The sequence below is a fragment of the Pocillopora verrucosa genome, chromosome 7 (genome assembly GCF_036669915.1).
Source record: "Pocillopora verrucosa isolate sample1 chromosome 7, ASM3666991v2, whole genome shotgun sequence".
Classification (NCBI taxonomy): Eukaryota; Metazoa; Cnidaria; class Anthozoa; order Scleractinia; family Pocilloporidae; genus Pocillopora; species Pocillopora verrucosa.
The window spans coordinates 22,537,904-22,608,224 of record NC_089318.1 but is presented as its reverse complement, the minus strand read 5'-3'; the positions used below and the strand labels follow the sequence as shown (position 1 = coordinate 22,608,224).

General features: G+C 38.4%; 4 protein-coding genes and 4 pseudogenes across 5 annotated transcripts in view; 1 reads left to right on the top strand and 7 right to left on the bottom strand.

Annotated features, from left to right (window-relative positions):
• The window catches only part of LOC131780075 (mitogen-activated protein kinase-binding protein 1-like), a 32,462-nt gene extending 27,294 nt beyond the window's left edge, over positions 1-5,168 (bottom strand). The window contains exons 1-3 of the mRNA XM_066169325.1: positions 4,827-5,168; positions 4,561-4,652; positions 1,975-2,037 (exon numbers count right to left, since the gene is read on the bottom strand). Coding sequence (XP_066025422.1) covers positions 1,975-2,037; positions 4,561-4,652; positions 4,827-4,925 — 254 coding nt within the window. The 5' untranslated portion in view covers positions 4,926-5,168. The remainder of the gene's footprint in view (positions 1-1,974; positions 2,038-4,560; positions 4,653-4,826) is intronic.
• A 3,766-nt stretch (positions 5,169-8,934) lies between these two features.
• Positions 8,935-14,587, bottom strand: LOC136276935 (bile acid-CoA:amino acid N-acyltransferase-like). 2 transcript variants are annotated; one of them, XR_010718229.1, is made up of 4 exons: positions 14,053-14,587; positions 10,577-11,116; positions 9,702-9,860; positions 8,935-9,128 (listed from the first exon to the last, which is right to left on the bottom strand). XR_010718229.1 is itself a non-coding variant. In XM_066169895.1 (3 exons), the coding sequence occupies exons 1-3, from the start codon at positions 14,534-14,536 to the stop codon at positions 9,838-9,840; spliced, it is 1,047 nt and encodes a 348-aa protein (XP_066025992.1). In that variant the 5' UTR covers positions 14,537-14,587; the 3' UTR covers positions 9,438-9,837. The 2 variants fall into 2 exon arrangements, 1 of the variants encoding a protein (XP_066025992.1); XM_066169895.1 differs by lacking the exon at positions 8,935-9,128 and having other exon boundaries at positions 9,438-9,860.
• A 9,108-nt stretch (positions 14,588-23,695) lies between these two features.
• On the bottom strand, positions 23,696-27,665 carry LOC131780086 (bile acid-CoA:amino acid N-acyltransferase). The gene is made up of 2 exons (XM_066170301.1): positions 27,111-27,665; positions 23,696-24,513 (listed from the first exon to the last, which is right to left on the bottom strand). The coding sequence occupies exons 1-2, from the start codon at positions 27,592-27,594 to the stop codon at positions 23,696-23,698; spliced, it is 1,302 nt and encodes a 433-aa protein (XP_066026398.1). The 5' UTR covers positions 27,595-27,665.
• A 6,404-nt stretch (positions 27,666-34,069) lies between these two features.
• LOC136282618 (bile acid-CoA:amino acid N-acyltransferase pseudogene) lies at positions 34,070-37,737 on the bottom strand (annotated as a pseudogene).
• Positions 37,738-46,335: 8,598 nt separating this feature from the next.
• Positions 46,336-53,558, bottom strand: LOC131775219 (bile acid-CoA:amino acid N-acyltransferase pseudogene; annotated as a pseudogene).
• On the top strand, positions 53,466-54,186 carry LOC136282617 (uncharacterized). The gene is made up of 2 exons (XM_066170300.1): positions 53,466-53,638; positions 53,799-54,186. Exons 1-2 carry the CDS (start codon positions 53,466-53,468, stop codon positions 54,184-54,186), a joined length of 561 nt encoding a protein of 186 aa, XP_066026397.1.
• Positions 54,187-55,664: 1,478 nt separating this feature from the next.
• On the bottom strand, positions 55,665-60,955 carry LOC136282616 (bile acid-CoA:amino acid N-acyltransferase pseudogene; annotated as a pseudogene).
• A 1,372-nt stretch (positions 60,956-62,327) lies between these two features.
• On the bottom strand, positions 62,328-63,189 carry LOC131769982 (bile acid-CoA:amino acid N-acyltransferase-like; annotated as a pseudogene).
• Positions 63,190-70,321: the final 7,132 nt, after the last annotated feature.

Below are 70,321 nucleotides of genomic sequence, written 5' to 3'. Positions count from 1 at the left end.
AAAACTCGCCCATGTCATTTGCAAGCAGAGAAACGTCAGTATGAGGAGGAAGAGCTCTATCCGGCTGCATATTCAGTAGACTCTTACTTGCCATAAACAGCCTCCGCTGGTCAGAACTGTTATCTTCAATGAATTGATTGTAGTAGACACGACGTGCCTCATTCATCAAGTTCACCACACGATTTCTTTCCTTTTTAAAAGCAGCACGATCTGCAGATAGGCCAGTAATTCTCCACTTCTTTTCAGCCTTTCGTCTCGACCGTTTAGCTTTTCTGATATCTTCATTAAACCACGGTGCTCGAGGCCGAACAACAATATCACGGGACAAGACAGGTGCATAGATATCTAGTATAGATCTTAGTGTCTCATTGTAACAATTGACTAGGGTATCCAAGTCGTCCGGTGGGTCAAGACAGAGCTGAGAAGAGCAAATCGTCTCGGAAAATTGATCACGGTCAATTGATTTAATTTTTCTGAACTGCAGATGTTTGATGGCCACCGGAGGTCTTTCAGGTTTTAGTTGACAGAAGACTGGGAAATGGTCAGAAAACAACTCACCAGTGTAGGGGCACCCAGCAATGATGTTATCAGATATACGAGTGATGATCAAATCCAGTGTGTGACCAAGTTCATGGGTAGGGTGTAGAACATGTTGTTTAAGACCCATCGACACCAGAAGGTCAGACATGTTTCTACAGTCAGTGTCATCAGGTAGATCCATATGAATGTTAAAATCGCCCAGTATTAACAAAGGCTCACTTGACATGACCAAAGACTCGAGATAATCTGAGAATTCAGTGATAAATGTTGAAGTAGACACAGGATGTTTAACAGAATATGGAGGCCTATAGACTAAAACAACCCGCAAACGAGTAGTAGCCACAGGATTGACCAACCATTCTGACACCTCGAATGACTCTTTTCCTGCAGCTGAAACCTTTTCAACGTTGATAGATTCTTTGAAAATCAATGCAGTCCCACCTCCTCTGCGATCACTGCGGGGATGATGAAGGAGTTTGTATCCCTGTGGTGTTATTTCACTAAGAATAGCAGTGTCATTGTCTGTAAGCCAGGTTTCAGAAACAGCAAATAGATCTGCCTTGCTATCGCATACCAAATCCACAAACGACGCTGACTTATTTCTCAAAGATCGAGCATTGAGAAGGCAAAGCAACAATCGTTGCGTATCGTTCTTGATATTTTCCAACACTTGTTGAGGCTTGGGCACAATAATGTGGACCAAATTACGCAGACACGGCGGTGCACGATTGCTAACAGCGCTAGCATAAGCAAGGTCGCCGTTTGTCGAGTGTCGATTTCCGATTACAGCTTGAATAGCAGAGGGGCCAGGATTTAAACTTACATCACCAGATTTGATCAGTCGAATCAGTTGAAAACTGGAAGTTGAATTGTGATGATAGTTCACTCTAGCGCCGAGGTAACTCATTCCACGAAGTCGACAACCAAGATGGCGGCCTAATCTCCGAGTGGAGTTTACTTGTTTGTTGCCCGTTATCACTTCCAACGAAGACATTGAGCTGCCAGAGCGAAGCGGTGCACAAGAGAAATAATATAGGCTATGTCCAGATAAATATTTCTCAGGGTGAAGACCAAATAAAAGCAATAAAAATGATAAAACTACGGAGCCAAGAAGGACACGTCTGAGTGCCATGCTGACCGCTGACCTCTGTCACCTTATAACTTTAACCATGCACCATGTTATATTACAAAACTTTCCAAGTTAATTGTCAAAGGTTTTAATCCATCAGTGACAGATGGGGAACAAAGTTGAGGATATGCCACCTTCTGTTTGCAATCAGCTTTTACTGAAACTTCTGCAACACATCTGTAAAATGGGGGCTACAGAATCAACCAATAAAATTTGTAAACTTACAGGAAACTATGAATTATATTCATGGTCAGCTGCTTTCTGATTTCCTCTATATACATCTAGAGTGAACAACTTTTGTTTACCTGGACGTATTTAGGACAAAACTCTGTTGGTTCTTCCTAGGGTTAAACAAGACCACCACACATCTAGTAAAGAAAATAACAGGAATTGTCAACTTTCAACTCTGTGAAAATGTACAGGAGGAAATAGCAGATACATTTGCATAACACAAAAGCTAAAAGAAATTTTCAAACTGGTACAGCAATCATACTATCTGATGAATTTTGAAGAATTCCATGTGATTTTACATGTTACCGTAGGTACTACAGGCAATTTTATGTATTACTGCCTGAGAAGGAGAAATTTGTATTATTTCTTGGGCAACAGTATCATAATATAATATCATGATGTACCCTGATGATGAACTAATGAAAAAATGTTTGGCTTTTATTGTTTAAATATATTGTTGCCTTGTAAATACCTCATTCTAAACCTAAGCGAACTTAATGGACATCAAATTTTCAATTGTTTTTGTCTGTTCACCACTCGGACAGCAAAATTATGCATCTGATGCTTTCCGTTTCTGTGTGTTGAATTGCAAGTAGCCACACCACTCAAACACGCATGGAGATTTAAATACATATGACTGTGTGCTAAATATTTGGTACATGTACAGTACACTCAAGAAAGAAGCAGAGAGAATGAAGAAGAGTTAATAAGACTGGTTTATAATGTAATGTCCACATTAAAGAAAGATGGGTATATCAACCAAGTGGCCAAGCTTTTTTCTCTCCTTTTAGAAGGACGACACTGTAAACAGATATTGTAACTAGTGCAATATGGTGCTGGGAAGCTTTTTCTCTCTTTGACTGTGAATTCATAATTTTAATGGCATCAGCAAAGATTGACTGTGTGCCAACTACACTGCATAAACTTTGTGCATGCTTCAGTTTCGAAACAACCTACGCCTATTAAGTATATTAAATGTGTCGGTCAAGCATATCAAATATACGGTGACCTGTGATATTTGATACAAATCAATTAGTTTTGCATAGTCCATGTTCAAACCACATATCTAACCTGGGCCTTCAAACTTCTTCTCTAGTTTCAAGAAAACTCTAAAGTTACCATGTTGATTTTTGGAAGCTTATCTTTTAATTTTCAAAAACAAGGTCATGCTGTCAAATACAAAACAAAACATGCTGCCATGAAGCAAATATTGAATAAACGAATTGTCAAATTTACAGGTAATTTCATACCAAACTCCATGGGACATTTCTCACTTTTAAGAATGGTCATTCCCTAAGGGAAATAAATAGATGTACCTAGATCATTCAATCATTTGATCGACTTAATTTTACTTTGTTCCTCTCATAATATATACCTCATTCTTCGTAAGCGAGTAATTATTCTAATTACCCCTTCCTTGAGCAAAACAAAATGCAAATATAGTATGACTTGACAACGAACTGAGTATCGTGATGTCTCAACAGCTGTGAAGTATGCAATAACAACTGCCCCTCTAGACGCAGCGATCGAAAAGATTAGAATTGACCTTGCGGTTCACGAGTGAAAAAAACTAGCCGAATCGAGACTGTTTCTGAAATCGCTCGAAAATATTACTTAGCTGTCCTCAAGTGCGAGCAAATACAATATCGAAATATAACAAATGAATAAAAGACAAAGAGCGAATAGCTAGGAAACCATAATAACTCTCTCCAGGAAACTAGCCGCGGCGATTAAATTTGATTCTTTCCTAAAGTGCTTAACAGGGAGTTTTAAAGCTTGAGTTCTCCGTTCCTCTTGCAATATTCGAAGACACAATTTAGAAGAACATACAATTTACACGCAAGAAATAACTTTTTTTGTACTCTTTCAATTCTAGTCAACCTGTATGCAATTTTTAACTGCCGTTATATTATCAACAGAACTACCAGCAATTTCAGTCAACACGTCCGATTAGGGCTAAAGTATAGCTTAAATATTTCATTTTGGATGCAATTATTTAGCTCAACGTCAACGCCAGTTTTCTAAAAAAAGACGTGTGAGATCAGAGAAAAAATTATAAATTATATATGCTTCCAGCGGAGCAAAGTTATTTCAGCATTTTTTTTTCGCATGAAAACAATACGGCGAACATCGGTGTCGCCTTTTCTTCACGTTTTTTATTTATCCGGAGGAAATTATTCAACAAGATCACTGAACTAGCAACAGCCCAGAACAAAATCCAAATAATTACTCGGAAGAAACAGCCAAGTCGTGATTAAAATTTAACAATAGGTTTTCGCAAGAATATTTTTGCTTGTGATAACCTCCTTATTATTATGAGTTGTAATATTTTGATAAGCGTCGTCCATTTGTCTTCGTGAAAACAAATTATGTAGCTGCAAATTAAAAAGGATTCTTAAGTAAGTTAGTTACATATCATGTATCTCAAGCAACAAGTCGTCACGTACAATCTTCCTTTCCTTCAGTGCAACCTCCTGTTATTTACACATTTTATCGGCGAAATATTTCTTTATCCGATACCTCAAAGAGGCGAAAATATTATCCAGAAAATAAACTTAACCACATTATATAACCCACGCCATTCCTTGAGGCAAAATTAATTTGTATGCTGGCAAAATTCACGACAAGAAATGTCTGGATTTATAAAAAGTTTGGCTCACCCGGCCGGATAAGCGACTACTCCAGACAACGGGTCACAGGCTAAAGCTGCGTTCCTGGAGACTGTCAAACCCAGAACCTTATCGAGAGTCGCCTAGAAGGAAAAAAATCAAATAAAATAAGCTTAGGATAATCCTGGAGAACTCGGACAGTATGCTTTAATTAATCCGTAAACTCGCCAAGAAGCATTCAAATTATATTTGGAAGTAAACTATAAGTGCCTACATTTCGTCGAAGGAACGGAACAAAAACACCGTAAAATACTCACCCGTTCGGTGATAGGACGTAAATCCCTCTGGCTGTTCGCTTTTCGCACTACAAGTCGCCTTGTTGGCGGTGGAATTCGACCAAGTCTATCTGGATTCATTTCATATCCTCAAATCGTCAATAGCGTGTGTACACTTGACGAGCGAGGCTTTGTTGTACGTATGACGGCTTGAGAACGTGATCAAGGCTTGTATCATGTCGGAGCACCGACATACAAGCCAGAAATTGATTTAATGTCACGAGTATAAACCCATTAAAATGGTCGCATTCCGTAACTCATAGATAATCCCCTCACAGCTTTTACCTCTCGTTCTAAAACAACTCGTTACGTATTTCCGATGAATGTCCGAATGATCAATCAATTCAAAATTTTCTTGAGCCCGCCACCGCAAAGTCCGCGTGAGTGCGCTAGGCCCAGCTTACCACGGCAGTTTTGACGCGCAGCGTAGGCACGCAAGACGTACAAAAAAAACAATTTTTGTGTTGCAGTTGTGGGAACTCAAGTTTACTCAGGTCATTACAAATTGGGAAAAAATTAAATGAAGTAATAAAAGAAGTAGAAATAGCTAGAAAATGCAGAATTGGAGCTCTGATACTTATAAGACGGGGGCACGTAATTCCATGCGTCTGTAAACTCTCATGAAGACTTACAATAATACATCAAGAACTACTGCTCCCCCAACCTACCCCCTGCCCGTAGCAAGTCGTTTACTTTCCTAGTACCTAGATCTCAAACGGTCGAAATCATTCAAACGAAGCTTTCTTTACTAAAAACGTGTCACCCAGGCCAAACAAAACAGAAAAATATTTTATTCCATATGCAAATGCAAAACGAAAGCAAAAGGTGTTGCAGAGGCAGAATTTGAAATAACGAGCGATCATTATGCAAATATTTTGCGTCTTTGAATAAAAACTACTTGAATTCCACCAATCTTTTTTACTTTCTTGCGCAGCTCAGCCGATCAGATCATTTTTCCTGAGACACTGAAAAAGTTCGGATTCACCAGAAATCCTTCGTATTACTGTTAAATTTGGTGGCTGTCTGTATCATTGCCCGTGAGGGAAAAGCTAAAATCATCGTGCAGTTCTTAGCAGCCAAGAAAGGCTTTGAGATTTTTTTAACAAGACTCTTATGGTAAAACTCTTGCGAACTGATCACACATCAATCCCGCAGGGTTTAGATCTTCTTTTAGAATTGGTCACACGAGAAGAAAGAGATTATGGCGTACAACAGTTCCGCAAAATACATGGACTTCCGGGTTACAACATGCTAAAAGGAAATATTATTAAAAAGTTGCAGCGTGATAAAATTTCACAGCAAAGGAAGAGCAAACAAGTGGGAGACAGATGAGCAGAAAGCCGCCATCCTTACTTCACACGATTCAATTTTTATTTGTAATTCTTATTCATTTTCTCAAACAACGTTTCCTAGATTTCAATATCATTACAAAGAGTACGTAACCTAAATCTAGTTTTAAACAAAATTAGATCTAGAAACAGAGTAGATAAAATATCCTATATCTTTTCTATCTCCAATTTCATTTCAAGAAAATCCCTGACAACGCTCGGGATGAATGAAAAGGTATTTGTTATTACACAGTTGTTACTTTTTTCCATTTGTTCAAGGTTATCAGAAATGGGATACAGCCGGTTTTTATTGAAAGAGGGCCATCATAGTTGTGCGTTATTAAGAAAGCAGACACTCCTCATTTGAAAAGATAGCGACCACGGCTAACGTTCCCGACCATTCGAGCAAGATCTTCGAGAAGTGGGTTCATTCCAATCTTGCATAGATGTGTTATCTATTTTCATCGTAGACCATTGGAAGTTGTGAAAAGCTAGATAAAAACTGTAACGTGGAAGGTGAGGCCGTTTTAATTGAATCCATGATGATAATATTCTGCATACTGCTGGGATAGGGATGTCGATATTTGATGCTTTTGCGCAAAAATGATGGTAAATTTACGCTTGGTGATTCAAGTAAAAGATGATGCTGCCTAGTGAACAACATACTTAGGTATACGTACTCGGAGAAAAAGAACTCCGAGTCGAAACTACGACCTCCCGAGTAGTACTTCAGATGATTTACCACTGAGCTATAGGAGACTTGTGGCAAGCCAGGTCATTTAACTAGATCCGTGGTGACAACTCCTGCATTCTTCTTCTTCGAAAGTCAGTCAGGTGTGTTACTAATAAGTTGTTATTACGTAAAACAAAAATTCATCCGCAAAATAATATGCACTTTAAACTGAGTTGAAGAACTGAACGGGAAAATGGTCGGTTCGAGCTCATGACGTTTTCTTCTTTTAGCTCACTGGGGGCGTTACAGCTTTGAATGGCCGTGGTTGCGTCAACAGGTATGGCCCTCATACAGGGATTTTTGCCTGATATATTACAACATAAGATACGTGCAGGGCAGTGCAGGTCATGTATAAATATATGTTATTTGCCGGCTGGGAGGTCCGTGTGGTGAAAAATTGTGACCGAGGTCACAGTTTTTCACGACACGAACCGACCCTTAACCGGTAAATATTATGTTTATTTGTTTTTAACTCAGCGAAATTCTTTCCGAAAGAACCCGAGTGATTTAGGGCTGTAGATACGACAAGATCTTCCATAAACAGAACAGTTTTTGAGAGAGTAAATGGTAGTTAAAATAGAGGTGATTCAAATTAAAGAGAGATGCCTCAGCGAAACATTTTCATTTGCGTATTGATAAAGTTGATTTAAAAGGCCTCCAAACAAACTTTGAAACATTATTTTTACAAGCATCTGTCACCATCTGACACCTGTCAATTAGAGAGCGCGTAAGGAAAAAAATGCGTATGTACACTTTTGAAAAACAACGAAACTAGTTCGGCAAAGACTGTCACGACAATGTTTTCAACCAAAGTGATTTGAGAGAGAGAAAAGAGAGGATTAATAAGTTATTAGTTATCGGCTTGAGGTAGTGACCAACGTCTTTACTTAAAAATACTGCCCAGCTGGAAAAACGAGATATATTTATGGAAAATGGCAACGAAAGTTGGGATGTACACGGCGACTCACGAAAGCGTTACCGCGGCCCATGTGCAGAGATAAGAAAATACTGACCGGGTAAAGAACCAATCAGATTGCAGGATTCGTTACCGTGCCCTATGAAAAAAAATAGTACATTTTATTTGTCTGAAATTATCTCGATTAAAACTGAGGCTAAGTGAAAGCTAGGAAGGACTTGTTTCCATTCTTATCAGGCAGCCGATATATTGATAGAAAACAACAACAATAACGATAACAACCAACTGCATGTATTCCCATGCGATTTTGTTCCCTGTTATTCCTTTACCTGGTTCCCTAAATCTGATTGTTACTTCTCCCCTCAAGCTGATATACATTTTCTTGAATATCAGTTATGAGACTTTGGTGTTATATGACAATAACAAATTTTATTGTTTTTTTTTTTTACTATGAACAAATTGCTCGAGAAAATTCAGATATTAAATGAATGAAAGTTCCATCGTTCAGTTTAACTGTAACCAAATACCTCACGTTTCAACTTTCTGGGTACTTTTTGTGAACGATTAAAATTAATTGCAGACGGTTTTTAGGCCGCTTGCCAAACTAGTTCTGTTGGTTTTCAAATGTTCCTACGATTTTTTTTTTCTTGCGCGCTCTCTAATTGACAGGGGTCATATTGTGACAGATACTTGTAAAAATAATGTTTCAAAGTTTGTTTGGAAGCCTTTTAAATCACCTTTATCGTTACGGAAATGAAAATGTTTCGCTGAGGCATCTCTCTTAAATTTGCATCACCTCTATTTTAACTACCATTTACTCACTCAAAAATTGTTCAGTTTATAGAAGATCTTGCCGCATTTACGGCCATAAGTCATTCGGGTTCTTTCGGAAAGAATTTCGTCAAGTTTAAAAACAATAAATATGTTATTTACCGGCTAAGGGTCGGTCCGTATGGTGAAAAACTGTGACCTCGGTCTTGAAAATGCTGCCCTCGGCCTACGGCCTCGGGCAGTATTTTCAAGACCTCGGTCACAGTTTTTCACCATACGGACCTCCCAGCCGGCAAATAACATATATATATCTGATAGAGCAGAGTATTCTCATAACCTGTTTATTGCACAATGTGTGGATACCAAAGTGAGAAATAACATGTTAATCACTTGTGTGAGTTTAAGGGTGAAGCTCTTTAACTGAATTACATGTATTCATTTTAACACAGTTTTTTTACCGATCACACAAGATAAGTCATTCTTAATTAAAAAGCTTTCAGAGCAAATTCCTCCCTTGCAGTCATTTTTTTCCATACCTAAGGAGAGAAAATAATCAATTTTTGAATTAATATCTTAATAAATATTTTGACTGTTAATCTTTTGGGTTGAAGTAAGGAAAAATATTTGAGTACCCATATAAACAAGTATAGGGTAATTGATAAAAGGAAAACAAAACAAAACAAAACAAGAAATTATATCAAGAAAAAGTGTTAAAATGTATATATTAACAATCAATGATATGTAGACAGCATTTACGTAAAAGAGGACTTTTTCCCTGTTTAAATAGTCCCATCCAAGCAGGGCAAGGTTGGCAGGATTCTATGCAGTTACGAAAACCTTAGACGGAGTAGTAGGTGTGCACAACAGGGTATTTCGATCCCTCGGATTAGAAAAGATTAGGCTATGCAAACATTGCACAGTACCCAATTCACCACACATTCAGCACACCCACCCAATTCTTTAGCAATAAAATACTTCCCCAAAATTGCACGCGGATCCATAAACTTAAAACTGGTCAATATTTTTTATTTTAAACACCATTGCTCCTAGCGCTTGGACTCTGCTTGGTTAATTTCTCTACAGAGCTATGTGTTTTGTATAAGTCTCACCCCTCCCACCTTCCCGTGGAAATTGTAAAATCAGAGGGCTTTAAGACGTTTTGAACCACAATACTAGCTTGTAATTTTCTTTGGAAATGTTGGTCAGATACCCTACAGGCACTCCTAAAAATCACGACCGCCTATTTTAAAGGCATTCCTCTGTAGAAATATCGTGAATTAGTTCGTCACTCCAGGATTCATTTCTTGTTTTTATCAAAACGTTAAAGAAAATATTTTGACTTTACTCGGTTTTAATTTAATTAAAGATTACTGTGCAACTAAATTGAATGGATAATTTTCAATTCATTTTGTTTACAAGAAGAATTTATGAAACTTCAAAGAAAATAGCCGCATAAAGCTTTGAATGAAAGCAATTCAAAACGTGCAGGCATAGTGCTTAGGGACATTAAACCGAAATGATTTAATTAGCTACCGCGTGGGACTGGGCCACCCATATAATTAAATGGGCACATGCAAGAGATTATAGTCTCTTAGCACGTGCAACTTTTGTGTGTTGTGAAACCTAATGTTGGGTCGAACGAAAGCCTCGGTGACCTGTGGTTATCTGTGAAAGTTCTCAAACACATGGCAAGCATTAAAATATTCTTATACCTCACTCTCCGTGTCTTGTTGGACATGTTTTCGCAGAAAATGTAAAATCTTTGGCCAGCAGTCTTCTTGTGCTCTGGCATGTGCAACAGTCTCCCCTCCCCAAGCTACGTAAGGGTAACCACCCACTTCTTTAGCAACTTTGTTGAAAGAAAAATCACAAAGAGGAGAGTAGGGTGGTTCGATGAGATGTCCCGCCTGGGGATAACGCAAGTTTGTGCACAAATGTTCTTTTCCATTCTCCTTCAAGCGATCAATAATGAACTTTACTGTAAAATCGGTGGGGATGTACAAGTCAGCAGTTCCAGAAACCAGCATGACAGGGCAATTGATGTTCTCAACTGGTGTAATAGCTGAGTATTTGGAGACTGTTGTTGGATTTATGTAATCAATGCCAGTTGGTAGGGCGAAACGATAGATGCTGCCCTTTTCTGAAGACACCACTTTGCTCTCATCTAGGGGTATTATGTCTGAGACTCTCCCTCTTAATTGGAAAGGGAGAGGGCAGGCGATTACCAGAGGTGAAATAGCTACAACGGCCTTTATTGGTGCGATCTGATAGCTTGCCATCAACAGTGCAATCCATGAGCCATAGCATATAGCGTGCATGCCGATACCATGTGGAAGCACTTTAGGGTGACTTATAAGCCAGTTGGCAGCTTCTTCAAAATAATCCAAGTTTATTGAAGATGGAAGCAATGGTTGATCTTCATAGCCCAAGTAGGCCAAAGCAAGAGTAGCGAATCCATGAGATGCCAAAAGTGAAGCCTTAAATTCCACTAATCCACCTGCAGCACCAAGCAGATCTATGACTCCTGTAAAGGAATATTGACTGATTGAGTGCAAGATATGTCTAACTTGTGCAGTGGAGATCGTAAGATTAAGATATTACTTTGATTCAGTAACAATCGCTTATAAAATAACACGTCAAAGGCGGCTGAAACTATACAACGTGTGAATAACCTTCAACTTTTTGGACCACTCAAAATGGCGGACATATGATGACAAATTCCTTCACGAGTTTCCTCGTAACACATCTAAAAGGGCTGCTGTTGCTATCTAAAAGGGCTGCTGTTGCTGTCTAAAAGGGCTGCTGTTGGTCTTGTCATATCAAAGTTTTTATATTAAATGCCGGGAAACAGCCGTGAGCAAACGCTTGACGCGTGTCTTAGAAAGACATTGAGAGGCTCAGTACAGTCTTCAATCTTTTTGTGGATCGCTCAGTTTTGTTAAGGACTGCATTTTCAAAGGATTACCCGATCACTGCACGACTTTCTAGAATTTACAATCACGAGGAAGTTAGACATATATTGAAGCTGGAAAATATTGGAACCAGGTTTTTTGGCTAAAAATTAAACTGAAGGCTTTGTTCATTGGAAATTATTAATTTGGATTGATCCACCGTAAAATAGACGACTTTTAATTCTGTTTTGCAGGCAGTATTTCACATTATCGATCAGTTGAGATCAATTCATCAAAATGATAACGATGTAATCTATCTGCTTTATCTGTTCAATGATCGGAATGCACTCCACCTCGTTTTCTTTGTGGAGCAGTCGTTGCAAGAGGAAAGGAGCGTTCCGCCATTTTCTGAATGAATCTTGATAACCATTACAATTTCGTCAAATATGATTAGCTGCTTTACTCTTCACTAATCATTCTATTTAGTTGTAATCGGACAGTTTGCTGTGATCGGACACCTGTAATCACAGTATTGATCACAGTAAATGTGGCAACAACTACTTATCCTGAAAAAAAAAAAAAAAAAAAAGGAATTTCCAATTGAAGAAAATTTTTTTCTTTAGACATTGTCTCCACCGCAATCGTTTGTCCTAAATGCATTTGTTTTTTTTTTGGAAATTGCGAACGGTTATGATTAATTGGAAACGGTACTTGAGTTTGTGTCGTCCATTACTGTAAATCACGGTCGTCCGATTTTGTTAATCACTCGTATGATCACAGACTGAAATGGTCCTATTTCCATTATGTTTAACTGAAGTTCAGCCTTTCTTCTTCCATACAAAGCTTTGTGCATTTTTCCATGATTTGATAAAATCTCTTTCGCTTTACATCCATCGCGAACCACAAAGACCACAAATTCCATGAGCCCTACGGACTCGTGCAATTTTGGTTTTGTTTAATAATTGGTCCAAGTGCTTTATATCTAGATGAATGCACAGCTGACTTATGAACCAATTACTTTATAACATTTTCAACCCGATGGAAATTTTTTTTCTCGAGGGATTTGTTTGCTGACGTCATGAGCGAGCACAATAGGAATTTATATAATAAGCTCAGTTATGCACACGTTCTGATTGGTTCTCAATTATGATCTATTGGAGGACAGACGTATCATTAAAACTTTTTTAATCCTTTATTTTATAACATACGTCATCATTAAAACTTTTTTTAATCCTATATTACATAAAACAAATAGATTCCAAGTTGCCGTGCGTCTGTTCAGTAATAGATCACAGAGGACGTGAGACGGAAGAACATGAGTGACACACTCGGCTGCGCCTCGTGTGCCACATTTTTGTTCTTACCACATTTTGACGTCATCTGTGATCTATTTCTGAACAGACGCACGGCTACTTGAAATCTATTTGTTTAATGAAGCACGCTCGCGCAATTGAATTTGATCAGACAAATTTACTAGCTATGTTACAACAGTCTTAGAAAAAATTTACTCGTGCTTATTTATTTCAAATTACACTCGAAATCATGAGATTACCTATACAAACTAAATACCTCATAACAAAACAATTTTACCAGTGTTACTTCATGACTTAAAATTAACTTATTAAGCTTAAAATAAAATACTGCTGGAGGCTACGACGCATCTAAACAATAAACTCTAGTGATATTGGAGATTATTATTCTTTCATGTCTTTTACTTCAGCAGGTTTATTGTTTTTTTTAACAAAGTTGTAACTCTTGCATTAAGATAATAGGTTTTTGGATAAAAATAGTTTTAGATGCCAGATATTGACTCTCCTTTCCAGAAGAATGCTAAAGCATCAGACAGCGTATAAAATTAAATGGTGCGCAAACACCATTCGAAATTGCGGAATTAGCCATACCCAGTGCAAGGGACTCATTTTGATAATCAATTTATCCTTATGACCATTATTTTTACTTAACTTCATGTTAACTGTTATTAACGAGTATTTTAGTACTGGATTATTGAACAGAAACTGCGATGTTGGTCCAAAACCTACACAACCCTTTTTTAGCGAGAGAGATCATTAACTTCTTTTCCTGGAGTAATTAAAGCCTGAGATTACAAAGCGAATAAAAGGGACCCTTCATAGGGGTTTAAAACAATTAAGATGTTCTAGGAGTACTTGCATGATGAAAATGGTTTTAACCATTGATAAAACCACATCTCAGATTCCTTTATTCTTTCAAGATCACCTTGCGGCATGGAAAGATGGGGTTGGGGTTTGAAGACAAACGTTTGCGGCGCGCGGTAAATGAAATTAATCTTTGCTGATTTGTTGAAGTAGCACAACAGTAAGTAATATTTTCTGAATTACGATCCGTAGCATTACACAGAGGTGATCAACCCAAAAAGTGATTCTTGGTAAAAACCTGCACAGTATGTTTAACACTGCTGTCACTTTAAAGAGATCATGACACATCTGGGAAGTTCAATAGCGGATTCTGATCCTTTTCTAATCTCTAAAATCACTATTCTACTCTTGAATAGCAGTGTTTTTCAGATAAACGTCAAACTTTTGCTACTCACCAGGAAAAGGTCCATCACCCGGAGGAAGAAAAAGAGTTCCACGGATTCTTCCTTCTCTCACAGGAATTCTCTTCACTCCATCCGCCATGTACCCCTTCTCAAACGTATTGCTACACAAAGGCTGCAAAGAACTGGATTCCTGCGGATCCGTATGTCCATCGAAACAGTCCAGGACGACTTTGTAAGGTTTAGTGACATCAGATTTCGTCAGTCGAATTCCTTTTCTCTGCCCAGGTGATGGTTTCATGCTCCATAAGAGTCCCATTGCTGAAACTCCGCGGTAAGATCCACCAACAGATGGTTCACGACAAACATCAACCTGGCCATGTGTGGTAGCGATGAAGTGAGCGTGTGACTCGAACACTTGCCCGCCATCTCCAACAACTCGTGCCTCAAGTGTAATCTTCTGCAGTGGTTTCAGTTGAAATACATTAATCTTAGTTATTTCGTCGATGAGTGAGAATTTTGGCCACAAGGTAAGCATCTTCTTTGATATTAACGACAAACTTGCCCGAGATACACCTATTGAGTCAACGACCTACTGCGTAAATCATCTCTCCTTGCATTAGTCATTAACATTCAACAATCAACATGACAGTGACGCATTGTTTCCGGAAGGATGGACAATGATTGGTCGAAATTAAAAGAGATGACGCAAAAGGACCTCCCTAAATATTAAAAATATTAACGACAAACGACTTGGCAAATATTCAATATGGCGGCCGAAAATTACTGCAGTCGATTTCCTTGTTCATTTTTGTACTATAGAGTTGAGGGACCAACAGACTGTTAGGTAACCACGTCAACCACAAGGCAGTACAAACATTAATGATAATGATAAGGATGGTTAGAATGAAATGTTTTGAGATAGTCATAATTGGAGGAAATGAAATGAGGGGATGATTAATAGTACGGTTAGTAGGTTTTAAAAGTAGCAGGTGGGGGGTGGTGTATAGGGGGCTTACAAAATTTTTATGAAAACCATTCCTGGATTGACTATTTTGATTCATATAAGGGGGGATTCGTTTTGGATGGGCTGCTTTAAGGCGCTTTCGATAAACAAATGATTTGAGGTTAATGATTGATCAACGTTTTTTTATATTGTAAAATATAAACCAAAGACAAATTCTCTCTCTCTAATATCATCTTAATAAAAATAATAAAAGTTTACCTGATGATAAATTGACAATTATACGTTCTGAAAGGATAGGTATTTAATGTTCGATACAAAATAAGTGTAGTTAAAGGCTGCTTGTGTTCTTAACTTGTCCATTCAAGAAATGTCATTTTCCTTGGTGTAAATCAAAATAAAACCAAATGTGTGATTTAGAGTCAAAATTGTTCATGATAAAATCTTCATAAAAAATTTGTCTTACAAGTTTTTCTCCTTTCTTTGCAGTTGCCCAATGTTGTGAAGTAAGGATCCATTCTGTTATAGGATGTAGAGAATAACCATTGCCAAGGCAAAATAACATTAATTGGAAGGTGTCTTGATCGCTTATCGGTTTTTTCCAGAATTTGAGTCGTATGTCATTCAGCCAGGAGGAAAGTGGGTAAAAGGCATTACCATTGATAAGAGTAAGTAAGCTCCTTCCTTTTTCGGTCAGTCGTGGTCCTGACAGGTGTCGTATATTAGTGTTGAAGATTTTGATTGCTGAGAAGTTGTTCATGGTAGAGAAGCTGATGTGATCGCTAGTATATGTTTAAGAAGTGGAAGGTATAATATATTTACTTGGAAAAAAAAGTATATCAAGAAAAAGAGTAGCAAGTAGTTCAAAAGTGTAAAATAGGAAATAAACTAAACATCGGAGACATGAATCAGATTCTTAAAATATATCTTTTGTGGTTCAATTTTGCAAAAAAATTGTTTAATTTCGTCAGAAAAAGAAATAAAAAAATACACTTTTTCTTTAGTAACAAGAAAAATGAAATAAATCGAACCAACTTAAGCACAGTACATTATTACCATAAATGTTATTATGAATCACTTGACATTTTTGTAGTTCAAAATTTGTATTAGTCCAAATTAGCATTGTTCTGTAATAATATTCAGAATTTCCTTATTGAAGCCGAAAAAAAGACCTGATTTAAAAACAGTTTCACATTAAAAATGGAGATGGGAAATTGAAATAAATAAAAATTCCATTAACCATTTGACGTAAAGTAGTTATGAAAGAGAGCTTAAAAGAGAGAGAGAGAGAGAAACGGGTGCAAATAGCTACCCGGTCCTGGCAAAGGGCAGGGTTGGACACATCCCTGCACAGTCTAAAAGAGTGACTGTGTGCAACCCAAATAATATGGGTAATAAGTAAGAAGGATATAGTGATTTTGTCATCGTATTTGGTGGAGGTGACAGTGAGTGGAAGACAACATAGAAAGACAACCAGAGAGAGAAGAGAGAAAAGATTTTTTTACCCGGGTGAATAAGAGAGGAACATCGATACCAAGGCTCATGTAGTTGAGAATCTTCAGGGGCGAAGCTCAACTGAGCAGGGTTGTTTCTGGTCCGGTACCAGACCTTTGTCTGACACCCCTGTGCCGAGTCCAAAAGAATCAAAGTGCTCTTTGAGCAAACTCGTGAACTGACAGATGACTTACATGATTTGTTGGATTATGTTTAATGTTATCTGGTTTAGGGAACGTTGTGGTCGATTGTCATATTTAGAGTACGAGCATTAGTTCAGTGTTCGCTAATGTAGCAAAGAAACAAAGTAACGTTGGGATAAGAAGGCATTACAATTGCAATGTTCAAAAGAAAAGGTTGGAAGTAAATGTGGGTGAAAAGTGAAATTTACTGTCTATCACTGTAAATATTGGAAAATCAAATCAATACTGTCTTAATGAAAACGTTAATGATTCCCTCTTTATCAAATGAGACAAACGAGAACGAGTTTTGAGTGATACAACCGAGCCCAGACTGCCACCGTCATTTTGGATTTCCGCCTGGGATGATTTTGGTCACGTGCTAGGCAAGGTATAATCGAGAAGAAGATAGAATTTCATTTCAGGCCTATTTATCAATTTTGTGGTGTATAACTTTCGCATTTTAGTACGCAATATTTATTTTGAATCTTAAATTGTCTTTAAACCTATATTAAAAGAAAATTGTTCTTTAAAAATTCGCTGAAAATCGGTAGCCAAAATTATTTGTTTAGGTGTTATTTGATTTTCGTGTTAACCTGTAATTTCGTCAGTCGCCGAACCCTTTTGTTGCTTCACACAGAAAAAACACACGATACGAAATTGATCGATTTTGTCCCCAGTCTCACGCCATAACAAAAAAAGCTTTTGAACACCTGTAAACTCCGAGCGCTTCGGAGCAAGTGATATTTTTAATGAATCTTCGGATTGTTTTCAAGTTCAAGGATTGTAAATTACAATTTTATGAAAAGCGAAGGTTCTCTTATTTCAGTGTGAGTCCTCGCACGCCTGCCAGTCGCTGGCGCCGCTTGTTAAAACTAAAACGAAAAAAAACAAACTCTTTTAAGATTATCATTGGCTTGTTTTTCACCCCACCACTATTCTTAGCAACAAAGGTCGCCATTTCGTTCGGTTATTACTCGCCAAAAACTATCAAATGCACTCAAAAGCCTAAAATCGAAAAAAGTTTACAGGAATCGACCAATCGAGCGAGCGAGCGAGTGCCATTCTCTACATTTTATCTACAACTCGCCCTTGCGCATGCACGCAATTCACGCGTTTAAAAGGAAAAGGAAAGGAGTTTTAAGTGCTGGAAAAGCTAATAGGGCCATAAGAACTTTTTGAAGAAGCGGTGGCTGATTACGGAATAGAAAAGGCGTATTTCTCGATAACATTTGTAACGTGTACGATGCGTCGCGAAAGTAAAATTGCGAGGGTGGAAACAGTTTCTGTGGGGATCGGTTTCAATTAAAATAGTCTATTAGTTATAAATATTGTACGAGCTAAAATTGATAATAAAAATAAAAATACTCACGTTGAAAAGAAGAAAAGTGTCTAAAAGTCTCCTAGCCGGGCGTGACTTATCTAGGGTAAAAGTATTTTTGTTGCCAGCAAAACAAATTTTTGTAAAATCCTCGGGTGGTTAGTCATATAATCGATTCCATACAGTAACTATTCGTTCTTAAACGGTGGAAGATGATCGAAAATCCGTATGTAAAGTTTGTATTCATAGCTGGTGGATAGCAAATCGCGAAAAGAGGTCCAGGGGACAAAAAAGTAAATTTTTCTTCCGAAGGAAACTCTAATATGATTCTTCGTTCTATTGTACAGATAGGAGAAAACGTTTCTCATACTTCATGTCTATGAGAGATTTTATTCAACTGCTATTCTAAAAAGTTAAATATAATAAGGTTTGAAAATTTTCAAGGTAAACAAAAGAAGTGAAAAGATTATTTTAATTCATTTAGAAAAAGGCTGTTATTATAATAAATTGAAAATATTTACATTTTGTATGGTACAAGAAAAAAATGAGGCTAAGTGAAAGCTAGGAAGAGCTTGTTTCCATTCTTATCAGGATATACTGATAGAAAACAACAACGACGACAACAATAACGATAAAAACCAACTGCATGTATTCCCATGTACGTCATTGGGAATTTAAAAGCGAATTTGCTCCCTGCTAATCCTTTACCTCCCTAAATCTGATTGTTAATTCTCCCCCCAAGCTGATACATATTTCCTTGAATATCAGTTACGAGACTTTGGTTTTAAATCACGATAAAAAATTCTATCTGACAAGTCAGAGTATTCTCATTGCCTGTTTGCTGGATAATGTGTGGATACTAAAGGGAGATATTACATAAGTTAATCACTTGTGTGAGTTTAAGGATGAAGCTCTTTAACTGAATTACACGTATTCATTTTAGCACATTTTTTTTTACCGATCACGCAGAATTCCATTCTTTAAAAGCTTTCAGAGCAAATTCCTCCCTCGCAATCATTTTCGTTCCTTACCTAAAGAGAGATAGTAATTGATATCTTAATAAAATTTTTGACTGTTGATCTTTCGGGTTGAAAAAAGGAAAAAGAATTGAGCGCCTATATAAACAAGTGTAGGTAATTAATAAAAAGAAAAGAAAAGAAAACAAGAAATTATATCAAGAAAAAGTGTTAAAATGTCTATATTAACAATCAATGATATGTAGACAGCATTTACGAAATAGAGGACTTTTCCCCTGTTTAAATAGTCCCATCCAAGCAGGACAGGGTTGGCAGGATTCTATGCAGTTATGAAAACCCGAGACGGAGTAGTAGGTGTGCATAACAGGGTTTTTCGACCCCTCGGATTAGAAAAGATGAGGCTATGCAAACATTAAACATTACTTAGTTGAGTGAGTTAGTTCGTCACTCCAGGATTCATTTCTTTTTAATCAAAACGTTAAAAAAATATTTTGACTTTACTTGGTTCTAACTGAATTAAAGATTACTGTGCAACTGAATTGAATGGACAATTTGCAGTTCATTAAGGTTACAAGAAAAACTTAAGAAACCTCAAACAAAATAGCTTCATAAAGCTTTCCATAAGAGCAATTCAAAATGTGCAGGCATAGTGTTTAGGGACATTGAACCGAAATGATTTAATTAGCTTCCGGGTGAGAGTGGGCCACCCACGTGATTGAATGGGCACATGCATGAGATTATAACGTTCCCGACCATTCGAGCAAGATCTTCGAGAAGTGGGTTCATTCCAACCTTGCATAGATGTGTTATCTATTTTCATCGTAGACCATCGGAAGTTGTGAAAAGCTAGATAAAAACTGGGACTCAATGTCCTAACGTGGAAGGTGAGGCCGTTTTAATTGAATCCATGATGATAATATTCTGCATACTGCTGGGATAGGGATGTCGATATTTGATGCTTTTGCGCAAAAATGATGGTAAATTTACGCTTGGTGATTCAAGTAAAAGATGATGCTGCCTAGTGAACAACATACTTAGGTATACGTACTCGGCGAAAAAGAACTCCGAGTCGAAACTACGACTTCCCGAGTAGTACTTCGGATGATGTACCACTGAGCTATAGGAGACTTGTGGCAAGCCAGGTCATTTAACTAGATCCGTGGTGACAACTTCCTGCATTCTGCTTCTTCGAAAGTCAGTCAGGTGTGTTACTAATAAGTTGTTATTACGTAAAACAAAAATTCATCCGCAAAATAATATGCACTTTAAACTGAGTTGAAGAACTGAACGGGAAAATGGTCGGTTCGAGCTCATGACGTTTTCTTCTTTTAGCTCACTGGGAGCTTTACAGCTTTGAATGGCCCTGGTTGCGTCAACAGGTATGGCCCTCCTACAGGGATTTTTGCCTGATATATTACAACCTAAGATACGTACAGGGCAATACAGGTCATGTATAAATATATGTTATTTGCCGGCTGGGAGGTCCGTGTGGTGAAAAATTGTGACCGAGGTCACAGTTTTTCACCATACGAACCGATCCTTAGCCGGTAAATTATACATTTATTTGTTTTTAACTTAGCGAAATTCTTTCCGAGAGAACCCGAGTGATTTAGGGCTGTAGATACGAGAAGATCTTCCATAAACAGAACAGTTTTTGAGCGAGTAAATGGTAGTTAAAATAGAGGTGATGTAAATTAAAGAGAGATACTTCACCGAAACATTTTCATTTGCGTATCGATAAAGGTGATTTAAAAGGCCTCCAAACAAACTTTGAAACATTATTTTTGCAAGTATCTGTCACCATCTGACACCTGTCAATTAGAGAGCGCGTAAGGAAAAAAATGCGCATGTACACTTTTGAAAAACAACGAAACTAGTTCGGCAAGGACTGTCACGACGATGTTTTTTTCAAAAACAGCCTATGATCTAACGGAAAGTATTATTCACTCTCATCGACGATTAATTCATGTACGAAGATTTACCTCTGTTCATTATGTAAACGGCGAGGAAAGTAATCGTAAGTAAATTCAAATTTTTTATTTTTAAGTTGTGAGGGTTTGCTCTTTTGTTTGCTGCAAAGACGTGTGTAAATCTGGTCTTTCCTCCACAAAAACTAAATGATACACTCCAACGAGACACAATAAGATTTAATACGGCCTTTTTTCATTGAATTCCTCCAGTTTCTGTTGTGCAATTTACGGTACAAATGTCCAAATTGAACGGACTTGGAAAGACTCACGAAGAGCGTACATTTGTTGTAACACTGAAATCAAAACTTCGCTCTCGCTCTTTCACTATGAAAAAATTGTTTGAGAAAATTCAGATATTAAATGAATGAAAGTTTCATCGATCAGCTCAACTTTAACCGAATACCTCATGTTTTAACTTTTTAGGTACTTGTTGTGAACGATTAAAATTTATTACAGAAGGTTTTTGGGCCGCTTGTCACGTAATGACACAATTGCTAATACAAATTCATTCTGAGACCAATATTTTTCTGTCAACCAAAGTGATTTGAGAGAGAGAAAAGAGAGGATTAATAAGTTATTAGTTATCGGCTTGAGGTAGTGACCAACGTCCTTGCTTAAAAATACTGCCCAGCTGGAAAAACGAGATATATTTATTGAAAATGGCAACGAAAGTTGGGATGTACACGGCGACTCACGAAAGCGTTACCGCGGCCCGTGGGCAGAAATAAGAAAATACTGACCGGGTAAAGCAATCAGATTGCAGGATTCGTTACCGTGCCCTCTGAAAAAAATAGTACATTTTATTTGTCTGAAATTATCTCGATTAAAACTGAGGCTAAGTGAAAGCTAGGAAGGACTTGTTTCCATTCTTATCAGGCAGCCGATACATTGATAGAAAACAACAACAATAACGATAACAACCAACTGCATGTATTCCCATGCGATTTTGTTCCCTGTTATTCCTTTACCTGGTTCCCTAAATCTGATTGTTACTTCTCCCCTCAAGCTGATTTACATTTCCTTGAATATCAGTTACGAGACTTTGGTGTTATATGACAATAACAAATTATATCTGATAGAGCAGAGTATTCTCATAACCTGTTTATTGCACAATGTGTGGATACCAAAGTGAGAAATAACATGTTAATCACTTGTGTGAGTTTAAGGGTGAAGCTCTTTGACTGAATTACATGTATTCATTTTAGCACAGTTTTTTTTACCAATCACACAAGATAAGTCATTCTTAATTAAAAAGCTTTCAGAGCAAATTCCTCCCTTGCAGTCATTTTTTTCCATACCTAAGGAGAGAAAATAATCAATTTTTGAATTAATATCTTAATAAAAATTTTGACTGTTAATCTTTTGGGTTGAAGTAAGGAAAAATATTTGAGTACCCATATAAACAAGTGTAGGGTAATTGATGAAAAGGAAAACAAAACAAAACAAGAAATTATATCAAGAAAAAGTATTAAAATGTATATATTAACAATCAATGATATGTAGACAGCATTTACGTAAAAGAGGACGTTTTCCCTGTTTAAATAGTCCCATCCAAGCAGGGCAGGGTTGGCAGGATTCCATGCAGTTATGAAAACCCTAGACGGAGTAGAAGGTGTGCACAACAGGGTATTTCGACCCCTCGGATTAGAAAAGATGAGGCTATGCAAACATTGCACAGTACCCAATTCACCACACATTCAGCACACCCACCCAATTCTTTAGCAATAAAATACTTCCCCAAAATTGCACGCGGATCCATAAACTTAAAACTGGTCAATATTTTTTAATATAAACACCATTGCTCCTAGCGTTTGGACTCTGCTTGGTTAATTTCTCTACAGAGCTATGTGTTTTGTATAAGTCTCACCCCTCCCCCCTTCCCGTGGAAATTGTAAAATCAGAGGGCTTTAAGACGTTTTGAACCACAATACTAGCTTGTAATTTTCTTTGGAAATGTTGCTCAGATACCCTAAATGCACTCCTAAAAATCACGGCAATCCTCTGTAGAAATATCGTTAGTTAGTTCGTCACTCCAGGATTCATTTCTTGTTTTTATCAAAACGTTAAAAAAAATATTTTGACTTTACTCGGTTTTAATTGAATTAAAGATTACTGTGCAACTGAATTGAATGGATAATTTTCAATTCATTTTGTTTACAAGAAGGATTTATGAAACTTCAAAGAAAATAGCCGCATAAAACTTTGAATAAAAGCAATTAAAACGTGCAGGCATAGTGCATAGGGACATTGAACTGAAATGATTTAATTAGCTACCGCGTGGGACTGGGCCACCCATATAATTAAATGGGCACATGGAAGAGATTATAGTCTACTTTAGATATATGAAAATTCACATATTTGCACTGCGGTGGAGAGATGAAATTATAAGATCCTCGCAGCTAAGAACACTACTGAAACGAGTAGTTGTAAATAGGACCTGAAAAAAATTCAGGCCCGTACGGGATTTGAACCCGTTGTACCCGTTGAATTGTACCCAATTCATTAACCAGCTCCCAGTTGGCTTGTTAGCTCAATTGGTAGAGCGCTGCACCGGTATCGCAGAGGTCATGGGTTCAAATCCCGTACGGGCCTGAATTTTTTTCAGGTCCTATTTACAACTACTCGTTTCAGTAGTGTTCTTAGCTGCGAGGATCTTATAATTTCAGATTATAGTCTCTTGGCACGTGCAATTTTTGTGTGTTGTGAAACCTAATGTTGGGTCGAACGAAAGCCTCGGTGACCTGTGGTTATCTGTGAAAGTTCTCAAACACATGGCAAGCATTAAAATATTCTTATACCTCACTCTCCGTGTCTTGTTGGACATGTTTTCGCAGAAAATGTAAAATCTTTGGCCAGCAGTCTTCTTGTGCTCTGGCATGTGCAACAGTCTCCCCTCCCCAAGCTACGTAAGGGTAACCACCCACTTCTTTAGCAACTTTGTTGAAAGAAAAATCACAAAGAGGAGAGTAGGGTGGTTCGATGAGATGTCCCGCCTGGGGATAACGCAAGTTTGTGCACAAATGTTCTTTTCCATTCTCCTTCAAGCGATCAATAATGAACTTTACTGTAAAATCGGTGGGGATGTACAAGTCAGCAGTTCCAGAAACCAGCATGACAGGGCAATTGATGTTCTCAACTGGTGTAATAGCTGAGTATTTGGAGACTGTTGTTGGATTTATGTAATCAATGCCAGTTGGTAGGGCGAAACGATAGATGCTGCCCTTTTCTGAAGACACCACTTTGCTCTCATCTGGGGGTATTATGTCTGAGACTCTCCCTCTTAATTGGAAAGGGAGAGGGCAGGCGATTACCAGAGGTGAAATAGCTACAACGGCCTTTATTGGTGCGATCTGATAGCTTGCCATCAACAGTGCAATCCATGAGCCATAGCATATAGCGTGCATGCCGATACCATGTGGAAGCACTTTAGGATGACTTATAAGCCAGTTGGCAGCCTCTTCAAAATAATCCAAGTTTATTGAAGATGGAATCAATGGTTGATCTTCATAGCCCAAGTAGGCCAAAGCAAGAGTGGCAAATCCATGAGATGCCAAAAGTGAAGCCTTAAATTCCACTAATCCACCTGCAGCACCAAGCAGATCTATGACTCCTGTAAAGATAACATTGACTGATTGAGTGCAAGATATGTCTAATATGTGCAGTGGAGATCGTTCAGTTTTGTTAAGGACTGCATTTTCAAAGGATTGCCCGATCACTGCACGACTCTCTAGAATTTACAATCACGAGGAAGTTAGACATATATATTGATGCTGGAAAATATTGGAACCAAGTTTTTTGGCTAAAAATTAAACTGAAAGCTTTGTTCATTGGAAATTATTAATTTGGATTGATCCACCGTAAAATAGACGACTTTTAATTCTGTTTTGCAGGCAGTATTTCACATTATCGATCAGTTGAGATCAATTCATCAAAATGGTAACGATTTAATCCATCTGCTTTATCTGTTCAATGATCGGAATGCACTCCACCTCGTTTTCTTTGTGGAGCAGTCGTTGCAAGAGGAAAGGAGCGTTCCGCCATTTTCTAAATGAATCTTGATAACCATTACAATTTCGTCAAATATGAATAGTGCATTAGCTGCTTTACTCTTCACTAATCATTCTATTCAATTGTAATAGGACAGTTTGCTGTAATCGGACTCCTGTAATCACAGTATTGATCACAATAACCATGGCAACATTTACTTATCCTGAGAAAAAAAAAAAGAATTTCCAAATTGGAGAAAATGTTTTCCTTTACATATTGTCTCTACCGCAATTGTTTGTCCTAAATGTATTTTTTTTTTTTTCGGAAATTGCGGACGGTCATGATTAATTGGAAACGGTACTTTAATTTGTGTTGTTCCAATACTGTAAATCGCGGTCGTCCGATTTTGTTAATCACTCGTATGATCACAGACCGAAATGGAGTCCACTTGGTCCTATTTCCATTATGTTTAACTGAAGTTCATCCTAAATTCTTCCATACAAAGCTTTGTGTATTTTTCCATGATTTGATAAAATCTCTTTCGCTTTAAATCCATCGCGGACCACAAAGACCACAAATTGCACGAGCCCTACGGACTCGTGCAATTTTGGTTTTGTTTAACAATTGGTCCAAGTGCTTCATATCTAGATGAATGCACAGCTGACGTATGAACCAATTATTTTATAACATTTTCAATCCGATGGAAATTTTTTTTCTCGAGAGATTTGTTTGCTGACGTCATGAGCGTGCACAATAGGAATTTGTATAATAAGCTCAGTTGTGCACGCATTCTGATTGGTTCTCACTTATGATCTATTGGAGGACAGACGTATAGATGATGTCATCATTAAAACTTTTTTAAATTCTTTATTATATGAAACAAATAGATTCCAAGTTGGCGTGCGTCTGTTCAGTAATAGATCACAGAGGACGTGAGACGGAAGAACATGAGTGACACACTCGGCTGCGCCTCGTGTGCCACTTTTTTGTTCTCACCACATTTTGACGTCATTGACGTCATTGTGATCTATTACTGAACAGACGCACGGCAACTTGGAATCTATTTGTCAAATGAAGCACGCTCGCGCAATTGAATTTGATCAGACAAATTTACTAGCTATGTTATAATAGTCTTAGAAAAAATTTACTCGTGCTTATTTATTTCAAATTACACTCGAAATCATGTGATTACCTATACTAACTAAATACCTCAAAACAAAACAATTTTACTAGTGTTACTTCATGACTTAAAATTTACTTACTAAGCTTAAAATAAAATACTGCTGGAGGCTACGACACATCCAAACAATAAACTCTAGTGATATTGGAGATTATTATTCTTTCATGTCTTTTACATTGGCAGGTTTATTGTTTTTTTAAGAAAGTTGTAACTCTTGCATTAAAATAATAGGTTTTTGGATAAAAATAGTTTTAGATGCCAGATATTGACTCTCCTTTCTAGAAGAATGCTAAAGCATCAGACAGCGTATAAAATTAAATGGTGTGCAAACACCATCTCGAATTGCGGAATTAGCCATATCCAGTGCAAGGGACTCATTTTGATAATCAATTTATCCTTATGACCATTATTTTTACTTAACTTCATGTTAACTGTTATTAACGAGTATTTTAGTACTGGATTATTGAACAGAAACTGCGATGTTGGTCCAAAACCTACACAACCCTTTTTTAGCGAGAGAGATCATTAACTTCTTTTCCTGGAGTAATTAAAGCCTGAGATTACAAAGAGAATAAAAAGGACCCTTCATAGGGGTTTAAAACAATTAAGACGTTCTAGGAGTACTTGCATTAATGAAAATGGTTTTAACCATTGATAAAACCACATCTCAGATTCCTTTATTCTTTCAAGATCACCTTGCGGCATGGAAAGATGGGGTTAGGGTTTGAAGACAAACGTTTACGGCGCGCGGTAAATGAAATTAATGTTTGCTGATTTGTTGAAGTAGCACAACAGTAAACTGAAGAAAAGTAATATTTTCTGAATTACGATCCGTAGCATTACATAGAGGTGATCAACCCAAAAAGTGATTCTTGGTAAAAGCCTGAACTGTATGTTTAACACTGCTGCCACTTCAAAGAGATCATGACACATCTGGGAAGTTTAATAGCGGATTCTGATTCTTTTCTAATCTCTAAAATCACTATTCTTCTCTTGAATAGCAGTGTTTTTCAGATAAACGTCAAACCTTTGCTACTCACCAGGAAAAGGTCCATCACCTGGAGGAAGAAAAAGAGTTCCACGGATTCTTCCTTCTCTCACAGGAATTCTCTTCACTCCATCCGCCATGTACCCCTTCTCAAACGTATTGCTACACAAAGGCTGCAAAGAACTAGATTCCTGCGGATCCGTATGGCCATCGAAACAGTCCAGGACGACTTTGTAAGGTTTAGTGACATCAGATTTCGTCAGTCGAATTCCTTTTCTCTGCCTAGGTGATGGTTTCATGCTCCATAAGAGTCCCATTGCTGAAACTCCGCGGTAAGATCCACCAACAGATGGTTCACGACAAACATCAACCTGGCCATGTCTGGTAGCGATGAAGTGAGCGTGTGACTCGAACACTTTCCCGCCATCTCCAACAACTCGTGCCTCAAGTGTAATCTTCTGCAGTGGTTTCAGTCGAAATACATTAATCTTAGTTATTTTGTCGATGAGTGAGAATTTTGGCCACAAGGTAAGCATCTTCTTTGAAATTAACGACAAACTTGCCTGAGATACACCTATTGAGTCAACGACCTACTGCGTAAATCATCTCTCCTTGCATTAGTCATTAACATTCAACAATCAACAATCAACATGACAGTGACGCATTGTTTCCGGAAGGATGGACAATGATTGGTCGAAATGAAAAGAGATGACGCAAAAGGACCTCCCTAAATATTCAAAATATCAACGACAAACGACTTGGCAAATATTCAATATGGCGGCCGAAAATTACTGCAGTCGATTTCCTCGTTCATTTTAAATCTATGTTCAAAGAGTTACCATTCTGTAAGGAAGGTTTGAAGTTTCCATAAATGTTTGCTTTCATATGTTCGTAACGTGTGAAGGTTTTTTCGTGCATATAGTACAAAGGAACATCTTTTGCCGTCACTTATAGGGGTCACTATGAGTCATTCCTTGGTTCTTTTGAGACATCCCGGTATAAAATATGGATTAATTTCTAGAGAAGCATTTTAATATCACATCTTAAGTTTTTGTGACAAAAGTCCTTTTGAGATTAAGCTTTTTCCCTCGTATTTTTCCTAGAGTAAACTTCACATATTGTGAAGAGGTCATACATACACGGAGCTATAAAGCTGTTTCTTTTATTTTTTTATAAAGCAATGGAATTATCTTGCAACCTTTGTGGCATTGCAGGTGTAAAGTTATGGAATCCTTAATGAAATGGTTTCCGAATCTCCACAAAAATAGTGGGTTAGTTAGGGGAAAGGAAGTGTGTGTGTGTGTGTGGAAAGTGTAGTAAGTGTAAAATGATGAAAAATAATACGTACCATTAGGCAGTGTAAAAATAAAAGGCTTATTCGATAAAAAACACTAACCTTGAGGGACCAACAAACAGCAACGCAGTTACGTCAACCACAAGGGAGCGTTTTAAAAGTAGCAGGTGGGAGGTGGTGTATAGGGGGCTTACAAAATTTTTATGAAAACCATTCCTGGATTGACTATTTTGATTCATATAAGGGGGGATTCGTTTTGGATGGGTTGCTTTAAGGCGCTTTCGATAAACAAATGATTTGAGGTTAATGATTGATCAACGTTTTTTTATATTGTAAAATATAAACCAAAGAGAAATTCTCTCTCTCTAATATCATCTTAATAAAAATAATAAAAGTTTACCTGATGTTAAATTGACAATTATACGTTCTGAAAGGATAGGTATTTAATGTTCGATTCAAAATAAGTGTAGTTAAAGGCTGCTTGTGTTCTTAACTTGTCCGTTCAAGAAAGGTCATTTTCCTTGGTGTAAATCAAAATAAAACCAAATGTGTGGTTTAGAGTCAATATTGTTCATGATAAAATCTTCATAAAAAATTTGTCTTACTAGTTTTTCTCCTTTCTTTGCGGTTGCCCAATGTTGTGAAATAAGGATCCATTCTGTTATAGGATGTAGAGAATAACCATTGCCAAGGCAAAATAAAATTAATTGAAAGGTGTCTTGATCGCTTATCGGTTTTTTCCAGAATTTGAGTCGTATGTCATTCAGCCAGGAGGAAAGTGGGTAAAAGGCATTACCATTGATTACAGTAAGTAAGCTCCTTCCTTTTTCGATCAGTCGTGGTCCTGACAGGTGTCATATATTAGTGTTGAAGATTTTGATCGCTGAGAAGTTGTTCGTGGTAGAGAAGCTGATGTGATCGCTAGTATATGTTTAAGAAGTGGAAGGTATAATATATTTACTTGGAAAAAAAAGTATATCAAGAAAAAGAGTAGCAAGTAGTTCAAAAGTGTAAAATAGGAAATAAACTAAACATCGAAGACATGAATCAGATGCTTAAAATATATCTTTTGTGGTTCAATTTTGCAAAAAAATTGTTTAATTTCGTTAGAAAAAGAGATAAAAAAAATACACTTTTTCTTTAGTAACAAGAAAAATGAAATAAATCAAACCAACTTAAGCACAGTTCATTATTACCATAAATGTTATTATGAATCACTTGACATTTTTGTAGTTCAAAATTTGTATTAGTCCAAATTAGCATTGTTCTGTAATAATATTCAGAATTTCCTTATTTAAGCCGGAAAAAAGACCTGATTTAAAAACTGTTTGACATTAAAAAAGGAGATGGGAAATTGAAATAAATAAAAATTCCATTAACCATTTGACGTTAAGTAGTTATGAAAGAGAGCTTAAAAGAGAGAGAGAGGGAGAGAGAGAAACGGGTGCAAATAGCTACCCAGTCCTGGCAAAGGGCAGGGTTGGACACATCCCTGCTCAGTCTAAAAGAGTGACTGTGCAACCCAAATAAAATGGGTAATAAGTAGGAAGGATATAGTGATTTTGTCATCGTATTTGGTGGAGGTGACCGTGAGTGGAAGACAACATAGGAAGACAACCAGAGAGAGAAGAGAGAAAAAAATTTTTTACCAGGGTGAATAAGAGAGGAACATCGATACCAAGGCTCATGTAGTTGAGAATCTTCAGAGGCGAAGTTCAATTGAGCAGGGTTGTTTCTAGTCCGGTACCAGACCTTTGTCTGACACCCCTGTGCCGAGTCCAAAAGAATCAAAGTGCTCTGTGAGCAAACTCGTGAATTGACAGATGACTTACATGATTTGTTGGATTATGTTTAATGTTATCTGGTTTAGGGAACGTTGTGGTTGATCGTCATATTTAGAGTACGAGCAGTAGTTCAGTGTTCGCTAATGTAGCAAAGAAACAAAGTAACGTCGGGATAAGAAGGCATTACAGTTGAAATGACCATGCTATTACATTTGGCAAGCGTGGATGATGTCATGTGTTTTAAACATATCTAATTTTTGTTTCTGGTTCAAAAGAAAAGGTTGGAAGTAAATGTGGGTGAAAAGTGAAATTTACTGTCTATCATTGAAAATATTGGAAAATCAAAGCAATACTGTCGTAATGAAAACGTTAATGATTCCCTCTTTATCAAATGAGACAAACGAGAACGAGTTTTGAGTGATATGACTGAGCCTAGACTGCCACCGTCATTTTGGATTTCCGCCTGGGTAGATTTTGGTCACTTGGTAGGCAAGGTATAATCGAGAACAAGAAAGAATTTCATTTAAGGCCTATTTATCAATTTTGTGGTGTATAACTTTCGCATTTTAGTACGTAATATTTATTTTTAATCTTAAAATTGTCTTGAAATTTATATTAAAAGAAAATTGTTCTTTAAAAATTCGCTGAAAATCGGTAGCCAAAATTATTTGTTTAGGCGTTATTTGATTTTCGTGTTAACACCTGTAATTTCGTCAGTCGCCGGCACCTTTTGTTGCTTCACACAGAAAAAACACACGATACGAAATGTAATGATCGATTTTGTCCCCAATCTCACGCCATAACAAAAAAAGCTTTTGAACACCTGTAAACTCCGAGCGCTTCGGAGTAAGTGATATTTTTAATGAATCATCGGATTGTTTTCAAGTTCAAGGATTGTAAATTACAATTTTATGAAAAGCGAAGGTTCTCTTATTTCAGTGTGAATCCTCGCACGCCTGCCAGTCGCTGGCGCCGCTTTTTGAAACTAAAACGAAAAAAAATTAAACTCTTTTAAGATTATCATTGGCTTGTTTTCACCCTACCACTATTCTTAGCAACAAAGATCGCCATTTCGTTTGTTTATTACTCGCCAAAAACTATCAAATGCACTCAAAAGCCTAAAATCGAAAAAAGTTTATAGGAATCGAGCGGGTGAGTGCCATTCTCCACATCATATCTACAATTCGCTCTTGTGCATGCGCGCAATTCACGAGTTAAAAAGGAAAAGGGAAGGAGTTTTAAGTGCTGGAAAAGCTAATAGGGCCATAAGAACTTTTCGGAGAAGCGGTGGCTGATTACGGAATAGAAAAGCTGTATTTCTCGGTAACATTTGTAACAAGTACGATGCGTCTCGAAAGTAAAATTGCGAAAAAGAAATAAACTCTTTTAAGATTATCATTGGCTTGTTTTCACCCTACCACTATTCTTAGCAACAAAGATCGCCATTTCGTTTGTTTATTACTCGCCAAAAACTATCAAATGCACTCAAAAGCCTAAAATCGAAAAAAGTTTATAGGAATCGAGCGGGCGAGTGCCATTCTCTACATCTTATCTACAACTCGCCCTTGCCCATGTACGCAATTCACGCGTTTAAAAGGAAAAGGGAAGGAGTTTTAAGTGCTGGAAAAGCTAATAGGGCCATAAGAACTTTTCGGAGAAGCGGTGGCTGATTACGGAATAGAAAAGGTAACGTAACGTGTACGATGCGTCGCGAAAGTAAAATTGCGAGAGTGGAAACAGTTTCTGTGGGGATCGGTTTCAATTAAAGTAGTCTAATAAATGTTGTACGAGTTAAAATTGATAATAAAAATAAAAGTATTCACGTTGAAAAGAAGAAAACTGTGTAAAAGTCTCCTAGCCGGGCGTGACTTGTCTAGGGTAAAAATATTTTTGTTGCCAGCAAAAAAAAATTTTGTAAAATCCTCGGATGGTTAGTCATATAATCGATTCCATACAGTAACTGTTCGTTCTTAAACGGTGAAAGATGATCGAAAATCCGCATGTAAGGTTTGTATTCATAGGTGGTGGATAGCAAATCGGGAAAAGAGGTCAATGGAACAAAAAAGTAAATTTTTCTTTCGAAAGAAACTCTAATATGATTCTTCGTTCTATTGTACAGATAGGAAAAAATGTTTTTCATACTTCATGTCTATGAGAGATTTTATTCAACTACTATTTAAAAAGTTAAATATAATAAGGTTTGAAAATTTTCAAGGTAAACAAAAGAAGTAACAAGATTATTTTAATTCATTTAGAAAATGGCTGTTTTTATAATAAATTGAAAATATCTACATTTTGTATGGTACAAGAAAAAACTGAGGCTAGGAAGGGCTTGTTTCCATTCTTATCAGGCAGCCGATACATTGATAGAAACAACAACGACAACAACAATAACGACAACAACCAACTGCATGTATTCCCATGTACGTCATTGGGAATTTAAAAGCGAATTTGCTCCCTGTTAATCCTTTACCTACATAAATCTGATTGTTAATTCTCCCCTCAAGCTGATACACATTTCCTTGAATATCAGTTACGAGACTTTGGTTTTAAATCACGATAACAAATTCTATCTCACAAGTCAGAGTATTCTCATTGCCCGTTTGCTGGATAATGTGTGGATTCTAAAGGGAGATATTACATAAGTTAATCACTTGTGTGAGTTTAAGGATGAAGCTCTTTAACTGAATTACACGTATTCATTTAAACATTTTTTTTTTACCGATCACGCAGAATTGCATTCTTTAAAAGCTTTCAGAGCAAATTCCTCCCTCGCAATCATTTTCGTTCCTTACCTAAAGAGAGATAGTAATTGATATCTTAATAAAATTTTTGACTGTTGATCTTTCGGGTTGAAAAAAGGAAAAAGAATTGAGCGCCTATATAAACAAGTGTAGGTAATTAACAAAAAGAAAAGAAAAGAAAAGAAAACAAGAAATTATATAAAGAAAAAGTGTTAAAATGTCTATATTAACAATCAATGATATGTAGACAGCATTTACGAAATAGAGGACTTTTCCCCTTTTTAAATAGTCCCATCCAAGCAGGACAGGGTTGGCAGGATTCTATGCAGTTATGAAAACCCGAGACGGAGTAGTAGGTGTGCATAACAGGGTTTTTCGACCCCTCGGATTAGAAAAGATGAGGCTATGCAAACATTAAACATTACTTCATTGCTTTCAATAAAATACTTCCCCAAAATTGCACGCGGATCCATAAACTTAAAACTGGTCAAGATTTTTTATTTTAAACACCACTGCTCTTAGTACTTGGAGTCTGCTGGGCTAATTTCTCTACAGAGCTATGTGCTTTGTTTAAGTCCCCCCTTCCCCCTTCCCGTGGAAATGTTTAAATTAGAGGGCTTTAATTAGAAGACGTTTTGAGCCACAATATTAGGTCATAATCTTTTTTGGAAATGTTGCTCAGATACCTTATAGGCACTTCTTAAAATCACGGCTGCATATTTTAAAGGTATTCCTCTGTAGAAATATCATGAGTTAGTTCGTCACTCCAGGATTCATTTCTTGTTTTTTTCAAAACGTTAAAAAAAATATTTTGACTTTACTCGGTTTTAATTGAATTAAAGATTACTATGCAACTGAATTGAATGGATAATTTTCAATTCATTTTGTTTAAAAGAAGAACTTATGAAACTTCAAAGAAAATAGCCGCATAAAGCTTTGAATGAAAGCAATTTAAAACGTGCAGGCATAATGCTTAGGGACATTGAACCGAAATGATTTAACTAGCTACCGCGTGGGACTGGGCCACCCATATAATTAAATGAGCACATGCAAGAGATTATAGTTTCCTGGCACGTGCAATTTTTGTGTGTTGTGGAACCTAATGTTGGGTTCAATGAAAGCCTCGGTGACCTGTGGTTATCTGTAAAAGTTCTCAAACACATGGCAAGCATTAAAATATTCTTATACCTCACTCTCTGTCTTGTTGGAGATGTTTTCGCAGAAAATGTAAAATCTTTGGCCAGCAGTCTTCTTGTGCTCTGGCATGTGCAACAGTCTCCCCTCCCCAAGCTACGTAAGGGTAACCACCCAATTCTTTAGCAACTTTGTCGAAAGAAAAATCACAAAGAGGAGAGTAGGGTGGTTCGATGAGATGTCCCGCTTGGGGATAACGCAAGTTAGTGCACAAATGTTCTTTTCCATTCTCCTTCAAGCGATCAATAATGAACTTTATTTTAAAATCGGTGGGCATGTTCAAGTCATCAGTTCCAGAAACCAGCATGACAGGGCAATTGATGTTCTCAACTGGTGTAATAGCTGAGTATTTGGAGACTGTTGTTGGATTCATGTAACCGATGTCAGTTGGTTGGGCGAAACGATGGATGCTGCCCTTTTCTGAAGACACCACTTTGCTCTCATCTGGGGGTATTATGTCTGAGACTCTCCCTCTTAATTGGAAAGGGAGAGGGCAGGCGATTACCATAGGTGAAATAGCTACAACGGCCTTTATTGGTGCGATCTGATAGCTTGCCATCAACAGTGCAATCCATGACCCATAGCATATAGGGTGCATGCTGATACCATGTGGAAGCACTTTAGGGTGACTTATAAGCCAGTTGGCAGCTTCTTCAAAATAATCCAAGTTTAGTGAAGATGGAACCAATGGTAGATCTTCATAGCCTGAGTAGGCCAAAGCAAGAGTAGCGAATCCATGAGATGCCAAAAGTGAAGCCTTAAATTCCACTAATCCACCTGCAGCACCAAGCAGATCTATGACTCCTGTAAAGGAACATTGACTGATTGAGTGCAAGATATGTCTAACATGTGCAGTGGAGATCGTACGATTAAGATATTGCTTTGATTCAGTAACAATCGTTTATAAAATAACACGTCAAAGGCGGCTGAAACTATACAACGTGTGAATAACCTTCAACTTTTTGGACCACTCAAAATGGCGGACATATGATGACAAATTCCTTCGCGAGTTTCCTCGTAACACATCTAAAAGGGCTGCTGTTGCTGTCTAAAAGGGCTCCTGTTGGTCTTGTCAGATCAAAGTTTTTTATACTACATGCCAGGAAACAGCCGTGAGCAAACGCTCGACGCGTGTCTTAGAAAGACATTGAGAGGCTCAGTACAGTCTTCAATCTTTTTGTGGATCGCTCAGTTTTGTTAAGGACTGCATTTTCAAAGGATTGCCCGATCACTGCACGACTCTCAAGAATTTACAATCACGAGGAAGTTAGACATATATATTGATGCTGGAAAATATTGGAACCAGGCTTTTTGGCTAAAAATTAAACTGAAAGCTTTGTTCATTGGAAGTTATTAATTTAGATTGATCCACCGTAAAATAGACGACTTGTAATTCTGTTTTGCAGGCAGTATTTCACATTATCTATCAGTTGAGATCAATTCATCAAAATGATAACGATGAAATCCATCTGCTTTATCTGTTCAATGATCGGAATGCGCTCCACCTCGTTTTCTTTGTGGAGCAGTCGTTGCAAGAGCGTTCCGCCATTTTCTGAATGAATCTTGATAACCATTACAATTTCGTCAAATATGAATAGTGCATTAGCTGCTTTACTCTTCACTAATCATTCTATTTAGTTGTAATCGGACAGTTTGCCGTAATCGGACACCTGTAATCACAGTATTGATCACAATAACCATGGCAACAACTTCCAAATTGGAGAAAATTTTTTTTCCTTAGACATTGTCTCCACCGCAATTGTTTGTCCTAAATGTATTTGTTTTCTTTTTTTTTTGGGAAATTGCGAACGGTCATGATTAATTGGAAACGGTACTTTAATTTGTGTCGTCCAATACTGTAAATCGCGGTCGTCCGATTTTGTTAATCACGCGTATGATCACAGACCGAAATAGAGTCCACTTGGTCCTATTTCCCTATTTTTAACTGAATTGCATCTTTTATTCTTCCATGCAAGGCTTTGTGCATTTTTCCATGATTTGATAAAATCTCTTTCGCTTTACATCCATCGCAGACCACAATAACCACAAATTGCACGAGCCCTACGGACTCGTGCAATTTTGATTTTGTTAGTCTTTGAAAAAATTTACTAGTGCTAATTCATTTCAGACTACACTCGAAACCATGTGATTACCTATACTAACTAAATACTACATGACAAAAAATTTTAACAATGTTACTTTGTGACATAAAATTTACTTAAGCTTAAAATAAAATACTGCTGAAGGCTACGACACATCTAAACAATAAACTCTAGTGATATGGAGATTATTATTCTTTCATGTCTTTTACTCTAGCCGATTTATTGTATTTTTTTTACCTCAATAATTACTTTTCATTTAAATAATAGGTTCTCGGATAAAAATAATTTTAGATGCCAGATATAGACTCTCCTTTCCAGAAGAATGCCAAAGCATCAGACAGCGTATAAAATTAAATGGTGTGCAAACACCATGCCGAATTGCGAAATGAACCATACTCAGTGCAAGGGACTCATTTTGATAATCAATATTTCCTTATGATCGTTACTGTTTACTGTTATTGACGAGTATTTTAATACTGGATTATCGAACAGAAACTGCAATGTTAGTCCAAAACCTACACAACCCTTTTTCAGCGAAAGAGATCATTAACTTCTTTTCCTGGAGTAATTAAAGTCTGAGATCACAATGAGAATAAAAGGGAGCCTTCGTAGAGGTTTGAAACAAATAAGATAATCTAGGAGTACTTGCATTAATGAAATGGTTCAAACCATCGATAAAACCTCATCTCACATTATTCTTTCAAGATCACCTTGCAGCATGGAAAGATGGGGTTGGGGTTTGCAGACAAACGTTTGCAGCGCGCTGTAAATGAAATTGGTCTCTGCTGATCTGTTGAAGTAGCACAACAGTATATTAAGGAAAAGTAATATTTTCTGAATTACGACCAATAACATTACACAGAGGTGATCAACCAAAAAAGTGATTCTTGGCAAAAACCTGAACTGTATGTCTAACACCGTTGTCACTTTTAAGAGATCGTGATATATCTGTAAAGCTCAATAGCGGACTCTGATTGCTACTCGATCAATTACTTTTAAATTCTAATATCTAACAACACTATTCTAGTCTTGACTAATGGTTTTTTTTTGGATAAACGTGAAACTTTCGCTACTCACCAGAAAAAGGTCCATCACCCGGAGGAAGAAAAAGAGTTCCACGGATTCTTCCTTCTCTCACAGGAATTCTCTTCACTCCATCCGCCATGTACCCCTTCTCAAACGTATTGCTAAACAGAGGCTGCAAAGAACTTGCCTCCTGCGGATCCATATGGCCATCAAAACAGTCCAAGACGACTCTGTAAGGTTTAGTGACATCAGATTTCATCAGTCGAATTCCTTTTCTCTGCCCAGGTGATGGTTTCATGCTCCACAAGAGTCCCATAGCTGAAACTCCGCGGTAAGATCCACCAACAGATGGTTCGCGACAAACATCAACCTGGCCATATTTGGTAGCGATGAAGTGAGCGTGTGACTCGAACACTTGCCCGCCATCTCCAACAACTCGTGCCTCAAGTGTAATCTTCTGCAGTGGTTTCAGTCGAAATACGTTAATCTTAGTTATTTTGTCGATGAGTGAGAATTTTGGCCACAAGGTAAGCATGTTCTTTGAAATTGGCGACAAAATTGCCTGAGATACACCTACTGAGTCAACGACCTATGAAGTCAATTATCTGGCCTTCACCGTTCTAGACTCATTTGTTCCTTTGGCAGCATAAGTCATTAACATTCTTGACAGTGATGCATTGTTCCCGAAAGGTTGGACGATAATTTGATCCGAGATTGAATGGCGACATTGTTTTCGTAGATAGGATCAAAGGAAGCTGATAACTCAATAGAGACAAATAAACAGAGACAACTAAGAGAGACAACTTAAGCCATGAAATTATAGAGGGCATGAGTAGAAAAAACTCCGGAAAAAGTTCGCAGCATGCATTCTACAGAGGCGGTATCATTTCTGTTTTTTTTCTAATGTAAATAATTGCATTAACACTTGCAAGCTCGGTAGGTGTCGATGCGGTTACCTAAACCTGTTAAGAATGAATCCTGAAGTATCATATCCTTTATAGTAGAAATGTGTTGCAGGCACCCTGTAACCATCTCTGTAATGAAATTCATATGTTGCATTCATATTAAACGTTAATTTGTCTGTGAAATGTGCCTCATTGGAAACTCCATATTTTGATCTTGATGTTAAAATTTGGTCTCCTTTTCATTATCATGTCCCAGTCCATAATCAAAAAAGTATACAGGTACAAATCCTAACGTTGCTGCTTGTTAAACGCCATCCGCACATGAGTTATTTTCAGCATCATTATCATTTGTTGGTGTAGCTAAATTGATTATTATTTTATTGTACATATCTAAATCAGCGGACATGTGTTGCAGCTCCATTCTACTTCTGCTGTGATCACTAAAGAAGTTAGTTGATGTTCTTGAAACTGTCTCAAAACTGCTGGCGGCTGATATGTCAATAGATGAATGGTCAATAGATGCTGAAGGAAAATACAGTTTAAATAGCACTGTATATTCACCAGTTGTAGGTTCATAATGTTTAACCCAACACTAGATTAATAATACCCTCGTGCGCTATCCAAATGCAGTTTCATTTCATAGGTTTTTTAATTGAACTGATGAGTCTTGATTAATGAATTTAACCCTGGTAGTGTCATCTTCATCTCTGAACTGTCCACTTTTGTTCATGATGTGTGCAAATGTGTTTTTCAAATCTGTACTGCCAGTAGACTAATTCACTATGTCATTAACATACTTCTGATGATAAGTAGTCATTAGTGTATCATTATTGTTGATAGTTGTATTGAAAAATTAGCATAAGCAGGATGTGTGCTTCCTTTTGGTTTTGCCTATTTGGCATTACTTATACTTCTGTTGTTCATTTTCAAATTATCAGTCATTACTCTTAGTACTTTGTCGGTTTGCGTAAACACAAAAAAATTGTGGGAAGAGATTATTCAGTTTTTCTTGCTTACGAAGCGCGAAATTTAAATATACTCGGATTGAACAGTCGGGTCGAATGGGAGAAATTGACGAGCGTGTGCGACTATTTCCACTCGCCCTTGTTTTTGTTTTTTTTTTTAACTCCTTTCGTTGAATTGAAAAACGGAAAGAGAATGATACCCATGAAACTACATGAATTAACGACGCGCGAGGCTTCGGACGTTATCACCAGGTTTAAGTCACACGCTAGAGGAAGGAGAATATGAACCTTTTTGTGCACATCGGGAACAAAATCTCATTCACGCAGCGCGAAATTTAGATACACGCACATTAAACAATCGAGCAAATGACGATAGTCTTCTACATGATTCGACAGCGTGGTAGGCTTCGGACGTTAATACCAGGTTACACATGCTCTCATTACCTTTGCATCGCGCAGTGAGCCTCTAATTGAATATATCTTTCGCCAGTTTTAAGCAATATGAAGGGAAAAACAGTGACATCTCTTTACTTCAGATACGAAAGCTACAGTCGCCCCACCATCCACCCCACCGTGACTATTTGCATCCTAAAAAATCTACCAGAATCACCCCCACGGGGAGGATTTGTCTTGTCATCAGTTTTGCCGATGGTTTAAATCTGCCGCTCGTATGATAATCGGAAATTTTGAAAAATCCCGCGTGTTTTTTAAAGCTGTTTCCGCCATTGTTCCAAATTAGCCATATATGGTCATTGTTAATCGTTAAACAAAGCCTGCTTAACTTTAAGCTGATCCGCTTTTCTTAATATGTAGTACTTCGAATGCTGTACCACTGAGCTCTAGGAGACTTGAGGCAAGCTAGCTAGGCCATTTAACTAGATCCGTGGCGACGAACTCCTTGCATTCTGCTTCTTCGTAAGTCAAGTGTGTTACAAATAAGTTGTTATTACGTAAAACAAAAATTCATCCGCAAAACAATATGCAGGTCATGTAAAAAGTTTTATCTGTTTAAAATTATTAGTCGGGCGACCGACTATAGGTTTACCCTCGGGTTTCTCCACAAAGCTCAGTCACGTGCAATGGGGAATACCGCAGACACGTAACAGAGGCCCAACCTTCTTTCCACCATGTCGAACATGGTGAATTTGTCGAATATCTTAATGAATGGTGTCATCTTTTCTACACTCAAGCTTACAGACCCACACACCGTTCGCGGTAGACCCATTTTAAAAGATGGCTTGTGTAATAAGCGTATAGTTCGAAACGGGTTGTTCCGCGAACTCAAAATAGGAAAAGAATCAAATGATTTAGCGAAGGTCTCACTAGAATTTATAAAAGCGGGAATCTTTAAAACGGGGAATCTTTGAAAGCAGGAATCTTTAAAACGGGGAATCTCTAAAGGCAGGAATCTTCGAAATGGGGAATCTTTGAAAGCGGGAATCTTTAAAACGTAATAATTTTTTTGGCATATGGTAGTGTCACTCGATTATCATTTCTCTTATCAGCCTGAAAGATAAGTCAGTTATCAGCCCGGTAAGCAATCATGATTGAATACTCTGATCTACATCGTTTTCCGGTATTATCTTCAGGGTTCAAAATAAGAGCCGGCTGCCGTTTTAAAAGCTTTCTGGAAACGTAAACAAATAAAAACTTTCGAAATTTTTTGTTTACGGTATTCAGCTTTTACGTATTTGTTCAAGCGTGAAACATGCAAGTGTGTGTCCATACCGTCAATTTACCGTGTGTATGTTTCTGCACGTACATATTACATTTAATCAAGATTTATTTTCCACCAAATCCTGTTTAATGTCGTTTGTATAGCCTTCTCACGCGTTCAAATTAAAGTAGGTGCTTGACAGTACGGATTTCCCATAACAACGACATGCAAATGAGGTGCAGGCACGCAAAAACCACTAACGTGTTTGTGGTCTTTTTAATACTTACTGCTGCCTTCCCTCTGAAATACGACCACGAGGGTATATGTGTAAGACCTCACACTTTCTACTGGCCGGGTTTGGAGTTGCTTACGCATTTCACTGGCTGGAATATTAGGATATTTGTTTGTTTCTCGTCTTCAGTGAACTGTTGGACTGAGAGCCCTATTTGCATAAGGAACAATGCCACGTTATTGGCTGGAGTCGAAGTATTGTTTCACTCTTCATGGAACAGTGATCTCTCTAATGGTGTTGTTCTCACCAATTTGTTTAATGGCTCTGCTTGTATTACATTCTTCCGACGTCCATGGATCAGCTACTACGTTCCACCCGAGTTCCTGGGAATTTTGAATATGCTTGATTTCTCATGTCGGTTACGCCTACGTAGGCACAGGTGTCCAATAGCCTACTATGCAAATTCATGTGCCTCATTCCATCAAGTGCTAATTGGCGATCTGGTCTTCAAACTTAATCCTGGTCCTGAGGGATGCGGTATATCAACAATTGTGAAATCACGCCATCAAAATAATGGAACTTCACGGGCGCCTCAATCACGTTTTTCATTGTCTAAATCAACAACTAGGAATGTCTCAAACTTTACTAAAGTGCATTGTTTGTCTGCCAACTACGTAAATGGGGTCTTTTTGTCATTTTGTCACATGAATGCCCAGTCGGTGCGCAACAAGACAGCCGATTTTGTAGATTACGTCTGTGAACGTAGATATGACTTGGTTGTGATTACCGAGACGTGGCTCCAGCCCCATGATGATGCGCTAGGAAAACTAAATCCTTGGACGCTGAGAGCCTATCGAACGACGTAGTACTTACAGGGCTATGTGATCGAAGTAATAGCGATCCCATCACCCCACTGGACTTGGATGTACTTGTAGAGGATTACACGACCACACTCTCTCAAGTTCTTGATCATCACGCACCTTTAAAAACCAAAACAGTGCAGGCTAGGCCCAAGGTACCCTGGTATACCAGTGAGATAGCCGAGGCAAAAAGGCGACGCCGGAAAGCAGAACGGAGATGGAGAAGAACACGATCACAGGAAGATTTGTTGGCATTCAAGAAACTCAAGAACCACGTTACTTATTTAAGTACACGGGCTAAGCGTGCTTTCTACTCAGACTTTGTGAGTAGAAAGGAAGGAATGAGTTGTGTTTTCCAGAATACACGGACAACTCAATCTTAGCCAACGATATCGGGAGGTTTTTCGACCGTAAGATTGCAAAGATTCGGGCAGAGCTTGATGCGTGTACTCTTCATCCTGGGGCGGTGGCTGAGGATAAAGTGTTTACAGGCGATAGGAAACTTGATCATTTCAATACGTATTCTGTGGAAGATATAAGGAAGCTGGTCAGTAGATCATCGAAGAAAAGCTGTCAACTTGATCCTATGCCGACCAATTTAGTAGTCGGCATGTCCGATATGCTTCTCCCCATCATCACTAATGTCGTGAATTCTTCACTTTCCTTGGGTCACTTTCCATCTGATTGGAAAACGGCCCTTGTGGATCCAAGACTGAAGAAGACCAAGCGAGGGACTTCCTTATCCAATTTAAGACCTGTGAGTAATCTGCAATACCTCTCTAAATTGGTTGAAAGTGCAGTTTATGATCAGACAACCGATCACGTTACTCAGTCGGGTTTGTATCCCATCCTCCAGTCAGCCTATCGACTTGGTCATAGCACAGAGACTGCCCTATTGAAGATACAGAATGACATACTAGCTGCAATGGACAATCAACGAGTTACTCTTTTGGTATTGCTAGACCTGAGTGCAGCATTTGACACGATTGACCACCAAGTGTTGTTGAATCGCCTGTGCGTGACGTATGGAATTACAGGTACCGCTCTTAAATGGTTTCACTCGTATTTATCAAACAGGAAACAACGAATCCTGATTAACGGGAGCTATTCGAGTGACTTTGATCTGCCTCAAGGGGTACCTCAAGGATCATGTCTTGGTCCCTTGCTCTTCACGTTGTACGCAAGTAAGCTCTTCGATGTTGTTGAATCCCATCTCCCTAACGTTCACGCATACGCTGATGATACGCAGCTCTATATCTCATTTAAGCCGGATGGTTCTGCTACTGAGACGGATGCTGTTGACGCTCTACAAGCTTGCATCAGGGACATAAGAACCTGGATGGTCCAAGACAAACTTCGGCTGAACGATGCTAAGACCGAGTTTCTTATTATAGGTACACGCGCACAGTTAAATAAGGTTATGATAAGTGACTTGCAAGTAGGTAAGGTAAAGGTTTCTGCGGTTTACTCTGTTAGAAACCTGGGTGCTTGGTTTGATGCAAACATGAATATGACCACACATATTAACAGCATATGTCAGAATATTTATTACCATCTACATAACATCCGGCGTATTAGAAATTATTTATCATATGATAATAGGAAGTCCATTGTACAGGCTATTATAATGTCACGATTAGACTATTGTAACGGTCTATTATATGGTACGCCCGCTGGTCATCTTGGTAAGCTGCAACGCCTGCAGAACGCGGGTGCTCGGCTGGTATGTACTATATCTAGGTATGATCCTATCACACCATCCCTGATCAACCTGCACTGGCTTCCGGCTACCCACAGAATAGAATTCAAGATAGCAATGCTAGTTCACAAATGTATCTACGGCGTCGCACCACAATATCTTTCAGACTTGATAAAAATCAAAGAGAGCTCGCGGTATCAGTTGAGATCATACTGGGGCATACTCCTAATGGACAATACCTATAGAACAAAAAGACACTCGGGGATAGGGCGTTTGAAAATGCTGCGCCCAAAGTATGGAATCGACTCCCTTTAGAAATTAGACAATGTCAATCATTGAACATTTTTAAAGTTTTACTAAAGACACATCTTTTTAAATTAGCTTTTTATTAGTTCTTTTATTAACTCATATTCTACTTTTATTGTTTTCCGAAAATTGTAAATTATTATTATTATTATCATTATTTGGATTAGCCATTTATTACTTTAAGATTTTAGTGTTGTAATGCGCACTCGATCATATCTTTATCGCATGCTAGACTGCGCAATATAAGAAATAAACATTATTATTATTATTATTAATTTGAAACGTACTACAGGGAGTATTTTTGTTTACGGTATTCAGCTTTTACGTATTTGTTCAAGCATGAAACATGCAAGTGTGTGTCCATACCGTCAATTTACCGTGTATGTTTCTGCACGTACATATTACATTTAATCAAGATTTATTTTCCACCAAATCCTGTTTAATGTCGTTTGTATAGCCTTCTCACGCGTTCAAATTAAAGTAGGTGCTTAACGGTACGGATCTTCCATAACTGTAAATGATGAAGCACGACAGTTTGTCTAGACAAAGTTGAATATTTCACGCTTGAACAAACACGGAAAAATTGACCTGTTTTGACTACGCCTTGTTAGAAAGGGACTGAAGTGCTCATCATAGCTTTTAGAGGTTAAAAAGGGCGGGTTTAGTACCTCTTGAGCTGTTCAGCCTCAAAAGGTCCACAGCAGTAGCCTCTGTGATACCTGTCAGGGTGTTGCACCAAAAATATGTGACAGTGTGTTGTTGTAGAATTGGTGCCTCTCAGGGGTGAAAAAGTTTTACGCCGCGCCCACAAACCAGGACCATGGTACCTCTGTATTTTTTTTAGAACCACTGTGCATCGTGAGTGGTCAACACTTGTAACAGTGCGTCTGCCTGTAGCCCGACTTACGATCTTAGATCGTCTTGTCTCGATTAAAATTGAGGCTAAGTGAAAGCTAGGAAGAGCTTGTTTCCATTCTTATCAGGCAGCCGATATATTGATAGAAAACAACAACGACAACAACAATAACGATAACAACCAACTGCATGTATTCCCATGTACGTCATTGGGAATTTAAAAGCGATTTTGCTCCCTGTTAATCTTTTACCTCCCTAAATCTGATTGTTAATTCTCCCCCCAAGATGATACATATTTCCTTGAATATCAGTTACGAGACTTTGGTAAATCATGATAACAAATTCTATCTGACAAGTCAGAGTATTCTCATTTCCTGTTTGCTGGATAATGTGTGGATACTAAAGGGAAAGTAAGTAAGTGCATAAGTTAATCACTTGTGCGAGTTTAAGGATGAAGCTCTTTAACTGAATTACACGTATTCGTTTTAGCACATTTTTTTACCGATCACGCAGAATTACATTCTTTAAAAGCTTTCAGAGCAAATTCCTCCCTCGCAATCATTTTCGTTCCTTACCTAAAGAGAGATAGTAATTGATATCTTAATAAAATTTTTGACTGTTGATCTTTCGAGTTGAAGAAAGGAAAAAGAATTGAGCGCCCATATAAACAAGTGTAGGTAATTAATAAAAAGAAAAGAAAAGAAAACAAGAAATTATATCAAGAAAAAGTGTTAAAATGTATATATTAACAACCAATGATGTGTAGACAGCATTTACGAAATAGAGGCCTTTTCCCCTGTTTAAATAGTCCCATCCAAGCAGGACAGGGTTGGCAGGATTCTATGCAGTTATGGAAAACCCGAGACGGAGTAGTAGGTGTGCATAACAGCGTTTTTCGACCCCTCGAATTAGAAAAGATGAGGCTATGCAAACATTAAACATTACTTCATTTCTTTCACTAAAATACTTCCCCAAAATTGCACGCGGATTCATAAACTTAAAACTGGTCAAGATTTTTTATTTTAAACACCACTGCTCCTAGTGCTTGGAGTCTGCTGGGCTAGCTTCTCTACAGAGCTATGTGCTTTGTTTAAGTCCCCCCTTCCCCCTTCCCGTGGAAATGTTTAAATTAGAGGGCTTTAATTAGAAGACGTTTTGAGCCACAATATTAGGTCATAATTTTCTTTGGAAATGTTGCTCAGATACCTTACAGGCACTTCTTAAAATCACGGCCGCATATTTTAAAGGTATTCCTCTGTAGAAATATCGTGAGTTAGTTCATCACTCCAGGATTCATTTCTTGTTTATCAAAACGTTAAAAAAATATTTTGACTTTACTTGGTTCTAATTGAATTAAAGATTACTGTGCAACTGAATTGAATGGACAATTTTAAATTCCTTATGGTTACAAGAGAAACTTAAGAAACCTCAAACAAAATAGCTGCATAAAGCTTTCCATAAGAGTAACTCAAAGCGTGCAGGCATAGTGTTTAGGGACATTGAACCGAAATGATTTAATTAGCTTCCGGGTGAGAGTGGACCACCCACTTGATTGAATGGGCACATGCATGAGATTATAGTCTCTTGGCATGTGCTATTTTTGTGTGTTGTGAGAACCTAATGTTGGGTCGAACGAAGGCCCCGTGACCTGTAGTTATCTGTGAAAGTTCTCAAACACATAGCAAGCATTAAAGTATTCTTGTTCCTCACTCTTTGTGTCTTGTTGGAGATGTTTTCGCAGAAAATGTAAAATCTTTGGCCAGCAGTCTTCTTGTGCTCTGGCATGTGCAACAGTCTCCCCTCCCCAAGCTAGGTACGGGTAATCACACCATTCTTTAGTAGATTTGCTGAAAGAAAAATCACAAAGAGGAGAGTAGGGTGGTTCGATGAGATGTCCTGCTTCGGGATAACGCAAGTTAGTGCACAAATGTTCTTTTCCATTCTCCTTCAAGCGGTCAATTATGAACTTTACTGTAAAATCGGTGGGGTTGTTCAAGTCATCAGTTCCAGAAACCAGCATGACAGGGCAATTGATGTTCTCAACTGGTGTAATAGCTGAATATTTGGAGACTGTTGTTGGATTCATGTAATCAATGTCAGTTGGTTGGGCGAAACGCCAGATGCTGCCCTTTTCTGAAGACACCACTCTGCTGTTATGAAGGGGTATCATGTCTGAGACTCTCCCTTTTAATTGGAAAGGGAGAAGGAAGGCGATGACCAGAGGTGAAATAGCTACAACGGCCTTTATTGGTGCGATCTGATAGCTTGCCATCAACAGTGCAATCCATGAGCCATAGCATATAGCGTGCATGCCGATACCATGTGGAAGCACTTTAGGGTGACTTATAAGCCAGTTAACAGCTTCTTCAAAATAATCCAAGTTTATTGAAGATGGACACAATGGTCGATCTTCATAGCCCAAGTAGGCCAAAGCAAGAGTAGCGAATCCATGAGATGCTAAAAGTGAAGCCTTGAATTCCACTAATCCACCTGCAGCACCAAGCAGATCTATGACTCCTGTAAAGGAACATTGACTGATTGAGTGCAATATATGTTTAACATTTGCAGCAGAGATCGTATGATAAAATAACACGTCAAAGGCGGCTGTAATTAACTATGCAACATGTGAATAACCTTAAACATTTTTGGACCACTCAAAATGGCAGACATATGACGACAAAATCCTTCGCGAGTTTCCCCGTAACACATTTAAAAGGGCTTGTGTTGGTTGCTTTGTAACTTGTCAGATTAAAGTTTGTTCCTGTATTACCAGCCAGAAATCAGCCGTAAGCAAACGCTTAACGAGTATCTTAGAAAGAAGTTAAAATGCTCAGTACAGTCCTCGATCTATTTATGGATCGCTCAGTTTTGTTAAGGACTAGATGTTTTAAAAGGATTGTCCGATCACCGCACGACTCTCTATAATTTACAATCACGAGGAAGTTAGACATATATATTGAAGCTGGAAAATATTAGAACCATGTTTTTTGGCTAAAAATTAAACTGATAGCTTTGTTCATCGGAAATTATTTATTTGGATTGATCCACCGTAAAATACACGACTTGTAATTCTGTTTTGCAGGCGATATTTCACATCATCGATCAGTCGAGATCAATTGGTCAAAATGGCAACGATGCAATCCATCTGCTTTATCTGTTCAATGAAAAGAATGCGCTCCGCCTCGTTTTCTTTGTGGAGCAGTCGTTGCAAGAGGAAAGGAGCGTTCCGCCATTTTCTGAATAAATCTTGATAACCATTACAATTTCCTCAAATATGAATGGTGCATTAGCTGCTTTATTCCTCGTTAATCATTCTATTCAGTTGTAATCGGACAGTTTGCTGTAATCGGACACCTGTAATTGGACAGTTGAAGCAGTCATACTAAGTCCACTCAGCTAAATCCAGCAGTCACGGTATTGCTCACAATTACCATAGCAATAACGACTTATCCAGAAAAAAAAAAAAAAAAAAAAACTGGGGAATTTCCAAATTGGAGAAGATTTTTCACGTTAGACATTGTTTCTACCGCAGTTGTCGGAGCGACTGTCATCATGCTGAGGTCCAACGTGGGTAGCTCGGAGATCGCCAGTGAAGCAAGCCTCAGAAATTACACCGACCGCCCTTCGAATGAACAACTAAGAGCTTGCTCTGATGTCCTTTCCGATGCGTTGAGTGGTGAAGGCCACATCAGTCACTGCAACCGAGTTTTACGGTTCTGTCATCCCGAGTAATCTTCATGTTCCAGTGATTTCGGCTGTCGTTCTTTCGTAAAACTCGCCTTGAGCAGTTTGTTTACTATTTGTCATGTGGAAAAACTTGTGTGCTTTTGTGAGCTACAATTTGGCCGGATTTCACTGAACATTTCACCTCCACATTCTGTAATAGAGACTAAAAAAACTTCAAGCAAAAGTGTTGGATTCGATCTGCCAAACTATTTAAGTTTGCAAACAATTGCTGCAGAATGTGAACTTTGATGGTTTGACATTTTTGACAGCTTAAGTCTTGTACAGCCAATCAGATTATTTGAAGTATTTTAACAACGATGATGATTGGCTTATTGTGGCGTGCTTTATGAGAGTATAGAGCATGCTGACAACACTGTGGTTCGCTTTTGAATTAAAATTTATTACTGAGATACCTGTGGTAGCCCAGTCATAAAATGCCTTTCTATTTTTGTCGTCTTTTTTTTCCTCCGCCACAAAATGGGAAAATTGCGCAATAGTACCCAGTGGTCATTGGGCCCTCAACACCATGACAACTAACTGTGTGATCCAATGAGGTGTTCACATGCTGATCACGCGTGTTATCTTGATGATGATTGGCGTTGTCATGCACGGACAGGGCCGAGTCACATGATGAACCACGAGATTTTTGCTTATAAAACTCTTTTTTCATTCGTTTTGTATTTCAACGTGTTTGGATAACGATCACCTGGAACATTATGGCGCAAACGCTCAAAATACTTACAGACGCACACACAAGTCGTATTGTTCGCGGCCAATTCACACTAAAAGATGTTATTGAGCGGTAATTTTGGAACGGATTGAGTCGCGAACGCTTGAAAGCCAGAAAGCATTGAATGCCTTTTATGTCTTGTATGCCAAGTATGCCAATGTCTTAGTTGAAGAACGTACCCTTTTTGTAAAAGGCAAAATCTGAAATCTGAAACCAAACTGCATATACTCTATGCAATCTATTGAACAACACTCCTACCGTGAGACTGAAGAACAAAACTCTAGTGGATGAAAACTGCTTGTGAAGAAAGACGCCATGTTGGATTCACTTGATGCCAGGGAACGCGTCACGCGTTGTGTGACTCGGTGTTAAGTTACGAGAGGAACCGTTAAAAATTTGAACACGTTATAAGAAATAGTACAGGGAACGAAATATCAAGTGCAAAAATAATTTATTCAAACCGTGCGTTTGGTCAAAACAACCGCGTTCGATCAAAACAATAATATGCGATGATATCTTACATCTTTAAAGCGCAAATAAGTTCAGAGTCCGGCTAAACAGTTCAAGGAATTGTTCGGTCTGTGTCCGAATCATTTGCGATGAAATGGAATCGTCGTTTCCGAGGTTTAACCATGTTTGTTTTTAATTTCGGCGTTGGATGGCTCGAGCAAAGTGTTAAGCTGGGTCGGCTCGTAATTTTCGATTTCCTTTGCAATTCCCTTCTCTAAACACCACTTTTTCCGAACCGACAACCAAAAAGCAGTGCTTTTGACAGTGTTTTCGTTGTTTGAGCAGTTTTTCAGCTGCGGTGGCGAAAGAAAATATACTTAAAACGCCGGCCATTGTTTCGCTCACAAATTTTCAAATTTTCAAATTTTGTTGCGACATCCAAGGCTCGCGTTTGATTGGCTATCTGTGAGTTTCTTTGATTATATATATATATTATACAAAATCAGATCATTTTTTTCGTGCAATTTGGAATAAATAAACACTTGTAAATTTTTTCAAAGACCATAAATTGCACGAGCCACTCGAAATAAGTTTTCTCAAAGACCTCAAATTGCATGAGCCGCTTCCTGCGTGCTTAACAACAGAACAGAGCTCAGTCAATTGTTAGATGATGAGCTATCTCGTATTTTCATTATTTTGTCCAATACTGTCAATCGTCCGATCTTGTTAATCACTCGTATGATCACAGACCGAAATGGAGTCCACTTGGTCCTATTACCATTATGTTTAACTGAAGTTCATCCTTTATTCTTCCATACAAAGCTTTGTGCATTTTTCCATGATTTGATAAAATCTCTTTCGCTTTACATCCATCGCGGACCACAAAGACCACAAATTGCACGAGCCCTACAGACTCGTGCAATTTTGGTTTTGTTTAACAATTGGTCCAAGTGCTTCATATCTAGATGAATGCACAGCTGACGTATGAGCCAATTATTTTATAACATTTTCAACCCGATGGAAATTTTTTTTCTCGTGGGATTTATTTGTTGACGTTATGAGCGAGCACAATAGGAATTTATGTAATAAGCTCAGTTATGCACGCATTCTGATTGGTTCTCACTTATGATCTATTGGAGGACAGACGTATCATTAAAACTTTTTTAATCCTTTATTATATAACAGACGTCATCATTAAAACTTTTTTTAATCCTTTATTATATAAAACAAATAGATTCCAAGTTGCCGTGCGTCTGTTCAGTAATAGATCACAGAGGACGTGAGACGGAAGAACTTGAGTGACACACTCGGCTGAGCCTCGTGTGCCACATTTTTTGTTCTTACCACATTTTGACGTCATCCGTGATCTATTTCTGAACAGACGCACGGCTACTTGGAATCTATTTGTTAAATGAAGCACGCTCGCGCAATTGAATTTGATCAGACAAATTTACTAGCTATGTTATAATAGTCTTAGAAAAAAATTTACTCGTGCTTATTTATTTCAAATTACACTCGAAATCATGTGATTACCTATACAAACTAAATACCTCATAACAAAACAATTTTACCAGTGTTACTTCATGACTTAAAATTAACTTATTAAGCTTAAAATAAAATACTGCTGAAGGCTACGACACATCTAAACAATAAACTCAAGTGATATTGGAGATTATTATTCTTTCATGTCTTTTAATTCAGCAGGTTTATTGTTTTTTTTACCTAAGTTGTAACTCTTGCATTAAAATAGTAGGTTTTTGGATAAAAATAGTTTTAGATGCCAGATATTGACTCTCCTTTCCAGAAGAATGCCAAAACGTCAGACAGCGTATTAAATTGAATGGTGCGCAAACACCATCCAAATTGTGAAATAATCCATACCCAGTGCGAGGGATAGTCAAATTTTCCTTATGACCATTATTTTAACTTAACTTCATGTTTACTGTTATTAATGAGTATTTTAGTACTGGATTATCGAACGGAAACTGCGATGTTGGTCCAAAACCTACAGAACCCTACACAACCTACACAACCCTACACAAGCGAGAGAGATCATTAAATTCTTTTCCTGGAGTAATTAAAGCCTGAGATTGCAAGATTACAATTGCAATTAAGATGTTCTAGGAGTACTTGCATTAATGAAAATGGTTTAAACCATTAATAAAACCACATCTCACATCCCTTTATTCTTTCAAGATCACCTTGCAGCATGGAAAGATGGGGTTGGGGTTTCCAGACAAACGTTTGCGGCGCGCGGTAAATGAAATTAATCTTTGCTGATCTGTTGAAGTAGCAGAACAGTAAACTGAAGGAAAGTAATATTTTTTGAATAACGACCCGTAGTATGACAGAGGTGATCAACCCAAAAAGTGATTCTTGGTAAAAACCTGAACTATATGTCTAACGCTGTTGTCACTTTAAAGAGCTTATGACACACATGGAAAGTTCAATAGCGGATTCTGGTTCTTTTCAAATTCTAATCTTTAGCATCACTATTCTACTCTTGACTAGCAGTATTTTTCAGATAAACGTCAAATTTTTGCTACTCACCAGAAAAAGGTCCATCACCCGGAGGAAGAAAAAGAGTTCCACGGATTCTTCCTTCTCTCACAGGAATTCTCTTCACTCCATCCGCCATGTACCCCTTCTCAAACGTATTGCTAGACAAAGGCTGCAAAGAACTCGATTCTCGCGGATCCGTATGGCCATCAAAACAGTCCAGGACGACTTTGTAAGGTTTAGTGACATCAGATTTCGTCAGTCGAATTCCTTTTCTCTGCCCAGGTGATGGTTTCATGCTCCATAAGAGTCCCATAGCTGAAACTCCGCGATAAGATCCACCAACAGATGGTTCACGACAAACATCAACTCGGCCATGTCTGGTAGCGGTGAAGTGAGCGTGTGACTCGAACACTTGCCCGCTATCTCCAACAACTCGTGCCCCGAGTGTAATCTTCTGCAGTGGTTTCAGTCGAAATACGTTAATCTTAGTTATTTTGTCGATGAGTGAGAATTTTGGCCACAAGGTAAGCATCTTCTTTGAAATTAACGACAAACCTGCCCGAGATTGAGTCAACGAGTCAACACCTATTGAGTCAACGACCTATTGCGTAAATCATCTCTTCTTGCATAAGTCCCTAACATTCTTGTCAGTGACGCAATGTTCCCGGAAGGGTGGACAATGATTGGTCGCAATTAAAAGAGGTAAGGCAAAAGGGCCTCCTTAAATATTCAAAACACTGACGTCAGACGACTCGGCAACTATTCAATATGGCGGCCGAAAATTACTGCAGTCGATTTCCTCGTTCATTTTAAATCTATATTCTTCTGCAAAGAGTTACCATTCTGTAAGGAAGGTTTGAAGTTTCCATAAATGTTTGCTTTCATATGTTCGTAACGTGTGAAGGTTTTGTCGTGCATATCGTTCAAACAAAGATCTTTTGCCGCCGCTTATAGGGGTCCCTATGAGTCATCCCTTGGTCCTCTTGAGACATCCCGGTATAGAATATGGATTAATTTCTGGAGAAGCATTTTAATATCACATCTTAAGTTTTTGTGACAAAAGTCCTTTTGAGATTAAGCTTTTTCCCTCGTATTTTTCCTACAGTAAACTTCACATATTTTGAAGAGGTCATACACACACGGAGCTATAAAGCTGTTTTTTTTCATTTTTATATTAAGCAATGGAATTATCTAGCAACCTTTATGGCATTGCAGGTGTAAAGTTATGGAATCCCTAATGAAAGGGTTTCCAAATCTCCACAAAAATGGTGGGTTAATTAGGGGAAAGGAAGTGTGTGTGTAGAAAGTGTAGTAAGTGTAAAATGATGAAAAATAATACGTACCATTTGGCAGTGTAAAAATAAAAGGCTTAGTCGATGAAAAACACTAATCTTAAGGGACCAACAAATAGCAAGGCAGCTACGTCAACCACGAGGACAGAGAAAGACAACAAACTCGCCTTCCTAGACAACGCAGTTTTAAGAGAACCTGAAGGCCGCCTCACGACCTGCGTATACAGGAAGCCCACGCACACCGATCAATACTTAGCGTATGATTCACACCACCCTCAATCAGTAAAGCGCGGTATTGTTAAGTGCCTTTACGAGCGCGCCAAACGTCTCGTAACAAAACCCTCCAACATCTCCGAGGAGCAAAAACATCTGTCATCTGTTCTGGTTTCTAATGGTTATACTTTTTCTTTCTTGCAGAAACTTACCAAGACCGGAAAAACCGAACAACAGTGGCGAACCCGCCAATGAGTTCAAAGCTACTGCGGTTTTACCTTATGTCAAAGGTCCGTTCGAACAGCTTCGTCGTTGCCTACAACAACAAGGCGTACGCGCTATTTTTAAGTCGGAGACTACGCTAAGATCTCAGTTAGTAGGACCAAAAGACGCTGTCGACCCGGCTAAACAAGATGGTCTAGTTTACAGGATTCCCTGTGAATGCAGCAAGGTGTACATTGGAGAGACTGGAAGACCTTTGCGGGACAGAATTAAGGAGCACGATCGAGACATTCGACTCGCGGTACCGAGACCTCTGCCGTTTCAGAGCATGCCCACAACACCGGACACAAGCCACTCTGGAACGAAGTAAAGTTTATTGATCGTGACCCTTATTACTACACGTGCAGGGTCAAAGAGGCAATTCATATAAGACTTCACCCAAACAACATCAACAGGGATAGTGGAATAGAAATTCCAAAAGCGTGGATCCCCACGATCAAAAAACACAACAACAGGAGAGCCGTGCGAGGGAGCAAATCACTGATTGAACAGCAAGGATCGAAAATGTACCAATCAGAGCTGTTGAAAAACCACTAATCACAGCAGAGCATCATGCTTTATAAGATCACGCAGGACCAGTCGACGTCATCGCCTGAAGAAGACCAACAGTATGGAGTCTCGATCTTCATTACACGTGACTACATCGTGAGACAAACGAAAAACTTAGCTTTTAATGTTAACACTTGTATAAGTTTAAGGGTTAAGCTATATCATTGAATTACACATATTCACTTTAGCACCTTTTTTTACCAATTACACAGAATAAGACATTCTTAAAAAGCTTTAAGAGCAAATTCCTCCCTTGCAGTCATTTTTCTTCCATACCTAAGGAGAGAAAATAATCAAATTTTGAGTTAATATCTTAATAAAAATTTTGATTGTTGATCTTCGGGTTGCGGAAGGAAAACGTAATGTGCACTGATATAAACAGATGTAGGTAACTAGTGAAAATAAAAAAGAAGAAAGTCTACCAGAATAAGTGGTAAAGTTCTTTTGTTAAAAATAAATGATATGTAGACAGCATTTACGAAATAGAGGACTTTTCCCCTGTTTGAATAATCCCATCCAAGCAGGACAGGGTTGGCAGGACTCTATGCAGTTATGAAAACCCGAGACGGAGTAGTAAGTGTGCATAAGAGGATTCTCTCGGCCCTCGGATTTGAAAACATGAGGCTATGCAAACATTAAAGAGTACTTCGTTTCTTTCAATAACATATTTCCCCAAAATTACACGCAGTGCTCCCGCTGCGTGGACTCTGCTTGGATAATTCTGTACAGAGCTACGTGCCTTGTATATAAGTCCTTTCCCCCTTCCACACCCCCCCCCCTCCTTCGAGTGGAAATTTTAAAATCAGAGGGCGTTTGGACGTTATGAGTCAGAATGATAGTTCATAATTTTCTCTGGAGATGTTGCTCAGATACCCTACAGGTACTTGTAAAAATCACGGCCGCCTATTTTTAAAGGCATTCTTCTGCAGAAATATCGTGAGTTAGTTCGTCACTTCAAAAAAAAATAGCCGCATAAAGCTTTGCATAAGAGCAATTCAAAACGTGCAGGCATTAACATTAACTGCAGTGTTTAGGGACATTGAACCGAAACGATTTAATTAGCTACCGCGTGGGACTGGGCCACCTACATGATTGAATGGGCAAATGCAAGAGATTATAGTCTCTTGGCACGTGCTTTTTTGTGTGTTGCGAGAACCTAATGTTGGGTCGAACGAAAGCCTCGGTGACCTGTAGTTATCTGTGAAAGTTCTCAAACACATAGCAAGCAATAAAGTATTCTTATTTCTCACTCTTTGTGTCTTGTTGGAGATGTGTTCGCAGAAAATGTAAAATCTTTGGCCAGCAGTCTTCTTGTGCTCTGGCATGTGCAACAGTCTCCCCTCCCCAAGCTACGTAAGGGTAACCACACCATTCTTTTATGGATTTGCTGAAAGAAAAATCACAAAGAGGAGAGTAGGGTGGTTCGATGAGATGTCCTGCTTGGGGATAACGCAAGTTTGTGCACAAATGTTCTTTTCCATTCTCCTTCAAGCGATCAATAATGAACTTTACTGTAAAATCGGTGGGGATGTACAAGTCAGCAGTTCCAGAAACCAGCATGACAGGGCAATTGATGTTCTCAACTGGTGTAATAGCTGAATACTTGGAAACTGTTGTTGGATTCATGTAATCAATGCCAGTTGGTAGGGCGAAACGCCAGATGCTGCCCTTTTCTGAAGACATCACCTTGCTCTCATCAGGGGGTATGATGTCTGAGACTTTCCCTTTTAATTGGAAAGGGTGAAGAAAGGCGATTACCAGAGGCGAATTAGCTACAATGGCCTTTATTGGTGCGATCTGATAGCTTGCCATCAACAATGCAATCCATGACCCATAGCATATAGCGTGCATGCCGATACCATGTGGAAGTACTTTAGGGTGGCCTATAAGCCAGTTGGCAGCCTCTTTAAAATAATCCAAGTTTATTGAAGATGGAGACGATGGTTGATCTTCATAGCCCAAGTAGGCCAAAGCAAGAGTAGCGAATCCATGAGATGCCAAAAGTGAAGCCTTAAATTCCACCAATCCGCATGTGGCACCAAACAGATCTATGACTCCTGTCAAAATAACATTGACTGACTGAGTGCAAGATATGACTACGTACGATTAAGATATTGCTTTGATTCAGTAACAATCGTTTATAAAATAACACGTCAAAGGCGGCTTTAACTATACAACATGTGAATAACCTTACACATTTTTGGACCACTCAAAATGGCGGACATGAAAAATTCCTTCGCTAGTTTCTGCGTAACACATCTAAGGGCTGCTGTTTCTGTCTACCTGCCAGGAATCAGACGTGAGCAAACGCTCGACGCGTGTCTTAGAAAGAAATGGAGAGGCTCAGTACAGTCCTCAATCTTTTTGTGGATCGCTCATTTTTGTTAAGGAATGCATTTTAAAATGATTGTCCGATCACCGCACGACTCTCTAGAGCTTACAATGACGAGGAAGTTAGACATATATATTCTTGCTGGAAAATATTGGAACCAGGTTTTTTGGCTAAAAATTAAACTGATACCTTTGTTCATCGGAAATTACTAATTTGGATTGATCCATCATAAAATAGACGACTTGTAATTCTGTTTTGCAGGCAGTTTTTCACATTATCGATCAGCTGAGATCAGTTCATCAAAATGATAACGATGCAATCTATCTTTATCTGTTCAATGGTCGGAATGCGCTCCGCCTCGTTTTCTTTGTGGAGCGGTCGTTGCAAGAGGAAAGGAGCGTCCGCCATTTTCTGAGTGAATCTTGATAACCATCACAGTTTCCTTAAATATGAATGGTACATTAACTGCTTTATTCTTCACTAATCATTCTATTCAATTGTAATCGGACAGTTTGCTGTAATTGGACAGTTAAAGCAATCATATAAGGTCCACTCAGCTAAATTCACCAATCACAGCATTGATCGCAATAACCATAGCAACAACTACTTATCCTAAAAAAACAAAAAACTGAGGAATTTCCAAATCGGTCAAAAGTTTTTTCTTTAGACATGGTCTCTACCACAATTGTGTCCTAAATGTATTCGTTTTCTTTTTTTTTCCGGAAATTGCGAACGGTTATAATTAATTGGAAACGGGACTTTGTGTCGTTCAATACTGTTTATCGCGGTCGTTCGATTTTGTTAATCACTAGGGTGATCACAGACCGAAATGGAGTCCACTTGGTCCTATTACCCTTATGTTTAACTGAAGTTCATCCTTTATTCTTCCATACAAAGCTTTGTGCATTTTTCCATGATTTCATAAAATCTTTTTCGCTTTACATCCCTCGCGGATTTCAATGATTTTTTTTAATACTTCATTGACCTGAGAGTGATCCAATGTTTTATGTAATTGGGAAAGATAGGGTAGCAAATTTCCGTGTAATATGCTAGGAATGCTCGTCATCTGTATTAAAAGGATTCTATTTAGAGCTCTGATTTCTTTAAATCTATTTTACATCCTCTTCGTTGGGTTGGATGAAGCCTAAGACGTCAATGATAGTGTTAGCAGCCAAATGTCCTCCTCTAGATATGCTGGTTCACAATGATGAGGAGAACTTGCTAACTAGCACACCACGCTCAGGACTCTCGTACTGTTTCCTTTAATTACTCGCTTCTCTAATTTAGTTAATTTTTTAGTTACATCCAATTTTGCTTCATTCTTTGCAAGTCTTTGTTAGTCTTTCGACACTCACACTATGATTCTTACCGACTTGTGCTGCTAGAAACTCACTTCAGCTACGGAATTCTGTCTCTACTTCTGCATGTCTACATTCTTTTACTAACTAACCTCTAGAGTACATGCTTATGTATTCACTATGGTTTGCTGAAAATTAACAACAACAGTTAAACTTAATGGTTATGATGACTACTTTAACCAAAACAAGAACTATCGTGTGGGTCCAACTAGGCACGTCCACTTGGAAGTTATACAGGACAGCAAGTCAGGAAACTCATCACCAAATCTCAAGCTTACATAGCTTTGGACTTTTAAATTCATATAGTAACTATATTCTAAATATTAACGAATGACCAAATCACTCTGAATCGACGATAGAAAATGAATGACTAAGCTAATGAGATCCATGAAAAAATTAATCAGTTCTTATTGGTTAAGATAAACACAGTTTTGGTCGTACGCGATTGTTCTGACCGAACGCACAATGCCACTTGCAGGGTTTCAATAAATTATTTTTGCACTTGATGCCCGCGCTTTGCTCTTGCATACTTTTATAATAAAGTTCGGATATTACGCATGCTGTCATTGGTTGAAAGAGCGTGCTCTTTGAGAGTATAGAGCATAGAGCTGAGCTAAAGCTGTCACGCCATCTGCCAAATTGTACTATGTTCGACTTTCTCCGGGACTTTTCCCTAGTTTTTTTCTTTAATTGAGAGTAAAATTCCGGAACAGGCAAGTCGGCAACCAATGAATCGACGCCAACGCCACGACTTTTTCCAGTAGTCCAGTGGTCAGTGAACTGACCAGTGAACTCCGAGTTGGACGACCCGGGTTCTATTCCTGGCTGGGGCAAAGCGTTGTGCCTTTGAGACTTGCGGGAAGAAAAATTCGAGTTCCGCTTTTAGGCTTGGCTAAATCTATTTATTATGACTTTTCTCGTGCAATTTGGGATAAATAAGCACTTGTAAAATTTTTCAAAGACCACAAATTGCACGAGCTGCTCAAAGTAAATTTTCCCAAAGACCACAAATTGCAGGAGCCACCTCCTTCGTGCTTAACAACAAAACAGAACACAGTCAAGGCTTCTTTATTTGTTAAATGATGAGCTATCTCGTATTTTTCCATGTATATTATTACGTAATCACAAGTCTGTGAAAAAATTTACTCGTGCTTATTTATTCCAAATTAAACTCGAAATCATGTGATTACCTATACTAACTAATACTTCATAGCAAAAAAATCTTATCACTGTTACTTCCTAACATAAAATTTTACTCAAGCTAAAAATAAAATACTGCTGGAGGCTACAACACATCGCTGAATGTCGTTTACTCGACTACGTCTCGTATTTCTCTATACACTTTTTTCGAGCTCTAGCCGCTTCCTGCGTGCTTTACAATAGAGCAGAGCACAATCAAGGCTTCTCTATTGTTAAATGATGAGCTTTCTCTTTTTTACCACTGTTACTTCATAACATAAAATTTTAGTATCGCTTAATGTAAAATACTGCTGGAGGCAACAACACATCGCTCAATGTCGTTTACTCGAACTGGTTTATTACCTCAATGGTAACTCTTGGATTCAATCAAGAGGTCTTTGGATGAAAAGGAAAAAATGTCAGAAGAATGCCAAAGCATCAGAAAGCGTATAAAATTAAATTGTGCGCGAATACCATGTCGAATTACGAAATGAGTCATACTCAGCGTAACAGACTCATTTTGATCATCGATTTTTTCTTATAGTCATTTTTTAAAATTCACTTCATGTTTAATGTTATTACCGAGAATTTTTGTACTGGATTATCGAATAGAAACTGCAATATTAGTTCAAAACCTATGGAACCCTTTTTCAGCGAGAGAGATCTGTAACATCTTTTTTTGGATTGATTAAAGCCTGAGATTACCGAGAAAATAAAAAAGAAGCCGTCGTAAGGGTTTGAAACAAATGAGATATTCTAAGAGTTTTTGCATTAATGAAAATGGTTGAAACCATTGATAAAACCACATCTCATATCCCTTTATTCTTTCAAGATCACCTTGCAGCATGGAGATATGGGTTGGGGTTTCCAGACAAACGTTTGCGGCGCGCGGTGAATGAAATTGATCTTTGATGACCTGTTGAAGTAGCAGAACAGTAAACTGAAGAAAAGTATTATTTTCGAAATCATGACCCGTAGCATTACACAGAGGATACCAACCCAAAAAGTGACTCTTGGTGAAGACCTGAACTGTATGTCATCAGGGCACAGAGATCAGGACACATCTGGAAAGCTCAATAGCGGATTCTGATTCTTTTCAAATTCTAATCTCTAAAAACACTATTCTACTCTTGACTAACAGTTCTTTTTAGATAAACGTCAATCTTTCGTTACTCACCAGGAAAAGGTCCATCACCCGGAGGAAGAAAAAGAGTTCCACGGATTCTTCCTTCTCTCACAGGAATTCTCTTCACTCCATTCGCCATGTACCCCTTCTCAAACGTATTGCTAGACAAAGGCTGCAAAGACCTCGATTCCTGCGGATCCGTATGGCCATCAAAACAGTCCAAGACGACTTTGTAAGGTTTAGTGACATCAGATTTTACCAGTCGAATTCCTTTCCTCTGCCCAGGTGATGGTTTCATGCTCCATAAGAGTCCCATAGCTGAGACTCCGCGGTAAGATCCACCAACAGACGGTTGACTACAAACATCAACCTGGCCATGTTTGGTAGCGATGAAGTGAGCGTGTGAATCGAACACCTGTCCGCTATCTCCAACAACTCGTGCCCCGAGTGTAATCTTCTGCAGTGGTTTCAGTCGAAATACGTTAATCTTAGTTATTTTGTCGACGAGTGAGAATTTTGGCCACAAGGTAATCATCTTATTTGAAATTAACGACAAAATTGGCCGAGATGCACCTACTCAGTCGACGACCTATGACGTCAATTATCTCTCTTTCACCATTGTAGACTAATTTATTCCTTTGGCAGCATAATTTATGTCATTAACATTCGTGACAGTAACGCATTGTTCCCGAAAGGTTCGACGATAATTTGACCCGAGATTGAATGGCGACATTCTTTCCGTAGATAGGATCAAAGGAAGCTGACAACTCAAAATATACAGTTTAAATACCACAGTATATTCACCAGTTGTAAGCTCATACATGTCTAACCCAACACGAAAACGTAGATGACTTCTTACAGCATTTAAACAACCAGCAGCCTTCCATCCGCTTCACCATGGAGACAGAGGAAGACAACAAACTCGCCTTCTTAGACACCGCAGTTTTAAGAGAACCTGACGGCCGCCTCACCACCAGCGTATACTGGAAGCCCACGCACACCGATCAATACTTAGCGTATGATTCACCACACCCTCAATCAGTAAAGTGCGGTATTGTTAAGTGCCTTTACGAGCGCGTCAAAAGTTTCGTAGCAAAACCCTCCGTCATCTCTGAGGAGAAAAAACATCTGTCATCTGTTCTGGTTTCTAATGGTTATCCTTTTTCCCTCTTGCAGATACTTACCAAGACCGGAAACCGAACAACAGTGCTGAACCCTCCAACGAGCTCAAAGCTACTGCGGTTTTACCTCATGTCAAAAGTCTGTCCGCATAGCTTCGTCGCTGCCTACAACAACAAGGCGTGCGCGCTGTTTTCAAGTTGGAAAAATGTCGGAGAAAAGATCTTTGGGTCGCGGAAAGAAAAAGTAATGTGCACTGACATACACACCACTGCTCCCGCTGCTTGGACTCTGCTTGGATAATTCTGTACAGAGGTACGTGCCTTGTATGTAAGTCCTTTCCTTCTTCTGATGGAAATTTTTAAATCAGAGGGCGTTTGGACGTTATGAGCCAGAATGATAGTTCATAATTTTCTTTGGAAATGTTGCCCAGATACCCTACAGGTACTTTTAAAAATCACGGCCGCCTATTTTAAAGGCATTCTTCTGTAGAAATATCGTGAGTTAGTTCGTCACTTCAAACAAAATAGCCGCATAAAGCTTTGCATAAGAGCAATTCAAAACGTGCAGGCATAGGGTTTAGGGACATTGAACCGAAACGATTTAATTAGCTACCGCGTGGGACTGGGCCACCTACATGATTGAATGGGCAAATGCAAGAGATTATAGTCTCTTGGCACGTGCTTTTTTGTGTGTTGCGAGAACCTAATGTTGGGTCGAACGAAAGCCTCGGTGACCTGTAGTTATCTGTGAAAGTTCTCAAACACATAGCAAGCAATAAAGTATTCTTATTTCTCACTCTCTGTGTCTTGTTGGAGATGTGTTCGCAGAAAATGTAAAATCTTTAGCCAGCAGTCTTCTTGTGCTCTGGCATGTGCAACAGTCTCCCCTCCCCAAGCTAGGTACGGGTAACCATACTCTTCTTTAGTAGATTTGCTAAAAAAAATCACAAAGAGGAGAGTAGGGTGGTTCGATGAGATGTCCTGCTTGGGGATAACGCAAGTTTGTGCACAAATGTTCTTTTCCATTCTCCTTCAGGCGATCAATAATGAACTTTACTGTAAAATCGGTGGGGTTGTTCAAGTCATCAGTTCCAGAAACCAGCATGACAGGGCAATTGATGTCCTCAACTGGTGTAATAGCTGAGTATTTGGAGACTGTTGTTGGATTCATGTAATCAATGTCAGTTGGTTGGGCAAAGCGCCAGATGCTGCCCTTTTCTGAAGACACCACTCTGGTCTCATGAAGGGGTATGATGTCTGAGACTTTCCCTTTTAATTGGAAAGGGAGAAGGAAGGCGATTACCAGAGGTGAAATAGCTACAATGGCCTTTATTGGTGCGATCTCATAGCTTGCCATTATCAGTGTTATCCATGAGCCATAGCATATAGCGTGCATGCCGATACCAAGTGGAAGCACTTTAGGGCGACTTAGAAGCCAGTTGGTAGCTTCTTCAAAATAATCCAAGTTTATTGAAGATGGAAGCAATGGTTGATTGTCATAGCCCAAGTAGGCCAAAGCAAGAGTAGCGAATCCATGAGATGCCAAAAGTGAAGCCTTAAATTCCACTAATCCGACCGCACCACCAAACAGATCCATGACTCCTGTAAAGACAACATTGACTGATTGAGTGCAAGATATGTCTAACATGTGCAATGAAGATCGTATAATTAAGATATTGCTTGGATTCAGTAACAATCGTTTATAAAATAACACGTGAAAGGCGGCTGAAACTATGCAACATGTGAATAACCTTCAACAATTTTTGGACCACTCAAAATGGCAGACATATGATGAAAAATTCCTTCGCGAGTTTCCTCGTAACACATCTAAAAGGGCTGCTGTTGGTCGCTTTGAAACTTGGCAGATTAAAGTTTGTTCCTGTACTACCTGCCAGGAATCAGCCGTTAGCAAACGCTCGACGCGTGTCTTAGAAAGAAATTGAGAGGCTCAGTACAGTCTTCAATCTTTTTGTGGATCGCTCAGTTTTGTTCAGGACTGCATTTTAAAATGATTGTTCGACTCTCTAGAATTTAAAATCATGAGGAAGTTAGACATATATATTAAAGCTGGAAAATATTAGAACCAGGTGTTTTGGCCAAAAATTAAACTGATAGGTATGTTCATCGGAAATTATTTATTTGGATTGATCCACCGAAAAATAGATGACCTGTAATTCTGTTTTGCAGGCAATATATCACATCGTCGATCAGTTGAGATCAATTCATCAAAATGATAACGATGCAATCCATCTGCTTTATCTGTTCAATGATCAGAATGCGCTCCGCCTCATTTTCTTTGTGGAGCAGTCGTTGCAAGAGGAAAGGAGCGTTCCGCCATTTTCTGAATGAATCTTGATAACCATTGCAATTTCCTCAAATATGAATGGTGCATTAGCTGCTTTATTCTTCACTAATCATTCTGTTCCACGGTTGTAATTGGACAGTTTGCTGTAATCGGACAGTTGAAGAAATCATACTAAGTCCACTCAGCTAAATCCAGCAATGACGGTAGTGATCACAATAACCATAGCAATCAATCGGAGAAAATTTTTTTACGTTAGACATTGTATCTAACGCAGTTGTTTTTCCTAAATGTTTTTTTTTCGGAAATTGTGAACGGTTATGATTAATTGGTAACAGGACTTTGTGTCGTCCAATTCTGTTAATCGTCAGATTTTGTTAATCACTCGTATGATCACAGACCAAATTGGACTCCACTCGGTCCTATTTCCATTATGTCTAACTGAAGTTCATCCTTTGTTCTTCCATACAAAGCTATGTGCCTTTTTCCATGATTTGATCAAATCTCTTTCACGTTACATCGATTGCAGATTTCGATGTTTTTTTAATACTTCAGTGACCTGAGAGTGATTCCAATGCTCTATGTAATTAGGAAAAATTGGATAGCAAATTTCCATGTAATATGCCAGGAATGCTCGTAATCTGTATTGAAATGATTCTATTTAGAGCTCTGATTTCTTTAAATCTATTTATATCATTTTTGTTGGGTTGGATGAAGTTAAAGAAGTCAATGATAGTGTTAGCAGCCAAATGTCCTCCTCTAAATATGCTGGTTCGCAGTGATGGCGAGAACTAGCTAACGAGCACACCACACTCAGGACTGTCGTACTGTCTTTTTAACTGTTCCGTTTAATTACTCGCTTCTCCAATTCACAACAGATTTTAGTTACGTCCAATTTTGCTTCATTCTTTGTAAGTCTGGTTGGTCTCTTTCGACACTCACACTTTGATTCTCACTGACTTGTGCTGCTAGAAACTCATTTCAGTTACGGAATTCTGTCTCTACTTCTGCACAACTCTTCTACTAAGTAAGCGCTAGAGTACATGCTTATATATTCAGTATTGCTTGCTGAAAATTAACAACAACAGTGAAACTTAATGGTTACGATTAACTGAATGAACCTCTGACTGCGTTAGCCAAAACAAGAACTTTCTTGTGCGTCCAACTAGGCACGTCCACTTTGAAGTTAGACAAGACAGCCAGAGTTCGGAAACTCATCACCAAATCTCAAGCCTACATAGCGTTGGACTTTTAAACTCATACAGTAACTACATTCTAAATATTAACGAATGACCAAATCATACTGAATCGACCACAAAAATGACTGACTAAAATAAGGTACGTGAAAAAAACTACTCAGTTCTGATTGGTTAAGATAAATCCAGTTTCAGGTAATTCAATGCAGAAGAGGGTTAATTCAGCGCAAAGAAGGAGGGTCGCAAATAGGTTTTTCGGGATCCGGGATTGGGCTTATTTAAAGGTGGGGATCCGGGAATTTGAAGTAAGAGGGGAACGAGATGCGAGATTGATATCATGAAAGGGACTCGGAAATCGGCGATTTTGAGGAGCGGGATTCGGAAAATAATCATTTAAACAAACCGAGAACCGGGATGTCCGTTGACTAGAATTTGTGAAGAAATTGATCATCTCAGTCCACGAAAATCACCAAGCGAACAGGTTCTGAAGCATTTGGTAGGTGGTCGGGCTGTTCAGCGACACTCTTGAGTTATTGCGCGGCAATTAAAATTATATCAGAAGCGAAGTTGCCAATTTATCAAAGATCCTCACTGGCCCGAGGGGTTACGAGGCATCTAAGACAGCTGCCTCGGTTGAAATGCTTAACGGCCGCGAAAACCTCCACGGTTTTAGATTACCCAAGAAACTTTGGAAATGCAGCAAAAGATGGCTTAAAGAGGACAACCCGTTGGGTGGTGTACTATTTTACAAATCCAAATTCTTGGTATCCTACACCTGGACGTGCAATGATCCTGCCGGCCATAACAGCAATTCACCCGTTACCACCTCTACAGGTGACAGTACAGAGCATACAGAAGATGAGGGACTGAGTGCAAACATCAGCGCTCTGTCAAACAGGAAACAACGATGGCAATAGCTGAAACTCCTCGTTTGTACCTCTATCAGAAAAAAATTTAGCCTTACATTTTAGCCTGACTTCGAGGAGCAGCAAGAAAACAACGGGAAACAGGAAGAAAAGGAAGATGGACTATTAGTGTACGATTCCCTGTGTGATGATGGTGACAACGCATCTTTGGAACAAGAGACTGATTTTAATAATAATAATAATAATAAATAATGTTTATTTCTTATATTGCGCAGTCTAGCATGCGATAAAGATATGATCGAGTGCGCATTACAACACTAAAATCTTAAAGTAATAAATGGCTAGTCCAGATAATGATAATAATAATAATAATTTACAATTTTCGGAAAACAATAAAGTAAAATATGAGTTAATAAAAGAACTAATAAAAAGCTAATTTAAAAAGATGTGTCTTTAGTAAAACTTTAAAAATGTTCAATGATTGACATTGTCTAATTTCTAGAGGGAGTCGATTCCATACTTTGGGCGCAGCATTTTCAAACGCCCTATCCCCGAGTGTCTTTTTTGTTCTATAGGTATTGTCCATTAGGAGTATGCCCCGGTATGATCTCAACTGATACCGCGAGCTCTCTTTGATTTTTATCAAGTCTGAAAGATATTGTGGTGCGACGCCGTAGATACATTTGTGAACTAGCATTGCTATCTTGAATTCTATTCTGTGGGTAACCGGAAGCCAGTGCAGGTTGATCAGGGATGGTGTGATAGGATCAAAACTAGATATAGTACATACCAGCCGAGCACCCGCGTTCTGCAGGCGTTGCAGCTGACCAGCGGGCGTACCATATAATAGACCGTTACAATAGTCTAATCGTGACATTATAATAGCCTGTACAATGGACTTCCTATTATCATATGATAAATACTTTCTAATACGCCGGATGTTATGTAGATGGTAATAAATATTCTGACATATGCTGTTAATATGTGTGGTCATATTCATGTTTGCATCAAACCAAGCACCCAGGTTTCTAACAGAGTAAACCGCAGAAACCTTTACCTTACCTACTTGCAAGTCACTCATCATAACCTTATTTAACTGTGCGCGTGTACCTATAATAAGAAACTCGGTCTTAACATCGTTCAGCCGAAGTTTGTCTTAGACCATCCAGGTTCTTATGTCCCTGATGCAAGCTTGTAGAGCGTCAACAGCATCCGTTTCAGTAGCAGAACCATCCGGCTTAAATGAGATATAGAGCTGCGTATCATCAGCGTATGCGTGAACGTTAGGGAGATGGGATTCAACAACATCGAAGAGCTTACTTGCGTACAACGTGAAGAGCAAGGGACCAAGACATGATCCTTGAGGTACCCCTTGAGGCAGATCAAAGTCACTCGAATAGCTCCCGTTAATCAGGATTCGCTGTTTCCTGTTTGATAAATACGAGTGAAACAATTTAAGAGCGGTACCTGTAATTCCATACGTCACGCACAGGCGATTCATCAACACTTGGTGGTCAATCGTGTCAAATGCTGCACTCAGGTCTAGCAATACCAAAAGAGTAACTCGTTGATTGTCCATTGCAGCTAGTATGTCATTCTGTATCTTCAATAGGGCAGTCTCTGTGCTATGACCAAGTCGATAGGCTGACTGGAGGATGGGATACAAACCCGACTGAGTAACGTGATCGGTTGTCTGATCATAAACTGCACTTTCAACCAATTTAGAGAGGTATTGCAGATTACTCACAGGTCTTAAATTGGATAAGGAAGTCCCTTGCTTGGTCTTCTTCAGTCTTGGATCCACAAGGGCCGTTTTCCAATCAGATGGAAAGTGTCCCAAGGAAAGTGAAGAATTCACGACATTAGTGATGATGGGGAGAAGCATATCGGACATGCCGACTACTAAATTGGTCGGCATAGGATCAAGTTGACAGCTTTTCTTCGATGATCTACTGACCAGCTTCCTTACATCTTCCACAGAATACGTATTGAAATGATCAAGTTTCCTATCGCCTGTAAACACTCTATCCTCAGCCACCGCCACAGGATGAAGAGTACACGCATCACCTGGGAAGGTTAAAATCAGCTTCGTAAGAAGTATTCACTTCAACAGCAGTGTAATGGCTGCCACGCCTTTGCCACCGGACATTAATTCGCTATCACTTTGATTTGTTACGGTATTTTCTCCACCGCCAGAAAGATACAACTCGTACCAACTCAACTACTTTATTAACTGACGTAATAACCTTACTACGGAGCGGTACCAATAACTAGCACAATAACTATTCACTTATCTTAGAGCCCTCTATATAACTATAATCTCAGTGCACTACTGTACAACTCACAGTTCTCTTCGAAGATCCTTGAAACTTATTGATATCCACACAACTCTTCTCCAACGTAGCCTTCCACACGGCTGAAAATTGCTCTGGAACGTGAATTCACTGAAATCAGTAACTGGTACACTGATAACAGGTTGACTACAAATGTCAAGAAGACCAAATTAATGCTGGCAGGCAGTAAAATGATGCTATCCTTATTTGAAGACTTTGAGTTGTAACCAAATGGTACACAAATCGATCGCGTGCAGTCATTCAAATATCTGGGAGTAACAACAGATGCAAAATGGAACTGGAAGCCACATATCAGCAATTTTCTAAAGAAACTAGGTCATCATCTTTCTTTGTTTAATCGCATATTTCATATGTTAGACAATAGAACTCGCATAGCCTTTCTACAATGGGCTAGTGCTGCCACACTTAGACTATGCCGACACAGTGTGGGGAGATGAACCCGGTCTAAAGTCAGAAATGGAAAAGTTGCAAAGTTTTCAGAACAAATTTGCGAAGAAAATTAAATTACGCAAGATGTCTTCTTCAGAAGCTCTGAAGTGTCTGAATTGGCTCCCTCTGGCTGGAAGACGTCTATTTCATCGTTGTACTACCGTAGAAAATGCAATCAAAGGAGACATTCCGCAACATTTTGAAAGTTTTAAATCGACATTGAGAAGTTCGCATGGCTACAACACTAGAAATGGCTACTTACCTAGACTGCATAAACCTAAAACGGAATTCGGAAAGAGGGTGTCCTACTTCCGTTTTACAAATGACTGGATGTCCCTCCCAGTATTTTTAAGAAGGCCAATGCCATGCACAATTTTTAAGGAAAACCTTACAAGATTCTTAATGGATAAATATTTTAAATGATGGATAAAAATTTTTAGATATACGCCATATATTTTATATTTTAGAGCTGTGACATTTGTATTTCTTATTTTAGCTTTTAATACTTCTTATTTTTTACGGAGGACCTCCCTGAAAACCACGTATTTACGTGACGGGCGCTTCTTCCTTAAAGATTTTTATTATTATTATTATTATTATTAGACTAATTTATTCCTTTGGCAGCATAAGTCATTAACATTTGTGGCAGTGACGCATTTTTCCCGAAAGGTTGGATAATAACTTGACCCGAGATTGAATGGCGACATTATTTTCGTAGGTAGGATCAAAAGAAGCGGACAAATCAAAAGTGACTGATAAACAGAGGCAACTAAGAGAGACAACTTAAGACATAAAATTCTAGGTTCAAACACATGCCATATTATGAGGTCATGAAGATAAAAAGCCCCGGAAAAAGTTCGCAGCCTTCATTCTACAGAGGCGCTATCATTTCTGTCATCAATGTAGAGAATTACATTAACACTTGCAGTCGGTAGGTGTGTATGCGGTTACTTAAACCTGTTGAGAATGGATCCGAAAGTATCATATCCTTTATAGTAGAAATGCGTTGCAGGCACTCTGTAATCATCTCTGAAATGAAATTCATATGTTCCATCCACATTAAACGTTAATTTGTCATTTTGTACTGTGAAATGTGACTCTTTGGAAACTTCATATTTTGATCTTGATGTTAAAATTTGGTTTCCTTTTTATTATCATTTCCCATTTCATAATGAAAAAAGTATACAGGTGCAAAACCTAACGTTGCTGCTTGTTTAACACAATCCACGCATGAGTTATTTTCAGCATCATTATCATTTTGTTGGTGTAGCTAAATTGATTATTATTTTATTGAAAATATTTAAATCAGCGGGCATGTGTTGCAGCTCTGTTCTACTTCTGCTGTGATCACTAAACAAATAAGTTGATGTTCTTGAAACTGCCTCAGAACTACTGGTGGCTGATATGTCAACAGATGAATGATCAATAGATCATATTTACCAGTCTTAAGTTTATACATGTTTAACCCAACGTGAGATGAATAGCACCCTTTTGCGCTATCCAAATGCAGTTTCATTTCATAGGTTTTTTATTGAACTGATGAGTCTTGATTAATGAATTTAACCCCTGTAATGTCATCTTCGTCACTGAACTGTCCACTTTTGTTCAAGATGTATGCAAATGTGTTTTTCAA

Coding starts and splice junctions, on each gene's coding strand:
- LOC136276935 (XM_066169895.1), bottom strand. CDS start 14,536: ATGCTTACCTTGTGGCCAAAATTCTCACTCATCGACGAAATAACTAAG. Junction 11,117..14,052: donor GGGTGATGGACCTTTTCCTG/GTGAGTAGCAAA, acceptor ATTCCTTTACAG/GAGTCATAGATCTGCTTGGT. Junction 9,861..10,576: donor CTTGTACATCCCCACCGATT/TTACAGTAAAGT, acceptor TAATTCACGATA/TTTCTACAGAGGAATGCCTT.
- LOC131780086 (XM_066170301.1), bottom strand. CDS start 27,594: ATGCTTACCTTGTGGCCAAAATTCTCACTCATCGACAAAATAACTAAG. Junction 24,514..27,110: donor AGGTGATGGACCTTTTCCTG/GTGAGTAGCAAA, acceptor TTATCTTTACAG/GAGTCATAGATCTGCTTGGT.
- LOC136282617 (XM_066170300.1), top strand. CDS start 53,466: ATGAAAAACACTAATCTTAAGGGACCAACAAATAGCAAGGCAGCTACG. Junction 53,639..53,798: donor CACACCGATCAATACTTAGC/GTATGATTCACA, acceptor TCTTTCTTGCAG/AAACTTACCAAGACCGGAAA.